The sequence below is a fragment of the Nothobranchius furzeri genome, chromosome 3 (assembly GCF_043380555.1).
Source record: "Nothobranchius furzeri strain GRZ-AD chromosome 3, NfurGRZ-RIMD1, whole genome shotgun sequence".
In the NCBI taxonomy this organism is placed as follows: domain Eukaryota; kingdom Metazoa; phylum Chordata; class Actinopteri; order Cyprinodontiformes; family Nothobranchiidae; genus Nothobranchius; species Nothobranchius furzeri.
Genome location: NC_091743.1, coordinates 74418066 through 74488043, shown reverse-complemented (window position 1 = coordinate 74488043; position 69978 = coordinate 74418066). Strand labels below are relative to the sequence as shown.

Genomic DNA, 69978 nt, shown 5'->3' with positions numbered 1-69978 from the left:
AGAAGACACCTGCTGCCACTCTAATCAGCTGATTTACTCAAAACACCTGCAAAGGCCTTTAAAAGGTCCCTCAGTCTTGTTTTGAAGGCACCACAATCATGGGGAAGACTTCTGACTTAACAGCTGTCCAAAAGACAATCATTGACACCTTGCACAAGGAGGGCAAGACACAAAAGGTGATTGCTAAAGAAGCTGGCTGTTTGCAGAGCTCTGTGTCCAAGCACATTAACAGACAGGCGAAGGGACGGAAAAAATGTGGTAGAAAAAAGTGTACAAGCTCTAGGGATAACCGCACCCTGCAGAGAATTGTGACGACAAACCCATTCAAAAATGTGGGGGAGATCCACAAAGAGTGGACTGCAGCTGGAGTCAGCGCTTCAAGAACCACCACGAGGAGACTCATGAAAGACATGGGATTCAGGTGTCGCATTCCGTGTGTCAAGCCACTCTTGAACATGAAACAGCGCAAGAAGCGTCTCGCCTGGGCCAAGGACAAAAAGGACTGGACTGATGCTGAGTGGTCCAAAGTTATGTTTTCTGATGAAAGCAAGTTCTGCATTTCCTTTGGAAATCAAGGACCCAGAGTCTGGAGGAAGAGCGGAGAAGCACAGAATCCACGTTGCATGAGGTCCAGTGTAAAGTTTCCACCGTCAGTGATGGTGTGGGGTGCCATGTCATCTGCCGGTGTTGGCCCACTCTGTTTCCTGAGGTCCAGGGTCAATGCAGCCGTCTACCAGGAAGTTTTAGAGCACTTCATGCTTCCTGCTGCTGACCAACTTTATGGGGATGCAGACTTCACCTTTCAACAGGACTTGGCACCTGCACACAGTGCCAAAACCACCAGCACCTGGTTCAAGGACCATGGTATCCCTGTCCTTGATTGGCCAGCAAACTCGCCTGACCTTAACCCCATAGAAAATCTATGGGGTATTGTGAAGCGGAGGATGCAATACGCTAGACCCAACAATGCAGAGGAGCTGAAGACGACTATCAGAGCAACCTGGGCTCTCATAACACCTGAGCAGTGCCACAGACTGATCGAGTCCATGCCACGCCGCATTACTGCAGTTATTGAGGCAAAAGGAGCCCCGACTAAGTATTGAGTGCTATACATGCACATTCTTTTCATGTTCATTCTTTTCAGTTGGCCAACATTAGAGAAACAAACATTTTTTCATTGGCCTTTAGAATATTCTAATTTTCTGAGATACCAGATTTGATGTTTTCATTGGTTGTCACCTATAAATATCAAAATTAAACGTAATAAACATTGGAAATACATTGGTCTGTGTGCATTGCATGAATATAATGTACAAGTTTCACGTTTTGAATGGAATTACTGAAATATTTTCAACCTTTTGATGATATTCTAATTTACTGGCCAGCACCTGTAGTTTTTCAACATCCAACCTCAACTTTTGCTTCTCACTTTTTCCTTAATCCACTTGTGTTTTGTCACGTCAGGTAAGGATCGCATCATCTTTGTGACTAAGGAAGACCACGAGGCTCCCAGCAAGGCTGAGCTGATCGCAGATGACCCAAATGATCCCTACGAGGAGCAGGGTTAGTAGTCTCACTCGGTTTGTCATTAAAACTCAGACACTGAAATACCTTTTCTTTCATTTCACTAGTTACAAATAAGCATAGCGTACTTTCAGTCAAATCCAAAAACAATCATGCTTTTCCTAATACTGAAATAAAGAAATAATTTAAGATGATTAATGCTCAGATTTAAAAAAACGCAGCACATGCATATTTCTCCAACTAAAACTGTTGTGATTGTGGCTTCTGCAGGCCTGATTCTGCCTAATGGAGACATCAACTGGAACTGCCCGTGCCTGGGAGGCATGGCCAGTGGACCCTGTGGCTCCCAGTTCAAGGAGGCCTTCTCCTGCTTCCACTACAGCAAGGAGGAGGTGAAGGGCTCCGAGTGCATCGACCACTTCAGCAGCATGCAGGAGTGCATGCAGAAGTACCCAGACCTGTATCCTCAGGAGGAAGAAAACGCTTCCCAGACAGAATCCAGCTCTGTTCCTGGTTCTGACAACTCCGCCATGTTGTCTGAAAATGACTCTTCTCCATCGGCTGCATTGGACAGCGTTTCACCGACAGACAATCAGACGCTTAGCTCATCATAAGTGACTTTACAACAAGAGATGCTCTTGATTGGCTGGTTTGAGTCTGTCAGGAACGATTTATGGGCCAACAGGGGAACGTGGTACAAAAGTACACACACTGTTGTGTATTCTGGGAAATAACAAACAAGTGATAGATTACTGAGAGGTAACCATGTGTTGTGCTTCAGAGACTTGAGCTGTAAGACTCATAACTTGGTCAGGAGCCCATTCAGGAACTCGTTACAGAGGTTTGAGTTATAAATGCTGCTGATTCTAACCAGGGCTGCTGTTGAAACGTCTGCATGTCCTCATGTTTGTATCATTCTCATAAAAAACCTCAGGGTTTCTCATTCCTGACCCGTCACATTTACATTATCAGTGTTTTTATTGTCTGAAAGCCGATGCTGAAGTTGCCACTTGTTGTTCAGGATCTAAACATGTTGGTGTTCGTCACGATAACACTGATTAAATTAGTCAGACTGACTTCTGCTGCAATCTTTCTTCCTATTTTGAGGTTAGAATGCAATTTCTCTTTTTAATGGAGTAAATATTTACATTTCAACAAGAGAGCTACTATGATGAAGTCAAAAATAAAGGTTTGTTTTGTATAGAAATGAAAATAAAGTTAAAGACTATGTTTAAAAAGGCAAAAAAGTGAACCTGGCTAATACAAGTGTATGATAAAATGAGGTTTACAGCAAAATAATTCACCTGGACAGTATATTTTTAGCTCCTCCACTAAATCCTGACTGAATCTTTGATAATTTATTTATTTAAATCCATTCTAGTCTCTAATTATATTTGGCCTGTTGACATCCATTCTTCAGAGTTTCTGACAGGGTTAGAGCTAGTCGATGCGTCCGTGGAACCACGACGCTCTCCACGGTGACCAACAAACGGCCTGTTCCAGGCTCCTCTGGGCCTGCCAGCAGGTATTTCATGCCTGAGTTTAAAAGAAACATACACTTATCTTTAGTTTTACTTTTACGTTTTGAGTATTTCAGTAATTTAGGTTTTAGAAAACTTTGACGCCAGATGTTATCAGTGTGTTTTAACCTGGGTTTAGAACTGGGAGTTAAGAATCAGTTGTGTTCATGTAGGTTGCGGTTTCCTGCAGATGGGTATGCAGGCTATTTGCAGCCACTGAGTTCTTGTTCTTCGCCCAGTGAACTGGCAAAAAGAACGAGACAGCCACTTATTTGATGCAGCTATGCAGCCAACATCTGGCTGTCAGGGGAACCCGAACTTAATAATCAAGATTTACACTCTTGATGTTGCAGAAAGAGGAACAAAAGCAGATTATTTTAGGATTGTGGGGTCCAGAGACGGTACATTTCTGTGAAAGTCAAACATGGTGGTGGTGGTGTGATGGTCTGGGGCTGTGTTGACAACTTCTTGTAATTGATAAAACCAGGAATTCTGCTTCCTACCAGAAAATCCTGAAGTGTCAGTGCTTTGTGCTGGAGATATAGGTGGACTTTCCCTCTTTCCCTGAAAAGATGGCTCTCCTGTGTTGTGCCATGCTCCTTTACAGAACATGCGAGATGCAGGACTTACTGGTGACACATTAATCAGCCCAGCCTGAACCTCTGGCCACATCGTCTGATCGAGTCTCATCTATAGGTGGCCTCCTGGGTCTAGGGATAGCCTCAGCATAGTCAGCCAAACATTGGTAGGAAGGTTTCTTTCAAGGACCGCCGCCTCATCAGAGACTTGTGGTTTTGCCTGGAACTTCTCTCTGCTCAGATGTTGTTACGTACCCCTATCGGTTCGTATTTTGTGTGGGGAGACTTGTTTTTAGCTCGCCCACTCCAGAAGACACCATCATTCATCCTCTGGGGACCCGGATGGATATTGGGAGCCCACATTTCTTCCTGTTGGATCCGCCTGGGTTGCTTCACAACGCACTCACAACTTTCTGTTGGGCCACCAGGATTCGGGTTGGGGTTAGGGCTAACCAGCTGTGGACAATCGGGATGATTAAGTTTCTGGATTAAAAGGGACACTTCATCCAGCAGTAGGGGGGGGGAGCTGCTTTGAACAGTGAGCTGTCGCTCCCTTACTGGGTCTGTGTTTTGGTGCCTTGACATGGCATTTGTGTTGGGTTGGAACAACTGTAGGCTAAGCTTTTAGTGGCCTGATGGTAAGCTGGGAGCTGCTCTGATCAGTGAGCTGTCTCTTCCTTATTGGGTTTTGTGTTTTTCCTCTGGTAACGAAACTTTTTGGATGTGGTGGACCTGTTTTATTTGTCACCTCTTTTCTTTTTCCCCAAAAGCTGTGTTAGTTTGGTTTTGTTAGATTCCCCCGCTTTGGGAAGATAGTTTTGTTGTCTTTGCTTTTATTTTAAATAAAACTGAGCATTTCCTGCAACTGGAAACCTGGTTTTAAGGTTGTGTTATTTCCCCATCTTTCTCCTCGAGCCCTCCGTCCTTAAGATGGGTTGTAACAGATGTAATCACTGGTGATGGCATGTGGTAATCATTAATAGACTAATGTGGTCAGGATGTTCTGAGTGCACTGCTCTAATATGATAATTTCATTATTAGATGTGAGTTGTTTAGGTGCTTGGGGAGTCTTTCATTGCATTTGTACACTGGGTCAGGTCATTTCTTTGGAAGCTGAGTACTGAGCACTTGTGTGTGTGTGTGTGTGTGTGTGTGTGTGTGTGTGTGTGTGTGTGTGTGTGTGTGTGTGTGTGTGTGTGTGTGTGTGTGTGTGTGAGAGAGAGGCACATTGCTCAGTTTGTCTTGTGTGATGACTGATTTTCTTTAAGTGTCAGTCCCTATTATATAGAGTCAATCTTTGGATATGACCCTTGTGTTTAATCAATTTCCCTCTGGGATTAATAAAGTATTTTTGAATTGCTTGAATTTGAAAACATTTTTAAACAAAAATCTAACAGACGAGTATAATGTGTAACAATTAGACTCTCAGATTTTATTGTACATCTGTTTCATAACCTGATTTAGAGCAAACAGGCGGGGTAAACCCTGGACAGGTTGCCAGTACACCGCAGGGCAACACAGAGACACACACGACAATCAGCCATGCACACACACACCTAAGGACAATTCAGACAGACCAATTAACCTGACAATCATGTTTTTGGACTGTGGGAGGAAGCTGGAGTACCCGGAGAGAACCTAAACATGCGCAGGGAAAACATGCAGAAAGACCCTAGACCAGGAATTAAACCCAGAACTCTTGTTGCAACTTACTCAGTTAGAGAAAGCGCTCAGTTTTCCTGTACACCAGTCAAAGGAGTGCTTTAGGCAGAGCTGCTGTTAGGAGATGCCGTTAGAGCTCATTAACATTAAAGTTGGGCCCAAGCCGAAATGGAAACATGCAACTAGAACCACAAGTGGTTCAGATGGATGAGGAAGGACATGTGGAAAATGAATCAAGTTGTAAAGCATTGTTCTGTTGAGTGTTGTAGTGTAAGACAACTGGATTATGGAGGGTCTTTGCTGTTTTCTCTGCTAGAAGTTCAAATAAAGCCTGTTTTCTAGAAAAGGTAGAACAAGTGTGGTCGACAGCTGCCACTGATTTGCTCTCCTACAAAAACACAAGCACCGCAAAGCCCAGATACCACGATGGCCTCGAAGCCTAAACTATATGCTTCAGTCAACGTACTTAGAATTAGACCAACACCCAGAGTACCAGAAAGTCATGCACAACAATCACTGTAAGGTTTTTGGAGCTTGATTGTTTCAGCATCATGTTCTGCTGCTGCCCTCTTCTGGTTTTCACAAAATGTGCTGGAATAATGAACGTGTGAAGGTAATGTCACCCAAAAGCTGCTGCCTGATGGGAAAATATGGGAACTTCAAGAGCTACGATGGAAAATCATCAAGAGATTTGCTCTATAAATGTAGAGCAGTTTTAATTATGTTTTGAGACAATTGTTATATTACCAGTGATTCTGGGGGGGTGCTATGACTGTGCCAATGCTTTTTGTTGTTGTGGGAGGGATAGCGATGGGGGTTATGTAGGATCATTTTAATCTGTGAAGCAATTTGAGTTCCACTTTTTGTAGGAAAAGCGCTTTATAAATAAAGTTTGATTGATTGATTGATTGACTGATATTTGTTTGAGATAATTCAGTCTGGTTCCAGGACTACCAGAGAACCACAGTCCTGTATATTCGTTCTGTGTGTTGTTCCATAATCATCTTCTCTTTTCTTTTTTAACATGGTGCATTAATTCAATGTTTGTTTGTTTTTTACCTTTGGCTGACATGTTTCTGCCCAAACCACCGCCTTCCTTTGCTGCCCACTCCTTAACACTCCTTTCCTCCCTAGACAGCATAGTTGCTCCTGACTCAGAGTTTAACCCTAACCCTGAAAATCTGTATAAGCCAAAACGTTCCTGAATGAGGATGAGTCGTTATTAGCTTCATAACTGATCCAAACACTGTGTTGCACATGTCAGCAGGGGCGCCTCCAGAAAATGTATATAGGGGTGGCCAGATGGAGCCAAAGACATTTTTGGGGTGGCAAACCAAATTGGTCCTTGTGGTAACGCTGGGAGAATTTAGCCTGTGGCGATGTACTGCATTACGCCTTTATTCGTTTTTATTAAAATAACAGTAAGTATCAAAACAGAAACATTTCAGAAATACATATTTCAGTTATTTAAAATGTTATCCATAATTCAATTTAAAATGTATTTTTTGGGGGTTAATTCACCTGTTGCTGTGTAAAAAAAAACTATGGAGATGAAAACTTTTTTAAATGGAGAGCAGCAGAAACATATTAATTTTTTTATTCTGATTATTTCTTTGCTCATTAATTGTGTCACACCCTGTCCTGTCTCCCCTTTCTGTTCAGTCCTGTGTCCATGTTAATGGCTCCCACCTGCCTCTCGTTTCCCAATCACCCAAGCTCCCAGCCCTCTTGTATTTAAGCCCCTTCAGTTCTGTGTCTCTGGTTGGATCATTGTTTCAGTAGTCCAACGTGTTCTGTTATTAAAACCCTTTTGTTGTTGGGACGACGGTAGCACAGGAGTTAAATGCTCGCCCCGTAATAGGAAGGTTGCAGGTTCGAGCCCCGCTCAGTCTGTCGTTGTCATTGTGTCCTTGGGCAAGACACTTAACCCACGTTGCCTGCTGGTGTTGGTCTGAGGGACCGGTGGCGCCAGTGCTTGGCAGCCTCACCTCTGTCAGTGCACCCCAGGGCAGCTGTGGCTACATTGTAGCTCATCCCCACCAGTGTGTGAATGTGTGTGTGTATGGATGAATGACTGATTGTGTTGTAAAGCGCCTTGGGGGGTTCCAGGACTCTAGAAGGCGCTATATCAAATACAGGCCATTTACCATTTTGTTAAACCGTTCCTGCTTGTCTGCCTGCCTGCCTTTGCACCCGCATGTGGATCCTGCCTCCGCTTCACTCACCGGCACGCATGTGACAGAATGATCCAACCCACTAAAGGATCCAGCGGGGGAGATTCTCCCCTGGGAGTGCCTGCTCCAATTTTTCTCCTCGGACCACCGGCTGGCTTCTCCTCCTCTGGCGTCGCCTCGCCGCAGACACCACCACCGAACTTCAGCCTCGGCGATCCTCTCCACCCTCCCGGAGCCAGGTGAGAGGTTGGCCTGGGAGACGCTGCCAGGTCGCTCCTGCTACGTGGGCACCAGAATGGCTGTGTGCTCCCCCGCTGTTGGCCCACGGCGTGGGGAAGGATGCCGGTGTTCTGGGAATTTCTCCTACCTGGTAAACCGTCCTACCTGTTGTTCCTGAGCATGTGCGCACATGCGCACAACACAAAAAGGAAATGCTACTCTGTTGTCATATTTGCAGGAAAATAGATAAGTAGTAAGTTTTAGTACTTTTTATTGACGTTGATACTTGATTTTTTGGGTTAAGGTTAGGGTTATGGTTAGGGTTTGTGTCATGTAAAACACCGTAAAATTAGCCTATGGGTAGGACGTTTTGCCAAAGTAGGACGTTTTCTCAGAACACCGGGCTCCACCGCAACCCCGTGTCCCAGGACAGAGCCGCAAGCTCGCCGCTGCCCCGGCTCGGCGCACCAGCTTGGACCCGCCCCCAGTCAGACCAGCAGTCCCGTCTCCAGTCCAATCAGCGCCTCCGTCATCTGCAGGCGGAGGTACCACGCCTACAGCCCAGCTGACAGAGCTCACCTGTCTCCAGGCGGAGCTTGGCCGGATCCGTCAGCTCGTCAGCCTCCAGGAGCTCCAGCTGGACACCCTATCCTCCCCGAATCACCAGGAGAAGGTTTCAGTCCAGTCAGCAGCCCCCTCGTCTCAGGATCAGAGGAGCGAGCCCGCGGTCCACCCAGCAGAGCTCGCCGGTCTCCGAGCTGAGCTGGCCCAACTCCATCAGAGCCTCAGTCTCCAGGAGCTCCAGCTGGACGGTCTGTCCTCCCTGCTCTCCCAGTTTCTGGCGCCTCCAGTTCGGTCCGCTCCAGTCCTGGCGGTGACCCAAGAGGCCCTTCCCCCGGGCCGGCCAGCCCAGAAGTCGGCAGCTCCTCCTGCAGCGGCTCCGCCTCCACTCCAGAAGTCGACGGTTCCGGTCCAGAAGGCGGCGGTCCAGAAGCCGACACCTCCGGACCAGAAGCCAACGCCCCCTGACCAGAAGCCGCCGTATCCAGTCCCGTGGTCGACGCCGTCTCCAGTCCCGTGGTCGACGCCGTCTCCAGTCCAGTGGTCAACGCCGTCTCCAGTCCAGTGGTCGACGCCGACGCCTCCAGCCCAGAGGCTGACGCCGCCGCCTCCAGCCCCGAGGCCAACGACGCCTCCTCCAGCCCAGTGGCCGACGGAGCCGCCTCCAGCCCAGAGGTCGACGACGTCGCCTCCAGCCCAGGGGCCGACGCCAACGCCTCCAGCCCAGAGGCCAGCGCCGCCGCCTCCAGCCCTGAGGCCAGCGCCACCGCCTCCAGCCCTGAGGCCAACGACGCCTCCTCCAGCCCAGTGGCCGACGGAACCGCCTCCAGCCCAGAGGTCGACGACGACGCCTCCAGCCCAGGGGCCGACGCCTCCAGCCCAGGGGCCGACGCCAACGCCTCCAGCCCAGAGGCCAGCACCGCCGCCTCCAGCCCTGAGGCCAACGACGCCTCCTCCAGCCCAGTGGCCGACGGAGCCGCCTCCAGCCCAGAGGCCGACGACGCCGCCTCCAGTCCTGAGTTTGTCACTGCCGCCTCCAGCCCAGAGGCCGACGACGACGCCTCCAGCCCTGAGTTCGTCACCGCCGTCTCCAGCCCAGAGGCTGCCGCCGCCGCCTCCAGCCCTGAGGCCGACGACGCCGCCTCCAGTCCAGAAGTCAAAGACGTGTCCTCTGGCGTCTCTGCCTCCGGTCACCGCCAGTCCTGCCCTCACCAGGCGTGGGCTCCCAAGAGCCCGTCGTCGCCTCCCCCTCTGCCACAGACGCAGGCCCCCGAGAGCCCGTCGTCGCCTCCTCTGCCCCAGGCGCAGGCCCCCGGACTCTACTGGTCCCTGCCTCCTCTCCATCGGTCCCTCGGTCCCTCTCGGCCCTCTCTCCGGGTCCCCCTCCTCCTGCCCTGCTTTATGTTTCTGTTCCTTCTTGCATGTCAGAATATTATTACAAAGAAATGTTTGCTTTCTGACACAGCTGAAGTGTGAGCAGAAAGTAAGCTCAGATCTGACTCAGAGGATGTGTGATCATCTGTCTTTGTTCCCTTATTATCCTCCACATGTCCAGATTCAACAACACCCAGGCAGAGGGATGGATTATGGTGGCCATGTGACCGATGATGTTTGCTCAGTATGAAGGATGACTTCTGGTGTCTCGCTGCACTCAGAGATGATCTTCCACTCCTCTTCTGCTGTCTAGCAGAGATTCTGTGCTTTGACCTTCAGCTTTTTGTGCACAAGGTTGTTTAAAAAGTAAAAATCTCATCCAAAGTAGTGAATCAAATGCATTGTTTGTGTAATAAATTATGCATATTATTAGAACTACAACAGTATTTAAACACAAAAGACAGTGATGTTGGTAATATAGGTCTAAAAACAATCATCCAGGAAACACCAACGCAGTCCCACTTTTGCACCATTATTTATTTATATATAGTAGAGATGAAAGTGATTGTTTTGCTTGAGTTCATGCAAGTAAATCTCTTTGTTCTCTCAGATGTTTGCATGTAAATATTTCAGTGACATCTTTCACCTTTGTGCAAATGGCCAGTGGCTGTGTGACAAAAACACATTGCTAGCAATGCACGACTGACACTTTCAAGAGAGTTTGTGAGCAAAATCCCCAATATATAAACACTTTACCGTCTAAAGACAGAAGGAGGGTTAGAGGAATGCTTTAAATCGGTATTCAAGATAAAACTGAAGTTAATAAAAGGACAGCTAAAGGAACCTAACAAAACACAGAGTTTCTTGCCACCGAATCTTGGGATGCAATATGAGGAACATAAACATTGACGTCACAAACGATCCTCCTATTGAGTGTTTTTGATTGGACTGTGTGCAGCGACCTTGTGGCCCAACTAGGCCCTACCCAGTGTTTACCCCATAGGGAGCCTAAGGCTCCTCCCTTTCCGGTCGGCTCATGGGTCCCCGGAAGAATGAAAACATGAATGCAAGTCAATTTTCTGATCCGCTTTGTCTTAAGCCCTGGATCGCACATATGTTGTGCTGCAGTTTAAATGAAAATGTGTTTCGACCACGCCTGTCACGTACTGAGCTGCTACTTATCACATGACCAGATTTATGGTGGTTCTTTCCTCCTGTGGGAAGTTTGCTGCACTTGCAGCGCTTTTCCCTCAGTTTTCTCCGTGTCTGGTTCGATGACGTCACTTTCGTGAAGCTGTCATGTTTGGGTGTAGCTTTTTGATCCACAACACGTAGAATCACCACGGGAGACAGAAGGCAAGTAAAAAATGTTATTTATTATGCTTGGTTGAGGTGAATGTGGCGATCCGAGGTCTGGAGGCGCCGATAGATTCTGAAGTGGAAACAGGAGTGAGTATCTTGAAGTTAACTTGTAAACAAAACCAAGTGAGAGGAGGTTTACAGTTTCCTGGATGTTTTAGGAGCTCAAGAGGAGGGCAAGTCAGGTCTGGCTGAGCAGGATGGTTGAGAGACAGAGATAATGGCTGGGAGCTGAGCACTGGAGAACAGGAGTCCAAATGTGTCCAGTCGGGCAGGTGAGCAGTGGAGAGCAGGCGGTCAGAGGCGAGCGACGTGGCTGGCAGGCAGTGTTGATCCAAAGGAGTATTGAAGAAGAGTGAGGTTTTGGTTGATGAGGGGAACCCAATACAGAGTAATCATCAGGCACTGGTGAGTTGTCACGCCGCTCCTTAAATCCCCTGACCACTGATAAGACGATCTGCAACAGCTGCTCTCCGGGACACGCCCACCTGCAACAGAAAGACTCAGATCTCAGACAGAGGTAAACTCAGCACAGGCCATGACAGAAACGCATTTGTAGTCCTGGACTTATTTCACAAAAAACCTGAAATATTGTTTCCCCGCTGTTCGAAAATAAGCACGTTCTTGGTATCAAAATGCATCTTTACAATTCACGGACATCATATGTGAAATCCATGGAACATAACAAGCAGATTTAGAAAATAGCATTGTAGCCCCGTTGGCTTGCATTCATTTTTTCATTCTTCCGTGGACCCGTGGTCCGGAAGTAGACTTAGGCTCCCTATTTGATAAAAGGGTAGCTCCTCTGCACACACTGTGCAAAGACCTGGTTTGGACGTGGTCCGGACCGACGGACTCATTATAGACATGATCTGCATGTCCATGCGACATTGACTGTTTGCAGGGCAACTTCGGGTGTGGAATGAGTCCTAGATGCGCACCAAATAACAGCACTGAGCATCCATCCTTTATGGCTCAGAAGGCAACAACAGTGTCGTCTGATTTATTTTTCAGCTCTATATATTAATTTGTTGAACTATAGTATTTCTGAAATGCCCCTACAAACAGTCAACTTGTCATGGACGTGCAGATCATGTCTATATTGAGTCTGTCTGTCCAGCCCACATCTGTAGGACGTCCAAACTAGGTCTTTGCACAGTGGGAAAGGATGTGATTTCTAGGAATGCACTGAACTATCCTCTAACCATACCACCTCTTTTACTTTCTAGGCAGGCCCTTTCCATCTCTAAGGCCTCTTGGTTCCTTGGCGTCAGATCATCTTCAGAAGATTAATTTCCTACAGGGGCGCTTCTCCAGGATCTCCAAATTCCATCTAAATAACTGGAATAGTTTATTTTACCTTTGGTTTCTCTGTAAAGCCTTCCAGAATATATACCTCTATTGACACAGCTGGATTTGATTTTGAGGTCACAAACGGTCCAGCCTCACATTACATTTATATTCAAAAGCAAAGATTTTTATGAACATAAATTATTTTTAGTGCTTTAAATGCTAGCCCCTTGTGCCTATGACCCTGTTAATTTCCTGTTTACCTCAGGGGGTGGTGGAGTATGTGTCATAGATAACAGAAACATGTAAATGGCCTCTGTCTTCATGCTCTATTCCTGGAAGAGACTCGTTGGAGTAGCAAAGCAGGTTGGCTCATTCCAAGTTTTGCACGTCATCTGGCTGATCCCAACACACAACCTTCAGTTTCCACCCCATCTACAAACTCGAAGAGATGGTTGGTGCAGTCTTGAGCTTAACTCTGAAAATGTTTGAGACTTTGATTAATGCCAAAAATGTCTAGTCAGGTTTTTGAACTGTGTCACTTTCTGCAGTGAGGCAGGGTAAGTGTTGGGTTACTCAAGTGTTTGTGTCCGTCTCCTCCAAGTGGTTTTATTGCCCATCCAAAATAGACTCCAGTTAGTGTCGAGTTTCATGGAGCTTCTGAATGTACTCCTCTGCATTTTCCACCCACAGCACAAAGCCAATACACCGTGTGGTGGCTCACAAGTCTGCTCTGAAGTACCAAACTCAGGTCAGCAAAGGAAGCATTATAGCAAATTATAATCTATTCCACATTAGCTGCTGCTTTGAGATTTTGTAGAGAACGGCATCTAGCACTGGCTGTTGCACAGAGATCAAGCCGCACCACAAATCACCATTTGACACTCTGAAAATGGTTATGAAGTACCCGTGCTCTTGCTGTAAAATTAAACACTTTCATGCATAGCATGGATTCAGTCGCAGCTAAAACATCCTTTTAAAGACAGCCTGTTTAATAAACTGGTGTGTTTCTGCTTTCACTTCAAGTTTTGATGCTTGGCCTTTAAATGGAAAGAACCGTGTCTTCCTCTTACTCTTTGCTGTCTGTGTGCCGGAAAGAAGCTACTAATGTTTTCCACTGTTACCCTTGGTTCACTTGTTCTCTATATGGAAGCCCTTGTCTGCTTTCTGGAGAATGTGGCTTTGTGATGATGTTTACAGATGTTACTTTTAAAGATAAGTTTATATTTATGACTTTCTAAACATATTTTTTTTTTACAAAAGATCCTATCAAACTATTGTATTTTAAATGTTTAAAACTTATATATGTTCATTTGTTCCCTTTTAAAATGATGTTTAATTTAGATTTTTTATTTGGGTTTATGTAAATAAACATTACTTACTTGCTTAATCACTTATTCTGTATTTTTTTATTTTATCATTTTTGCTCATGATTTTATTTATTTCAAATTCATAAGCATGTCTTTGTAGTTCATAATAATTGCTTTCAAACTCTCTGAAATTGGCACTGAGACTCATAATTATGACATTGAAGCTTAGATAAAGTTAAAGTGTTGATTTTAAATGTTTAAGTTTCTCTGCAGTTGTAGAAACGGACTCCCATACCTCGGAGCTCCTTGAGGACCGCCTTGTTGCGTTAAGGCTGCCGCATAGGTCATCGGTGTGGAAATATGACTTGACAGAAGGAGGGGTGGTGCTTGAGCGCACCGTGACAGAAGAGAGCCATGTGAGCGCGGCTGGACTCCACATTTACTGGAAGCTGAGATCACCCCGGGTCTGAAGGCCGGTTTTACGCGAGCTGGATTTGATCCAAACGCGCTACGTTTATTTCCAGAGGGAGCCGCTCTGACCGCAAAGTTGTCCGCCTTGTTCGGTAATTAAACAAAAGTACAATGAGGACTCTGATGACGGAAGGTGCGGATGTGCTGCTGTGTTGAGTTTTTAACACTAGAGGTCCGGTTCTGCTGCTGGGAGTCATCGTGTAGAACTTTCCCTCTGACGGACCCCTCCGGTGCCAACAAGTCGGTGTGAACATGCTCCAGAATGGGAACGAGAAGGAAGATGAGCCAGCACAGACCAGTGAAACCAATTCGGACTCCCAGACGGTCAGCGCCAAACCGCCGGTCCCCCCAGCTGATGATGACCGGAAACCCACGGGCTCCGGGTCCACACAATTCCCCATGCCTGTTTACCCCAAACTGGAGATCAAACGGAACGCAGTGACTGATGATTATAAGATTTCCAGTCAGGTTCTGGGTCTGGGCATCAATGGGAAAGTCCTGGAGTGTTTCAACAAGAAGTCAGGAGAGAAATGCGCTCTGAAGGTAATAAATCACCCATCACGCTTATTAGGGTGGGTCTGTTTATAATAGGCAGTGCAGTTACACACGTGTTTATTAGATTGGTCTTAAAGTAGTGGCATAAACGTGTCTTTCTATTTAATTTTAGTAATTCCTGCCCCAAAACAATTCAGAAGTCTGTTGTGAATCAGTAATAACACTTCTAAAGCGGTGGTCCCCATGGGTCACCAACAACTGGGATGATGTCCAGAAATCAAACTTAAAGTGAATGAATATCATAATATTTACAAATTCTGAACTAAACTGTCATAAATGGATATAAGTGAAAATGAGCTGAAGCTGTTTTCTTTATGCCAAGAGTTTTTTGTCTTTTCAAGCATTTTGATTGTCAGGTCAGAGGCATCTGCATGTCGTGACTGTTGCAGATTGTGAGTGTGACACTAAAAGTATCTCACTGAAGATGTATTATGAGCCATCTTGATATGCATATAAAAATAGTCGGTATATTTGCAAAGGAACAGCGAAAGTCAGAAACTTTTTGAAGAATCACAACATTTTGATCTTAGATCAGGGGTGTCCAATCCTGGTCCTTGAGGGCCGGTATCCAGCACGTTTTCGTTTTAACCTGCTTCACCACCTGATTTCAATCAGCAGGTGATTAACAGGCTTCTGCAGAGCCTGATGAGCTGCTGCACAGGCGATTCAACCAGCTAATCAAGCGTGTTGAAGCAGAAAAACCACAAAACCTGCTGGTTACCGGCCCTCCAGGACCAGGATTGGACACCCCTGTCTTAGACCTATCGGAGGTGCTGATAGTCACAATAAACAACCAGCTGCTTAGATCAGATAGAATCAAATCTAAATAGGTTGAAATCAAAATATTAAAGTGGCTATTTTTAAACTGATATTTAGCTAACCTGCAAATTCAGACTGCCCATAAAATGGAAGTAATGGGTAAATAGGTCCTTGTCTAACGTCCCAGAGTCTCTTTAATCATAACAGGGAGATTATTTATGAATGTGCAGGACAGGAAAACAGTTAAATGTTCGTGTTTACCTAGTCTTACCATTAAAGAGGTTCCGAGGCAGAATATGGGGGTCACCCCACTTTTATTTTGGTTTTACATCAGTCTGAGGTAGCATGTTAGGTTCGTGTTTGGTGCAAAAACATGTTTTATTTAGATTTCATCATCTAATTATATGTGTAGACTTAATTATAAATATTTAGACTCAGCTATAAAGATTTGTTGCATATATGTGGATCTGTGACTCGTGTGTTTTCCCGTTTACTGACTTCCTCTCCTGTGTGCGTCATCGAGTGTTTCAAGTAGAGGGGCTAGTCTGAAGTGTCGCTGTGTTTGCTAACTATAATAAATGGCCATAGATTTGATCATGCTGCAACAGAGCTGGCAGGGAGCCATTTCTTTAATGTAATTCAGTTACAGCCGTGTTTGGCCTCAGATCCGTCCGACTTAGTGACAAAACAGAGGTTTCCCTGCTGCTACGAAGGCCTCTAAAGTGCTGCCATTAAATGCTCATGTCATTAGAGACACAACAATTGTTTAATTTTTGTTGGCTCAGCAGAAAGCTGAAACAGTTCCAATTCTGAATTTAGACTTATGTCTATAATTTAAACCTTTTATTGCCTGCCACCAAAAGACTGGCGTTTGAACTAGTGTCTAGACGTAAACCACCGGTAATTATGACTCTTGTTGCCGGTGGCCAATATAAGGCTAGATGTTTGCATCTCATGCATGTTAGTAAGTAAGATTTCACACCTCCACCACTATGCACTCCTCCAACAAACTGCTACCCCCAGAAACAGGTGCACCAGAGCATTTTTTTCCACAGAAAACTGCTAACAAAACATTCATTCATAGTTTTACCAAATTAGCCATTTTACTACAGAAGGGTTATCTAGAAATTGTGATTGCTGGTACATTGATTTGCCAAAACAAGCATCAAATAGAATTGAGCTTCATCACAAACAAATGGTGCTGATGCTGCAATTTCCAGTGATGTTTATTACGCACTTTATGAGGTCCTCCATTAAAGGTCCAGTATTCCTTCTTGGATAAAGTAATTCAAGCAAGGTGCTTTTTGAAAAAAAAAAATTCAAAGGTCCAATCCCTTTCTTCAAGCTCCACAGAATGGTTGCAGAAACCATGTATAACACCACCTTCCAACACACATGTCAGGAGCAGACACACAGCTCTTCTGATCTGGTGTTAAGGTTAAATTTCCAGAACCTCCTCCCTCTAGCTTAGTGTGTCCAAACTCTGAACAGAATGTGCAAAACAGCTCCTTAAAGCAGATTTGCAATCCGTGACGCTAGGCGGCGAACCGAGCTTCGCTTCCTGTTCAACAGCTCTGTCAAAAACACGCGTTTCGTGCACAAAGGGTGTTAGCCCGAGAATATACTTTTTAATAATGTGTGCACATGTTTAAAATGGCTGCCTCGTGTAACTTGCATTGATTTAAAGAGTCTTTTTTGTGTGTCCACTGAAATTACCGCAACACATTCGCATGCTGCAATATATAAGTAACCAGTAGGTGGAGTTGACAAAACGAGGGAGACAGTTGCCATGGTCACTCCATCTCAGGTTTAGAGGACTTTCATACTATTCACGATACCTGTCTAGGTCACACCTTCCTGCAACTAATCAAAATGATTCCCACACAACAGAGACTAATGACTCCGACTCCTCAGGAGGTAGGGTTGGGGTATTCATAGGTATTTTCTGCTCGTTAAGCAACAATAGACATCTAGTATTTATAAGCTTGACCCTCCCATATTCCAGTCAGAATTGACAAAGCACCTTGGATGAGAAGCAAGACGTCTTCAAGAAACCAAAGAAGTCCAGTTGCCTTCATTTGAACCCCTTTGGGTTACCATCACCTGGACGACAGAGAACCTTCACCAGCATGTCTTCAATTAGATCAGGGTTATTCTTCTCATTAGTTTAAGGAATATTATGACATTATTTTGTTTAAATGTAATGCTGCTGCAGATACAGTAAATGCATGCTAAGGGTAGCCTCAGAGGATTAGAGGTATTAAACGTCATCTAGCACTCTGGTTGATGATATTTCTATAAAATCGGCAAGTTTTAATCACTGTAAATCATTCTTGCTAATCTGATTAGCATTAATCATATGGAGTACTGATCAGAGGTGGAAAGTAACGAATTACATTTACTTGCGTTACTGTAATTGAGTAGCTTTTTTTGTATATTTAAACTTTTTAAGTCGTTTTAAAAAACTGTACTTTACTTTTACTTGAGTACGTTTTTAAAATAAGATTTGTAATTCGCTACATTTTAAATCATATCCGTTACTGAGTAAAAATATATTGTAGGCTTAATAAAAAGAAAATATTATGTGTAGCAACATTGGAACTGAAAGAGACACCTGCATGAGTGCCGCGTCTAAACCGTGGAGGTGTGGGTGTACACTTCTGCTCAAAGACATCGGTTCAGTCCGCTAAACTTGCTGTTTACCTCCTCTCTCCCTCCTCTCCTGTGGGTAGTAGTAGTGATGTTTATTTGACATGGACACAGCAATTACATTGGACGAACCAGATGCATTGTTTAGTGTGTTAGCACACGTGCTAATTTGCAACACTTGTCCATAGAACCTTTCTAAAAAGTAGAGTACTTTTTAATAAAATACAAAGAGATCAACAATAAATCAAACAGAAAACAAATTAAAATTGCAAACAATTTTCAATAAAAAAGAATTAAAAGAATAAAACAAGGCAATTTGAGCAGCATTGTAAGACATAAAACTATTCATGTAGACATTGTTGTTTAGACTTTAACCATTTTTTGAGTTCTTTGTTAAAAACTTTACTGTCCGTTTCTAGTTTTAGGTCAGCAGGTAGAGAGTTCCAAAGTTTGGCCCCCTTTACAGAAAGAGCAGACTGACCAAAAGAAGCCGCACCTTCGCGCACCGGTGTGACGTCATCAGAATTCTGCTCGATTCGGTAACCAGGCTCGGTTCCGTGTTTGAAATGTGTGAGACCAACCTTCACAGTATGGAGGCTCATGCTGGTGAGGAGACACCGTTAGTTCTAGTAACACCTGGGCTCCCAAGGCCTATTCTGACCGAATGGACGGCATGAGACCCTTAAGGATTCCAGTTGGATGATTGGAGGATTATTTAGGAGGACTGGAATGAACAAGCTGATTTCAGTGGTGAAGGGTTAAATGTATTAAAATTGTAGAAATGCAAAACAACTACACTTTACCATCTATATAAACATGTACTGGGTTCAGTTTTTTATTTTGTTAAGGACTTTTTTCATAAATCATTACAGAAAATCCAAATCCTCTCCTCCAGTGTGTTCCGCATACGTCACTCCAGCACGTAAAACAAGGTAGCTGCTGATGCTAGTATTGTGAATCGCTGTTATTTGTTTACTTTCATGCTCCTAATTATTACGTAAAATTGCATTTACAGCTGCAGCAAAAGGTCTGAGCCATGTATCTGTGTCCTACACGCATTTTTAAATAACAGGTCTGATCTAAAATAATAACCTACATCTAAAAATCCATCTAGAACCGCACCGCTACTTCTGGACTCCAGACGAGTCCCGTTAGCACGACTGCAGCAAAACTGCTAACCGTGTTAGCTCTGGTAAGGAAAGAACAAGTCCTTTGGGAAAGCTACGACACACACACACACACACACACACACACACACACACACACACACACACACACACACAGATATAATCTAAAAGATGATCTCTATATTTCAACATTAAAACCTCCATGACATCCTGGATTAGTGCAAACAACGAGTTGAGCTAAGGAGTTACTCCAGCATCAGGAAGATTTATTCTGGTAAATTGTCGGTTAAATATTTTCCAGAGTTATATCAATAAATACACACAGCAGTAAAACTGTAGATTGCTGAACTATATTGGGACACATGATGGAGCTAAGACCAGCTGAAAACTTGTCAGCTTAGAGCTCCCAGTGGAGCACAGAAATGAAATATTTAAGAAAAGTAAAACTGTACCAATTTTGGTTCTGAAGATGAACAGAATCCTCCTCTATGTCCAAATCGGGTCGCAGGTCTTCTGAGTCAAACGGTCTAAAACATGTCTACACCTCTGGTAGTGATATCCAGTTGGCGGGGTCGGAGTTCGGTTGAACTTCTCTGGTAATCCAATATCCGTTCTCGTCGCCATATCCCAGAGAAAAACAAATCTGACTGACTAGTAGAGGCTTCAGAAGCTACATCTGATTGATGAGACATTGTTCTCTGCTATAACGCTAACACAGAAACAGCGGAGTCAGGCGTTGTTTACTACAGCTGTTTCAGCAGAGCTCCATGTGAAACGTCACCAGCTGCCCAGGGCTTAGACCGGACGTTAGTTTCTGTTTTTCCCGCGCCGGTCACAAACATCAGATTTTCTTACAATTCCAGACATCAAAATCCGAAAACCTTTTTCATCTGAGGTTTTAATAAACATTTACACATGCTGTTCAAACGAATTTAGCCTCTGGCCGATATCTTTAAATGAGTGAGTGAACCCACTACCAAGGATGAACTCTGCTAACTTTAAAAATCAGCTGCTCTAAATAAGCATGAAGGTCAGAGAGGAGCTCTAGGATGGACATGAATAAAGGAACTGTAATGTAGAGGTAAAGTAGGGCAGGGCCAACGTTAGCAGCTGTCATACGGTCCATCTGAAATGCTTGACTTTCATTTGGCTTGTTATGTGACAGGTTAGAGCACAGTCTTATGTTAGAGTTTTGTCATGAGAACATTGAGATACCTCACATACTGATGGCATCTAAAAAAAATTTTTTTTTCTTTCTCAAAATAAAGAATAATTTTAATCACAAGTGAAACGTACAATCCTAGGAAAACCTCGTCCAATCAATGTGCACGTCCTGTTCTCACTGATTGGATAGAAATCCTTCCATCTAACTGTGTGTGTGACAGTGTGTGTGTGCATGCACACACGAGCGTGTTGTGAACTGGTTTTGCACTGATGTAACCATCTTTACGCTGACAAAAATGTAACTAAGTAACTTTTACTTAGAGTACATTTTATTTACAATACTTTTTACTTTTATTTGAGTAAAAATTTAGGCAAGTACTTTTACTTGTACTTGAGTAAAAAATTATCAAAGTACTGGTCCTCATATTTAAGTAGGAAATTTTAGTACTCTTTCCACCTCTGGTACTGATAAATAACTTAATAAATGACACAGATCTTTGTTTGTTGCGTTTTACAATCCAGTTAAATTGGGTTTTGAATCTAATGTAAAAAATGAAGGCTCTAGAGATAAGAATGCTCTTTGATTTACTGTTTTTACCTCCTGTAGTACAGACTTTATGAGCTCAGCTTTATTGGTTGAAGGCTGTAAAGACAAATGACACGTAGGATGAAGATGTACACACACTGACACCCCTAACATTTGATAGAGCGTGAATAATAAAGAGCAGCAACTTAGATTCTGGTTAGTTATAACGTGAAACTTAATTTAGCATTATCAGGTGAAGGTGTGCGTGAGTGTCGGGGTGGGTTAAGCCTCTTCGCAGACAGATTGGATTGCTCTGAGTGTCAAGATGTAGTTGATTGGTTTACATGTCTGCCTGCCCACACAAGTCCAGAGTCCATCAGAAGATTAGCCGCCTCATTCTTTTAATTCTCTGACTCCTCTATGTTGTCCTCAGTGTGTGTGTGTGTGTGTGTGTGTGTGTGTGTGTGTGTGTGTGTGTGTGTGTGTGTGTGTGCTTTTAATCGTGTTTTATTATTATTACACCCATTCCGTTTCACTCCAGGAAATTAAGAAGGCTCGAGTCGGCTCACAAATCGTCTGCTCAGATTGAATCCATAAAGCCATAAAAGACATGCAGAAACAGGCTGGTCCAGTGCTTCACGCAAACCAAAAATCTGTAGGCGATGTTGGAAAATAAAACAGGACACTCGTAGTAGCAGCTCAGACAAACTGAGACAGCGGATATCCTCAACTTCTCTTTTTAACACCCCACTGTGCTCTGAACTCTTCACTTCCTCTTCGGCTGGCGTTACCGTAGAAGTGTTTTTGTTTCAGAAGTTTTTATTTATTTATTTATTTCCCCTTTTTATTTCATTCAAAATTTATAAAATAAACACAAGCAAATACAATACATAAACATTATGAAGAAAAAAAAACATTTGAATGAAAAGGAGCAGATAGAAGAAAATCTTATCATTTCTGCCCCTTTTTACTAAAGAAAATTATCCGTAAAACATACACAACATAACCTCAGTCCCTTTCTTCTTTTTATATATAATCATTGACATTTTTATTTACCTTGTCTTAATTACTTAATACATTTGATTTTATACATTTTTTTAAATATAGCAAGTGAGTTTGATTCTTTAATTTCTCTTTTAAGGGGATTCCATAATCTTACACTATTTGCAGAAATATTACATTCCTTCATTTTGGTTCTGAATTTAGTTTTTTTAAAGACACCAGTCCCTTTTAACATGTACCCACTTACTCTCTTATGAAACATTTTTTGAATATTAGCTGGTAAATTACTCGTATTCCCTCTGTACATTATTTGCAAAATTTTCCACTCTACCAAGTCAGGAAATTTCAGTATTTTATGTCTAATGAATAGTGGACTAGAGTGATCTCTGTAGTTACTGTTATTAATGATCCTCAATGCTCTTTTATGTAAAATGAACAAAGGTTGAGTAAAAGTTTTGCATGTGGCTCCCCAAATTTCCAAACAATAAATTAAATATTTTTTTAAATATTTAAAAATATAAAAATTAGATTTTTTTCTTATGTATATCATTGTTTATATGTTTTATTTGTTTTTATTTTGAATGAAATAAATGAATTAAAAAAATAAAATTTAATTAAAAAATAAATATGGTTCAATCAGTGAGTGATACAATGTTAACAACCCAGACCAATTTAGTAGAAACTTGACTCTATATAATACTGCTATGGCTTTGGCAACTTTCCCCTTTATATAACCTACATGTGAGACTCTCATCAAACAGGGCTTCAAGAGATTTGGTTTATTTTACTCTTTGAATTTCCATTCCATGTATCGTTAAAGATACATCACAGCTTCTTTTGTTGTTAAACAGTATTAAGTTTGTTTTGTTCAGGTTCAGTGACAGTCAATTTAAATCAAACCATTTTTTAACTTTAATCAGTTCACTGTTTATTACATGAGTTACTTCATGTATAATTAATCCTGAATAAAACAACGTGGTATCATCTGCAAATAAAACTGTACCAAGTAGATGAGATACATTTACAAGGTCATTAATAAATCATATGAACAGTTTAGGACCGACCCTTGTGGCAAGTTCTGAGTTTTTATCATTTATGTTCCAATAATGTTGTCAGATGTAGATTTTGTGAGGCAGGCATACACCTGGAGGAAAGACAACAAGAGGGTGATGGACTGTGGAGAGATGATCATTGAACCAGGGTCTCACTGGTGGTCATGTTGGTGCTCTAGTGCCACCGCAACACTTTCATCATCTCTAAATGACCTGTAACACAACACGGATGTGTCTATCATTAGTCAGTGAGTCAAAGAATGTGTGTGTATGTGTGTGTGTGTGTGTGTGTGTGTGTGTGTGTGTGTGTGTGTGTGTGTGTGTGTGTGTGTGTGTGTGTGTGTGTGTGTGTGTGTGTGTGTGTGTGTGTGTGTGTCTAATCCTTAGTTGGACCAGACCATTTTACAGCCAATCACTCCCTTACTGGTGCGTCCAAAAATACATCCTGACTTTGTGCAATGTCAGAGTCCATCTCCTGCTGTGTGTGTGTGTGTGTGTGCGTGTGTGTGTGCGTGTGTGTGTGTGTGTGTGTGTGTGTGTGTGTGTGTGTGTGTGTGTGTGTGTGTGTGTGTGTTTTGTGTGTGTGCGCATGCATGCGAGCGTGTTTGTTTATTACTTACTTGTTGATTGTGTACATTTTTTGGCCAGGACCAACATTAACACCATCCACGATATTTATTTAAAAAATATATATTTTATTGGTGTAGATTCTCAGTCATTCAGGACATGATAATCTTGATAGTTCTAAATAAAGAAGAAGTTTTGTCTCTCATCTAAGAGGCTTATTTAGTTCTAAAATGTTGGTTTGGAGTTGGAGGCAGAAACACACTGATAGGTCACTAACAAGTCTATTGTGTTTACCATCAAGGTCACATGAGTCTCTAGTGCTCTGTTGGTAACAATCCAGACAACATGTGCACTCTTTTGGTCACATGTCTCAAGGTATGAGTTTCTGTGAAACTATCTGCATTGCAATTGTCCTAAAGGTGAAACCTGAGGTCACCCCTTGGTTTTCCATGTTTCACATAGATGTTTTCTTTAACCCCTCTCAGAAAACATGTCATCTAATTGTGTAAGTTTTTGTCTTTGTCCTTGAGGTGTAGATGAACTGCCTCAATCTTTAATTAAATATTACACAAACCTTATGTAAAGTCTTATTTAGACCTGGGCTTTTACCACTGTGTAGACTTTTTTTTATTAGAAAATTAATAAAACCAGCACTAATATTTAATACTTCTGTTCATTCATTCATTCACTATCTAAACTAGGGGTGGGGGACCCTGGTTCTATCGAGGGCCGCTATCCAGCATATTTTAGTTCCAACTCTGCTTCAACACACCTGATTTCAATCAGCAGGTGATTAACAGGCTTCTGCAGAGCCTGATGAGCTTCTGAAGAGGTGAATCAACCACTTAATCAGAAGTGTTGGAGCAAAGACATGCAGGATACCGGCCCTCGAGGACCAGGGTTCCCCACGTCCGACCTAAGCCATGCATTCCTTGGTTGGGTAAAAGAGAGCTGCTGCCTAACTCCAGCAGTCTTTGGGTGTGTCTGAACACCCTGGGCAGGTCTCCTGTCTGTCACAAAGCCACATTAAAGCTTCAGTTCCACTGAGTGGAGTGGTCTGGGTCGGAGTGGTTCACCATGGGGCCGTATGGACCAGTATTGGTTGGCGTTTTCAGGAGAGCGTTTCAATTGCCAGTTGGACTCAAACTTGGCAAGCGGGGTTAAACCTGAATGCGTACCATCCTGTATGTGGCTATCAAGTAGTGGGGAATATCTGTAGTTCTGTCAGTACTTGTCATTTCTGCTCCCCAATCAATGGACTAGCCGTACTGCTTTGCCTTAACCATACCACTTTGCCCTATCCGTACTGCTTCACCCTAGCCGTAGCCCCTAGCTTTACCACTCCGCCCTAGCCATGCAAGTCTACCCTAGCCGTACTGCTTTACCCTAGCCATACTGCTCCATTAATTTATGGACCTACAACTGAAGGAGATCCATGAATTGCTCTCTTTTATAACAGAAAAAGATAAAATTCTGTCTCTGACCGAACTAAGTATAGTGATCAAGATGGCAGGAAAAAAACCTGCGGGTTGAAAAGGACTAATCCCACCCAGTTTACTCAATGAAAATGCACACGTGTAGATATTTATATAATTACGTTGCTCCCTATGTCATAAATACTCACATTTATAATAAAAATATAAATCACAAACCTTTCTGTACATTATAAAGCAAATTAGTTTGCTAATGGCAAATTTTGTTAGTTTTTAATAGCATTTTTTTAATGTTGAGTTGTTTGTGTAACTAATATTTCTGAGAACATCTTGTTTTATTCCTCAAAACAAACCAGTGTGATGTCATTAACCTTGCTATGCTGACCTGACAGATCCTGTATGACAGTCCCAAGGCAAGGCGAGAGGTGGAGCTTCACTGGCGAGTGTCAGGAGGACCATACATCGTCCGCATCCTCAGCCTATACGAGAACATGTATCATGGGAAGAAGTGCCTGCTCATCATCATGGAGTGGTATGACCTGTCAGCACACACCACGCCTAAATCTTGTCCCATTGTGAAACCTGTGACAATGTTAGTGTTTGTAATTTTAAAAAGATATTAAAACACAATACGTACACGGTATTACATCGAGATGTGAGTAAATCACACAATAATTCCATCAAATTGACATAGTTCTCCCATGTTAGGTGGCTTTAACAGAGAATTGAATTGATTGTGGCTGCTTAGATGGTTCATCTATCTGAGCGAAGGAATGTGAAGAATGTAAGTTATTCATTAGTTTGTGAGTAATGCTGGTTCTTCCTTTAGTACATAGTAGGAACAAGGGTTGAAGTTTGTGTGTGTGATGCTGCTCCTAAGAGGGTTTTACCATAAGCGGTTAGAAACAACGATCCAATGATAATGATGAACATATTTTATGTTTTGACACATTGAATGTACTTGTATATTTAAAGAGCAAGTCACCTCAAATCAACGTGTTTTTTGCTGATAAACTGTGTAAATGAGTGTCTAAGCGTGCTGTAGACACGTGTAGTCAATAATTTGGCACTTTAGTGTGTCTGAGTTAGAATTTAAACATTCTGCCTAAAACTGTCAGGGTTGTGCCGTCGTCAGGTGCACTGCATTTGAATTCAAATCTGCCATCGCTATTGGCTAAGAGGTACACTATGATGTCATGTCATTGTGAGCCTGTGTGTGTGTGTGTGTGTGTGTGTGTGTGTGTGTGTGTGTGTGTGTGTGTGTGTGTGTGTGTGTGTGTGTGTGTGTGTGTGTGTGTGTGTGTGTGTGTGTGTGTGTGTGTGTGTGTGTGTGTGTGTGTGTACTTGTTAGCGGCTCCACCCTCTCGGTCTGCCAGACAACAGCATTTGTTGCTTTTTTTCAAACAGGATGTGGGAGTGGAGTAAAGCCTGGTTCGTGCTTCTCCGTCAGCTCCGCAATGGACAGACACGCACGGATTGACGGAAGCATTTTGCTCTCATACTTCTCCGTCTCCTGGAGAGTGTTGCAAAGCAATTGCCCGGCAGGTCAACAGAGGGCGTAGCGCTGTTCTGTGGTATCCTGTCGTGTATCCGGTCTGAGATAGTGTGTTTATATTATGTTTTTTTGTATATAAGAGACTTTTTAACACAGACAAATTTGTCTTTCATTCTCCTCCACCTCTTCATGCGCTCGCCACCTCCAAACCCACGTTTCCTGTCATTTCTGTCCACCAATAAAATGCTTGCTGCGCATCTTTTCACTCCTCCAGTCACGGGGAATTAAACGTTCATATTTTTAGAGTTTTTTCGCGAGGTACTCTTCAAGCTTCTCCGTGTCTGCCGCTAGTTATCCTCGGCTCCCTTTATGTTTTTGAGGGCGCAATGCCGGCGCTGTAGACGACAACGGCTTCCTGACCAATCACAAGCTTGCGTTGTCCGTCTCGACTGACGGATGTTTAGAAAAGAGAGCTCGACTCCGTCCGTCCTTGCGGAGCTCTCCGGCAGGCACGCAAGGACGTTGCGTGTCTCCGCACTGACGCAGACGGAGAAGCATGAATCAGGCTTAAGACTCTGGTAGGGGGTGACTTGCTCTCTAAACTCTGGAGGTTTTACTGGTCTTGTTGTTCTTGGAGTAGCTCAAGGCAGAGGAATAGAGAGTGACTGAAGGGAAGTGACACTTTCTGTTCATGGGATTTTCAAACAGGGACTGATTCTCATCATCACATTTATTTATACAGCCACTATTTGTGGAGTATGTGCATGTGTGTGTGTGTGTGTGTGTGTGTGTGTGTGTGTGTGTGTGTGTGTGTGTGTGTGTGTGTGTGTGTGTGTGTGTGTGTGTGTGTGTGTGGCAGCGATAAGTAGCAGAGTTTCCACTGAGATCTCTAGGCCTCAAACAGGACTCCCTGTTTCTGTTTGAACCACACAGGGCCTGTTGTCATTAGTACCCGTTTCAGAGTCGAGATAGGGGATTACCCATAACTCACAGAGAGGAAATTCAGTTTAAAGACCTAGGTACAGGTGATCATTGGATTATTAATTATTCTGGCTTCATCCCATAGAGAGGAGCTGGAAACTGTGAAAACCATGTATAACTCAAATGTTCTCATAAGTGTTTTCTCTATGCACTGTAGAGGTGATACGGGTTTATTCTCCATTACTTGTGTGAGGTCCCTCAGATAGAAGACAGTCAACTCACATCCATCCATCCATCTATCTGCTCATCTGGGAACCACAAAACATACTTTTTAACCTGATGCAGACAAATAGTTACAAGCAGAAATAAAATGTGGATATTTGTGACTGATTTAGATGAGTTAAACTCATCTAACTAGTTCATCAACTCTACCCCGAGTAGATACAAAATACAGGTTTTGAATGATCCACCAGCTGATAAAAAAGAAAATCAGATTCAAACCAACCTGGCCCCATGGTAAAAAGTGACCAGCCCCTGAAACACCCTGCACCCTGGTAACAACTGCAATCAAGCATTTGTGAGATGAATTATTTGACTTCATCTGACCACATTGGAAGGTTCTCTATCATGAATGACCCATTTCAGGTCAAAGGTCAGACATTCTCCTTTGGGATTTTCTGCCAGAGAGCAGTTACAGCCAGAAATTAAATGTTGAATTAACTTAACCAAGTTATGTCAGCTGGTTGCACAAAACCTAGCTGATAACCTTGTTATACGTTTCTATGTTGAAGGTAAATGTTTATTATTCTTTACTGGGTTTAGTGGAACCCGCGTAATTTGGTTAAGTTAATTCAACTTTTCATTTCTTAATGTAGTTTGATCCCAGTGCGATATTCCATCGATACAGCGAATTGAGATTTATCGTTTCCCGATATCTCATATTTAACCACAACACCATTTGGATTTGATTTTCTAAATGAAACAATGATACGAGAAATTTGAACACAATAATTTTCCAAGGGAGAGACAATTTCTTCACCAACTGTTTTCTTTCTGCTTGCCGTTCCTCGTGTTTGGTGATGTGCAGGAACGAGTGGAGAACAGCATGTCCGCAGAACTTTAAAATAAAGCTATTTTCAAAATAAAAGCATGTTTGATAAATAGTTATTTTGCATTCTGGATTGATGTATTAATGTTGACCATATAATTGATGTATTGATAAATGGTTACGCTCCTGTACCACCACCATGATTGACTGTTGGTATGATGGTCTTATTTTAGTTTTATTCTAAATGTAGCAGGACACAAACCTTCTGAAAAGTTCCACTTTTGAGGGTCTATAGTATGTTTGAGATGCTAGTCTCAACCCTAACCCCTTGTGTTCTCTTTGGCCAGGAGTGTCTATTTCCTATTGGTGAATCATGACCTCTGACCTCACTCTGAACCAAGTGATGCTTATATTGCTTCAGATCTTGTTCTGGGTATATTGGTCCTTCGTTTTTTTCTAGAACAAATCATGATGTGTTGCTTTTTGAGATCTTTTTGCCTACTTAATCCCGTTAGACAGATTCTGTTCAAGCGAGTTATTGACTCTACAGATCCTGTCTGGGTGTGGTTGGTGGAACTAGACAAAGTTTTCCAAGCGTGTCATTAATTACAGTTGATCCATGATTTAACGATGGGGGCAGTTGATTTTGTTAAACATAGAACCAGGTTGGTTTGAATAGTTTTATCCATCAACAAATGAAATCATTTGTGAGAACTGGTTCTGTTTTTATGCCGGTTAAAATGTTTCTTCGGTCCCTCTGTGCAGCATGGAGGGAGGAGAGCTGTTCAGCAGAATCCAGGCCAGAGGAGACCAGGCCTTCACAGAAAAAGGTGAGAAGGAGTGGGAGAGGATGAAATGTGTGATAAACACACAGCGACGTCTCAGACAGCATTAGGCAGGAAGGGACAGGGTAAACAGGTTTGTGTCTCACAGCCAGGGGGGATTTAGGAAAGACATAAAGAAGGCAGCTGTTTGCTGCTAAAGCAGCAACAAAAATTCATTTGAGTCACCTCTTCATAAGCTGTTCAAAACAACATGCAAGTGTGACTTTAGGGTGGTTAAAAAGAAACTGAAACTTGCACCCAAATGCAGCTGTGACTCTGCTTTTAGTAGTCCCTGTACCTTTATTTGAGTTGTCCAACACCAGGAATTCTTCTGATTTGAGAGAATCTGTTCGTGTTTCCTCCCAGAGGCGTCTGAAATCATGAAGGACATTGGCACAGCCATCGAGTTTCTCCACAGCATCGACATCGCACACAGAGACATCAAGGTACCTTCTGATCAGACGTCAGCATCCAACTCATGGAGCTTTGTCTCAGTTCTGTTTCTGTGATTCTCTTCAGCCAGAGAACCTGCTGTACAACTCTAAAGACAGAAATGGAGTCCTGAAACTGACAGACTTTGGCTTTGCTAAGGAGACGACGCTACACAACCCTCTGCAGACCCCGTGTTACACGCCATACTACGTTGGTAAGCTGCTTCAGGTCAGAGAGGGTTAAAACAGCATAGCTTTTAGAGAAGAAGTGTTCAGACTGCTCATTTTTTCTTATTCATCTTTTTTTGTTCTTCTTCTATGTGTGTTACCATTGATAAGCTCCTGAGGTTTTGGGTCCGGAAAAGTACGACAAGTCATGTGACATGTGGTCTCTGGGTGTCATAATGTACATTCTGTGAGTACTGTGTGTGCTGGGGAGGACAAAGATGTAATCATAAGAATCATAGAGTAATAAAGACCAACAAAAAATATCTAGGTCAGCTACTTCACAGTTTTTGTCTCTGCAGGCTGTGTGGCTTCCCCCCATTTTACTCCAACACTGGTCAGGCCATTTCTCCTGGGATGAAGAGGAGGATCAGGATGGGCCAGTACGAGTTTCCTAATCCAGAGTGGTCGGAGGTGTCACAGGAAGGTAGGAGGTCCAAAGCTGTCATGAATGAACTTGCAGCACGAGTTATAAACTAACTTCTTCTGTTCTCTCTGCAAAATTTACTTTAACAACAAAATTTGTTGAGTTTAATTTGGTTTAAGAGTTACCTAAAGCTAAACTTTACCAAACAAGCATTTTTCTCATTTATATATACTTACCTAAAGGATTATTACACCTGTTCAACTTCTCTTTAATGCAATTTATCTAATCGATCAATCACATAGCAGTTGCTTCTGTGCATTTAGGGGTGTGGTCCTGGTCAAGACAATCTCCTGAACTCCAAACTGAATGTCAGAATGGGAATGAAAGGTGATTTAAGCAGTTTTGAGCGTGGCATGGTTGTTGGTGCCAGACGGACCGGTCTGAGTATTTCACAATCTGCTCACTTACTGGGATTTTCACCCACAACCATTTCTAGGGTTAACAAAGAATGGCGTGAAAAGGGAAAAGCATCCAGTATGCTGCAATCCTGTGGGCGAAAATGCCTTGTTGATGCTTGAGGTCAGAGGAGAATGGGCCGACTGATTCATGCTGACAGAAGAGCAACTTTGACTGAAATAACCACTCGTTACAACCAAGGAATGCAGCAAAGTATTTGTGAAGCCACAACAAACACATCCTTGAGGTGGATGGGCTACAACAGCAGAAGACCCCACCGGGTACCACTCATCTCCACTACAAATAGGATAAAGAGGCTACAATTTGCACAAGCTCACCAAAATTGGACAGTTGAAGACAGGAAAAATGTTGCCTGGTCAGATGAGTCTCCATTTCTGTTGAGACATTCAAATAGTAGAGTCAGAATTTGGCATAAACAGAATGAGAACATGGATCCATCATGCCTTGTTACCACTGTGCAGGCTGGTGGTGGTGGTGTAATGGTGTGGGGGATGTTTTCTTGGCCCACTTTAGGTCCCTTAGTGCCACTTGGGCATGGTTTAAATGCCATGGGCTACCTAAGCATTGTTTCTGACCATGTCCAGCCCTTCATGACCACCATGTACCCATCCTCTGATGGCTACTTCCAGCAGGATAAGGCACCATGTCATAAAGCTCCAATCATTTCAAATTGGTTTCTTGAACATGACAATGAGTTCACTGTACTACAATGGCCCCCACAGTCACCAGATCTCAACCCGATAGAGCATCTTTGGGATGTGGTGGAACAGGAGCTTCGTGCCCTGGATGTGCATCCCACAAATCTCCATCAACAGCAAGAGGCTATCCTATCTGGATGATCCCGAGGAGGCATGGGTCAGATGAGACCAAAAAATAACTTTTTGCTCTACAATCCACTCGCCGTGTTTGGAGGATAAAGGATGAGTTTCATCATGATTTGGCGCCATATAAATAAACTTGAATTGAACTGAATTGAATTGAATTGAATCCCAGGAACAACATCCCTACTGTGATGCATGGTGGTGGAGACATCATGCTTTGGGGGTGTTTTTCTGCCAGGGGGACAGGACGACTACACTGTATCGTGAGGTTTTAAGCAACACCCTCCTTTCCTGAGTCAGAGCATTGAAGATAGGTCACAGCCTGGTCTTCCAACGTGACAAGGACCCAAAGCACACGGTCAGGAAAACCAAGGAGTGGCTCCATAAGAACACATTAAGGTTCTAGACTGCCTAGCCAGTCTCCAGACCTAAATCCAAAAGAAAATCTTTAGTGGGAGCTGAAACTCCGTGTTGCTCAGCGACAGCCCTGAAACCCGAAAGATCTAGAGATCTTTGTGGAGGAGTAGGCTAAAATCCCTGTTGCAGTGCAGCAAACCTGGTCAAGAACTACAGGAAGCTTTTGACCTTTGTGATTGTAAACAAAGGCTTCTGTATCAAATATTCACACTAATTTTCTCAGGTGTTCAAATACTCATGTATAGCACAAATTCATTCTGAAAAAAATCACACAATGCGATTTCCTATTTTTACATGCTGTCTCTCACTGTGAGATAATAATAATAATGCATTGAACTTATGTAGCACTTTTCTAGACACCCAAAGACACGTTCACACACTCACATTCACACACTGCTAGTGATGGTAAGCTACTTGTAGCCACAGCCGCCCTGGGGAGGTCTAACAGAGGCGAGGCTGCCATTTGGCGCCGTCGGCCCCTCTGACCACCACTAACACAGGCAAGTTGGGTGAAGTGTCTTGCCCAAGGACACAACAGCAGGATACCCCTGGCGGGAGCTGGAATCAAACCCATGACCCTCCGATCATGAGGCAACCCGCTCTACCACCTGAGCTACTGCTGATGTGAATCTCGGACCCCTCCATGATTTCTAAGTTGGAGAACTTGCAAAACTGCAGGGTGTTCAAATACTAATGTTCCTCACTGTATATGGAGATTAAACTCCCTCATAGCATAGGCTACTGTATATCTTCAGTTATTTATGACATCAAAAATAGATTTTATTGTAAATGGGAAAAACAGCCTTTGCTTGTGTGAAAGAACCTTGTGAACCTTGAGTTTTCTTGAGGAAAATGCTGCATCATGAACAGGAAACCAGATAGCTGCACTGAATGACTCTGCAGGTTAACAGGGTGACCTAGTAACTTTGGTGGATTCTGATAAAAAAAACTCATCAAAGATTTAACCGTCCAACTCATCACAGTGCATCAGATAATATCTGTACAGGTTTCTGTCTCTGAACTTGTTTTTTTAACACGCAATGTTTTTCTCTCTGTGTAGCATTGTTATATGGCGTGCCAATTGTAAAGTAACAAATACAGATATGGCCGTTTTAAACTCAACATTTAGTTACATTTAATCAAATTAAATGTGTATAAGCTTACCACCTTTGAATTTTAACACCTAGATGCAAATTTGTGTGTAGACTTATTTTTGAATATTTAGATTTAACTTTGTATATTAAGTTTTTTTTTTCACGTTTGAACTGACACTGTGCAACTTTTTCATATTTTGAAATCATTATAGCCAGTATGTGCTAAAGTGTGCCTTCACAGGGTTAATGAAAGGCCACCTGGCCCCTATTGCCTCCTTTGGCCAGAATATTCCACTTGCAACTTAAGAGCACTGGTCTGGTCTGTTGGACTTAGAAATTTGGAGCTGACATGTACTGCAGTCTGCTTCTAGCACATTTCCTGCTCGTTTTAGCTCAGGAAAACAGCTGATTTGTTTAGTTTAGTGATGAATCGCTCCTGTAGACACGAATTAAGGATGGGTGTTAAAAGATGATCGCACAGCGAGGAGACACGTTTTTCTTCGGTTCTACTAAACGGACACTAGAGGGTGCTAAAAGCAATCCAAAACTACCTAGTCGCCATTTAAAACAAAGATTCAGCATTTTTGGGCAAAATAATGTCTACGTACAACAACTGATGTTATCTTTGGGATGCTTTTGCTCTCAGCTAAAGATCTGATCCAACAGCTACTGAAGACAGACCCTAATGAGAGAATGGCCATCACTCAGTTTATGAACCACCCCTGGATCAATGTAAGCATATGTGTGAACGAACATTATCATACATCTCTGCCATGTTGCTTCTAACGTTTAAACTATTGTGCGTTTGTGTAAATTTGTCCAACAGCAGTCCATGGTGGTCCCCTCTACTCCACTTCACACCACCCGGGTCCTAAATGAAGAGAGAGAGCTGTGGGAAGACGTGAAGGTTAGAGGAAGGTCAACACTGACCCCCACTGGTCACATGTTGCTAATACAATCTGTCACTGACCTGCTTCAGTGACCTTGTATTTGTCCCGAGAAGACTCGGTCAGAGTTTTTTTTTTAGTCCTGGCTCATAGTGGAAGCCCCCTTTTAAAAGTGTCGGACATAAATCTTGAAGATGAAGATGTTACCCCTTTTTCCTCCTAATTTAGAATAACCTTTATTGTCCCAGTTACGTGAACAATTTAAAACAGTTAGGTAGCGCCTCTGTGCATAAAGAAAATTATTTTAACAATAATGATAATAAAAAGTAGTCAGTCTATATGCAGGGTTGTGTAAAGAAAGCTTTCAGAGGAAAATATAGCACAATTTTGTGATCATGTACTGTAATCCATTAAGCACAAATATTGCAGAGAATAAACGTTTACAGAAAGAAAGAAATGTTGCTCTGACTAGTTTTAAACCGCATTTTTTTAATATCGCGCCGCAGAATTGTGGATTACAGGTTCTTTTAATTATCCAGTCCTCGGTGGATGTCTAAAATCGTTACCAGTCCTATCCATAAGTAGACATCTCATGTATAAAATCAAGTACGTGAATAAAACGAATTAAAGTTTATATTTGAAATGGCTATGTTAATGGACACCAGGTTTTAGAAGTCATCACAGCCTGAAACATGAGCCTTTTAAACATTTTACAGAGCATGTGCCACTCATTCATGCAAATAAATAAGACACTGTTTGCTCCCAACAAGTCACTGTGAGGGTAAGTCCACCAGAGTTGGACCAAATCTCTCTGTTGGGTAATCACATATTTTTCTGCAGACTAATTGATGAGTAGAGTTGCACATTCCTTCACAACAACCAAATATCTAAGTCTGAGGTGATAAGGTATGGAAAAAAAACATTATTCACTATGATAAGTCCACAATGAGCCAGCAGCTGTGTTGCAATGACTGCTGGCGTGTTGCACAGGATTTTTGTCAAACAGAAACACTAGCTGTTAGGATCATGACTGATAAAATCAGAAATGGGTCTGATGTCTGCTTTGGCTGCAGTTTCTTTTGACTTCAGCTCTAAAAAACTTGACTTGTCAACCGGTTTGTGAATAAAAGGCCCCTATTGGGGCAGCAGTAGCTTCACAGGCTGAGCGGGTTGTCCAGTAATCGGAAGGTTGCAGGTTCGATCCCGGCTCCGGACAGAGAATTCTGTTGTTGTGTCCTTGGGCAAGACACTTAACCCACCTTGCCTGCTGGTGGCGGTCGGAGGGACCGGTGGCACCTGTGCTCGGCAACCTCGCCTCTGTCAGTGTGCCCCAGGGCAGCTGTGGCTACATCGTAGCTCATTACACTCAGTGTGTGAATGTGTGTGTGAATGGATGAATGATACACTGTAGTGTAAAGCGTTTTGGAGTCCTTACTCTGAGAGGCGCTATAGAAGTGCGGGTCATTTATCATTTATCATTTAGTCTGATTAGTCCACACCCTATGTTTTTTTTTCTTTCTTTTTTTTGCATTTTTCCCTGCATAAACAAATCTGGATTGTGGAATGTGTAACAGTCCACGGAACACACTCCATGCATTATCTTTCATGTCAGCGTTTTAAACCAAGATCAATTTTTGTTGAGTCAAACGCTGAAAATAACATGATGCACAATGTCACACAATATTGCAAGATCTCACATTAGCGGTTAGCATTCCGAGTATTTGTCGTGACTCTCAGCTGCTTCCACGTGAAATCCTAGCTCATCACGACCGAGTTTAAAAGAGCCACATCATAGAAAATCCACTTTTGGTGCTTTGTACCATGTGATGTTGTCATTTCTTCATGAGAAATACCCCCAAACTCTTTTTTTGGCTGCATTCATGCAATTTCCCACCTCCGCTTCCATTTGCATCCAGGAGAAAGTAGCCCACTTGCTTCTTCGGGTATTTCTCCTCCACTTGAAGCTAGTCTCAGTTCTGAAACTTGCCCCCTCTGGAAGTAGGTCTCTAATGCCCACTTTCTCCCAGCTGCAAGTATAGAGGTTGATTTCATGCGGCAGTTGAGAATGTGATCTTCATGTCACAGATGACCTCTTTAAACCTCCACTGGTACCAGAGTGGATATTCTGACAAATGACTTCTGCACTGTGGACAAAACACTACCATAAAAGCCATGCTACCACAAAGATGCCCGTAATGACCAGCACAGGATATGTGTGTTAGGCGACTAACATTTCAAAACCAAGTCATATACCAGACTGGACTACCAAGGCCAATACGACAGCAGGGTCACCTAAGACGTGCGTTTTGTCAGAGTGGGCGTGGGTGGAGCTTCACTAAAATTAATCGTTTAAATTTCGGGGTTTTAATTCAAGCTGATGAAAATAAGTTGTATTTAAGATAAATGACATCTAGTGCCAGTGGTAATATTTGATCACATTCTGTGCCTACTTTTGCTCTGACAGATTTAAAATATGGAACCTTTAAGGGACTTGCAAAACCAAAAGCAGCAAAGCTGACACTGAGCTCTGAGCCCTAACCTATTCATTTGGATTGCATTCTCAAAAATGGTTTTGAACCGCACCGAGCAAAGTGCAAGCTCAGTGCACTGGTTGAACTTTGTCACCATGAATAGACACGTCAAAGTGCTCCCCGCTAAACAAAAGTAGCAGGTCATTTTAGAAAAAAGCAGCATCCCTATACCACGCTGCTCTTCAGGCCATGTACAAACACAAGTATGATACACACACACTCAATGGCTAGACTGGGTGGGGGTGGGGGGGGGGACATTTAGAAACATGCATTTGCAATATTAGTATTATACTTTGTTGATCTGCACCTCATCCAACTCTTTCTGACCCCTTTCAGGAAGAGATGACCAGCGCTTTAGCAACCATGCGTGTGGACTACGACCAGGTGAAGATTAAGGACCTGGACACATCCAGCAACCCTCTTCTCAATAAGAGACGTAAGAAGGCCGCCACAGGGACCAAAACAGGGTCTACGGTCTGCCAGAGTCAGTGAGGCAAGGAGGGTTGAAAATTCACGCTGAACTGATGAAGATGAGCAGCTCTGGATGAGGGAGGGAAGGTTTATATTTAGGATGATATTATTCAAAAGGCTGCCTTGAACTTTTGTGAGCCAAGAGTTTAAAAAAATACTCCAGTAGATGAAGTACCTGTGTCAGAATGGACTTTTCTTCTACCAAGTTTGGTGTCAGTGATAAAACAGTCCTCTCACTTTTTTTGACTAGTCTGTTCAAAAGTTTTTGTAGCAGTAAGGTTTTCGTGGATCTGGATGCTGAGTTTCCTAAAATCTCTAGCAAATTCTGTACGGTTCTGGAAAACGACAGAAAGAATCCCAACTCAGAGAGTGGAAAACACTCTTTACTGCCCGCCTTGTCTTAATACTACTTTCCTTTCAGGACTCAAATGTATCCTCTTCTCTGAGAGGAAGAACCAATAAAAAGGCATCAAAATCACAATCAAATGAGCTTTTCTTAATCATTTCATGTCATAATGAGGAAGTTTTCTAATTCAAATGGAGCAATGTGGATGTTGGGAAAGTTTATTTGAGAAATTTCGCACGCGCGTATGTGTGTGTGTGTGTGTGTGTGTGTGTGTGTGTGTGTGTGTGTGTGTGTGTGTGTGTGTGTGTGTGTGTGTGTGTGTGTGTGTGGTTGAGAAAAACACTTCTAGTAAACAGCTGCAGCCTCCTTTCACAATAATGCTTGAGAAAAACAGTGTGGCTTTAAATTACAGAACTTTATTTGGTAAGTGCGAAGACTCCAGCAGATTCATCTACAACCTTTTATGTTTTGGAGTTAGAGCAATATAAGGAAAGCCAAAAATGGCTGTAATTCAGAAATAATCACAGATATTGAGCTAACATGGTAGTTGCTTAGTTCTTTACAAATTTAGCGCTAATACATCTTTCATAATCTTGAGATGAAATGAAAATTTGACAAAATGATTTACTAGTTTAATACTCTTGCCTGTTTGTTATACCGTTATGTGGGCTTGGGAACCGTTGCCTTCCTTTGTGAGGTCCACTCCTGGCTTTGTCAGAGCCGATATAAATAGCAGCGGTGGAGCTTTTTTTTGCAGCCATTGACATGCCAGTGGCTCTGAAAGGTCAACATTATTATGTTTAGGTGAAAAGAACCTTTCCCCCACTTTGATCACATGGTCCTGCCATATTTAGGGTACAGGTTAGAGATCACGACAAACCCTCTTGGCTCCCATGCTGGAAAAAAGCTTCAGCGTTGATGTGAACGGACTTTTCTGGGAAGCTAGAGAGACGGAAATGTGTAGACTGTTGTAAATGATCTGTTTAACTTTAAAGAGTTTTTGTTTTTTGTCTCTTGGTGATTTGTCAGAACAAGCCCAGCCATGATTATGCCACTGTGGCATTACTATTCCAGAGGTAATTCACCTTCTTAGCGGTTTGTGTACTTGTTAATTGATGCGTTGCAAAGAATCCTCAGTTCAAACTGCAGCTGCTTTTACCTGAAACAAAGTCACATGACAGTAGCTTTGAATGCTATTTCTAATTTTCCTTTACTGGAACATTATAATAGCGGGACGGCAAAACAAGACCAGTTGGACTGGTATGTTACACACAGTTTGGTGTGAGCTACGTGGGGAGTGTCACATGGGTGGAGCTGAGACATTGATCAGTTTGGCCTTTTGGGAGGAATGCGTTAAGGGTCGATGAAGAGCTAGCTGCGTGACCCACAACTGTTACTTGTCCTTGCCCAGGACAGTGTCTACCTTTGAGTCGTTTTCAATAACAACCATTAGCTTCTTCATTTCTTTCTTCTTTGAAGGGTTTTATGTATGACTGCCCGACACATCCCACCTATTTGTAGCCTGATTATCACAGGCTGTTTGTGATGGTATAATATTATTACTGCCATTAAAATATCCTCAAGTCCTTGCATGGACGATCACATGATGCCCTTGTTATCTTTAGAGGATCGGCATGCTAGCAGTTTTCTGCATGTTTCTACCTCTTCTGAGCACCAACAAGCTAGCCTATACATATACATCCCATAAATGTAAGTAGGACCTGCAGAGCAACATCTTTTTGCTGTTGCTATGGTCGGTCTAGATTTCTAGGCTACCAACGAGCAGTAACACCTACACATTTGATCTGAAATAGTGGAGTGTTTTAACATCTTTTAATTTCTGTTTTATTTCTGGGAGGGAATAAAAAATATTAATTGGTGATTATATATCAAGGTGAGCTCCTGGAAATTTCACAACTGTCCTGGTTTTAAACCTGCGTAGAGCCAAGCTTTGTGCTTCAACAAGGGATGTTAAAAGATTTAAACTAAAGTAAAACAATTTGAACCTGCAACTTATTTTGTGTCATTATTTGGGTCACAATGCACAAGTGATGAGTGACAAAATAACAAAATCTATCCATGTTGCTTTAATAGATTTCAGGAAGAGCAGCAGCAGCTAGATCCTGCAAACAGGACTTATTGAACATATGCTCATTAGCAATTAGAGACATCTTTGGATAAATACAGTACATACATTGAGGTTTGGCTGACTGCTAATCTTATGTGTGTGTAAATGTAGAGGACACCACAGAATGCATGTGAGAAACTTTCAAGCTAACTACCAAACCTAGAAGCAATGACTTAGTCTGGATTTTCAACAACAGAACCTGGACACCTCACAATCACAGCGGTCTGGAGTCTGAGTCACTGAGGCCATCAATCTGACATTCAAACGTCCTAATTCACAAAACAAAAAAGGGGTTTCACTTGGTCAAAAGCTTTGAGACTGACACAAATATTCTTTATCGTGATCCCAAATGTAAAGAGTCCAACCCTTTCCGTACAGGTGTGGCATCCTTCCCCAGATGTCTAATGGGAGGAGGCAGGTAGATTTCATCACATCTTTTTTCGTAAAAGCCTTCCTCCTTACCTAATCCTCCTAGCTGACTCACACACACACACACACACACACACACACACACACACACACACACACACACACACACACACACACACACACACACACACACACACACACACACACACACACACACGTCCAAGGGGGTGTGTATAGTGGTGTGTACAGTGAGCATCACTTCAGTGGTCGGCAGGCTGCTGCTGCTGTGGTTGGAGGGACGCACGCAGCGCTCCATCAGACACTCCAACGATGAGAGGCTGCTCCAGCCGATCCAAGTCCGCGCTGAGCCAGGGCAAGGCGGGTAAGACGAGTCGCATTCACCGCTCTATCTGTTTAGCGTAGCCTGTCTGTTTCCCGTGTTTTATTTATTTCTAACAAAACAGTGGCTTTAGACGGAGCCAGGATGAGATCGACGCGCGTCGAGAAACCCACGAGGACGTAAACAAGACTGGCGCTTTCACCTTTCCCCTACATTCGAGCATCAGGCTGTAATCTCTGCTGTTTATGGGCAAACAGGCTTGGCTGTGCTGAGACGTGATGGGGATGCAGGGAAAGGAGTGGAGGCAGTTAGTTTCATAATAATAACAATAATTATGATGACGATGCGAATCCAAAGAGACAGGATGACATATTCCAGTAAATGTTTATGTTGGTTCTGTATGGATTTATCAACGCGATCGTGTTGCAAACGAGCTTTGTTTTCTTTTTGAGGCTGCACAGCTGACTGCTGCTGCAGTGCAACAGACGCACATGCACACACGCGCGCGTACACACACACACGCACACACTAATGTGGATTAACCGAGAAGTGTTAAGTTATCACAGATTTCTATATTGGGAAGTGACTTGTTCATGCTAAGGGCAGCTAGTTGCAATCAGATCCTGGCAGCTGTTCTGGAGGAGGAAGGAGAGAGGAGGAGGAGCTGCAGCTCTGCTTCCTGTTCATGTGCTGGTGTAAAGACACCTCACTCACTTCATGCTTAACAGACTAAAAACTGCATGCAAATGTTACCAAAAGCTTCACTGAAGAGAAAATTTAACAGAGAATACTAACTAACTAACAGCAATGTTTTTCTGTAAAACTGGAAATCTGAAAACACGCCTTGCTGGTTCCATTCTTCTGCATGGACCTGATGAACCTGACATATATTTTAGTCTAGGAGCAGATTTGAAATGAAGCAGCTATATTTAATTAGAAAACCTCCATCTCACTACATTTAGGTCATGAGCCCTGTTGCTCCTTCACAAAGACGGACTCTGAGCTGAATATAATCAGCACATCACAGATAGGCCTACTAACCTGAATGCGAATCTAACTGAGTTATGACTAATGTTTTTTAGGTGTTGCTGCATTTCACTCATTAAACTTAGTTTATTTTCACTCCGAATGTGGAGACATTAAATAAAACATGTCTGGCATATTGTTACGAACAGTGATTTTTGACATTTGAGATGTCAGTGTTTATTCTGGTAGGAAGTCTGAGACAACTCATTGAAAGTAGGGGAGAGTACAATGGTGCCACCTTATGGACTTCATCTACAATGAGAGAAATCTACCATCACTGACAAACGCCCGTGTTCCTGACTGAGCTTCAGAATATTTAACTAATAAAAATGTTTTTAGTGATTTCTCAAAGTCAATCATAATTGCAACAATGAGGTTTTAGTTTTTTCCCCTCAATTCCAAATAACCCTGAAAGGGAAACAGCCTCACCGGACTGGAGTTTGTTAGGCATTACATTTAAAACACCCTAATTTTATTTTACTTTGTGTCTTTATATTCACTTTCTCCAGTCTTCAGTAAGCACTTAAAAATATTTAATTGTAAAAAAAAAAATTGAAGAATATTTTTTGTATGAAAATTCCAATGAAAATTTATCTAGTCCTTATTATTGATTAGTTAATTCCAGAAATTCAAATTTGATGTTTCTTAGACTTACATTTCTGCATGACAGGCATGAGCAATCAAGTTTGGATCAAGTTGAGCAGTATTGAGCCCAATCAAATCCTGCTCATTTGATCATGTGACACAGTGTGTTTATGCAGACCCACCTGATGCATTACAACCACATTCATCATATAGACGTGACAACATTGTATGTGTAGATGCAACGTGGACTGTTGAGCTTGTGTAGTGATCACACACACACACACACACACACACACACACACACACACACACACATCCAAGGGGGTGTGTATAGTGGTGTGTACAGTGAGTATCACTTCAGTGGTCAGCAGGCTGCTGCTGCTGTGGTTGGAGGTACGTACGCAGCGCTCCATCAGACGCACTCTCCAACGATGAGAGGCTGGATGGGTCCCCAATTGCTCCCAAGCCTTATAGTTTTACTCTCCCAGGTGGAGCATTGTAGCTCCACCTATAATGCCTTGCCTGATACCAAAACTTGGGGGGTGCTTGGGGAAAAAGGTTCACAAAAATAAACAATAAAGGATGTACAAGAATGCTTCTATACCTGCAGAAAAAGAGAGAGAGAGAGAAAAAAGGGGGGACACACAAAAATACAACAGAACAAAAAATCACTGCGTCTACTGCATGAGGATGTATAACTGTGACAGTTTTTGCCGAAAAGCACACGGTAATAATTCATAGTGCATTTTGTGCCAGCCACAGCCTTAGGTTACATGTTAAAAATGCCCAAGTGAGAGCACCATGTGAGCACCTGTGTGTCTACATGCACTTGTGTATGCAAGGTTTCTCTATAGGAGTGTTCAATAGTGTGTGTGAGGGGCCACAGACCTGCCCCTAAAGACCAGTGGAAGATGGAGGAGTTCCAAGACTCAGAGATCCAGAGGTCTCCCCTGGAGCGTGGAGACCTCAGGGAGGCCTGCCGCCGAAGAAGCCCCAACCCCCCCTCCCAAGAGGTGCAGGGGATCACCCCGGGGGGACCAACCAGCAGCCACACCAGAGCCCTATGGGATAATAATTGCAAGTGCCCAGGCCTGCCCGCAGCCGCCTACTCCAGGGCAGGCCGAGCTTGGAGCTCAGTGGCCCGGGACCCAGGGGTGTCCAACCCCAGAAGAGACCCGAAAGAGCCCATTTATTTTTGCTAAAATCATTATTTATTATGATTTTAACAAAATCTGATATATGGTATGACATGATGATTAAAAATAAGTATTATTAAATAAAATACATTTAAATATAAAAACCCAACAGGTAGGCTAAAAAAGTCAATCCCACATGATCTGTTTTCAGTAGTATGCAGGTTGTTGCAACCGTAGGCTGCACAAAAAATGGGCCTAGTTGCCCACTCTGTGTTGGCTCCAGTTGGGTTTGGAGATTGAGGAACCCATGCAATATGGCTGCGATGCTGTTACACTCTCTAGTGCCCAATGGCATGGCTACATGTTCATGTCTATGGTTACAGCAGGTTTTAGCAAATACATGGTTAACTGGTCCATGCTGTTCAACTTGATCCAAAATTGATTGCTCATGCCTGGATCAAAGCTGACAATGTGAGGCTCCAAAATTAAGCAATCCAAATAGGAACGTTTCTTTTTTATTTGAGTTTATAAATAATCAATGATCGAATTTTGAACACAATATGTTATTAACAATAGCTGAAGTTAAATTTGAAGTTTAAAATTTCTAAATACATTATTTTGTGACATGAACTTCGTATTTTAAATTCTGTGTCTTGCAAAAATTCATATTTAGTGAGACAGACTTTCTTAAACCACATTTTTAGGTCCTGTTAATGAATTTCAGAGTCTTGGCTGGTTCATGGAGTATTATGCCATGCAGGTAGCTCAGATTGTCAACATTTCATTTTGCAAGGATTGTCCATTGAAGCAAGCAAACATCTGGCAACAGGTTTCATTAAAAAACAACAGAAAACTGCGACGCTAGATTACAGAATCTCAAACATACAGTTTCAACATTGCAACAACTGGGTTTCTTAGAGCCCTCGTCACACATTAATGGTTACTTAAACTCTGACAGAAACAGCAAGGCAACATAGTTTGGAAAAAGTTAGGATTCCTCTTATTCGCATCACAAAGTTTAGAGGAACAGAAAAACGTTTGGTTGCATGCACGACACTTCTGTTATTACTTGTAAAGAAAAGTGAATTCAGCCTTTTAAAACTGATTACTCATCTTTTATTTAAAACATATATTCTGCAAAAACAAAAACATGGCATGATTGACCTGCCATCAAGAACAGGACAACCTGCTACTGGGGCAGCAGTAGCTCAATAGGTTGAGCGGGTTGTCCAGTAATCAGAAGGTTGCAGGTTCAATCCTGGCTTCGGACTGAGTATTCTGCTGTTGTGTCCTTGGGCAAGACACTCAACCCATCTTGCCCACTGGTGGTGGACAGAGGAACCAGTGGCACCAGTGCTCAGCAGCCTCGCCTCTGTCAGCACGCCCCAGGGCAGCTGTGGCTACATCGTAGCTCATCCCCACCAGCTTGTGAGTGTGTGTGTGTGTGAATGGATGAATTGGAGTCCTTACTCTCATAGGTGCTGTACAAGTGCAGGTCATTTCTCATTTATTAGCAACTATTAGCATGCTTGCATATTGCCTGCAGATTTGAAAGACTATAGTCAGGTATGTGATCCCCTAAACCTCATTAGGATGTCACATCACCCTTTTCATATGCAAAGTCAATAACCTAAACAGCTGCAGGAGGTTTTAAACTGGTTGAAGAACAAAAAAGCTACAAAGGTCAGGCTACGTAAGACAGCCTCATGCTGCAGGCCAGACAAGACAAACAAGCTCAGCAATGTCTCTTCAGGGTCCTAATCAAACTTTCACAAATAAACAGTCAGGATTCATGATGCCCTGGGGAAAGATAAGCATCATGCTAAATCATCAGAGGTTCCAGAATTGATTTATTTATATTTTATTCTTCAACAGCTGAATTATCCAAAACAAGAAGCCAGAGGTGTGATCATGGAAGAACAGAAGGAAGTGAGCATGAAAGATCTGTGTGGTTCAGAATAACCTGAGTTCCTTTAAAAAGTGTGTGCAAGGGGATCAAGAAGAGATGTGACCATCAAAAATGGATTTGAGACTAAATTGGATTCATTATTAACCCTCTGGAGACAGGCTTTGCAGATGTGCAACGTTTAAACCTACTTACTCGGTTACTCCACATTCGTATTTCATGAGCATTTTTAACTCTGAAGGACTATGTTCGTCCATTTACCAAAACTTGTTTTGAGCCTGAGAGGGTTAGATGCTTTGCAACACATGTCATTCATCCATTCACACTCAGAATAATTCATTTTAAAATTAAAATGTTTCTAACAAATGTTATGTTATTGATGTCTACTTGAATTATATTTTACATTTGCTTAAACATTTAAGGCAATGCCTTTTGAGGTGGATGTTTATGGTTTATTTTGACATGTTACCACTTCACCTGCGCTCCACTTCCTGTGAAATCTAACGTGCTTTAAATTGTTTGACTGAATAATTCTTATTCACACCTGGATTTTAAGTTTTTGTTGCTCTCCGTCGCTTTGACGTTTATTTTAAAGCGCGCGGCATTTTTTTACTTATGGTACAGGCAAAATTCCTGCTGCGCTTACACTACATTGATTACGGTAAATTGTAGGTTTCCGTAGAGGCACGTGACAATAACGCAGAAAAGAGCGAGCTCAAGTCGAGCTCGAGACCGTCACAGTCTCCAGAGAGCCGCCGCGCGGATGAAACGCCGGTCACCATCCGAGCAGCGCCACGGAAAGCTCCCCCGTGTCGGCGCTGCGGCTGCCTCCAGCTCCTCGCAGGACGGAATGGAGGACAAATCTCCAAATCCGCGGGAACTCACCCAAAACCCACTAAAGAAGATATGGATGCCGAATAAAAATGGCCTTCCAGAGAAACACATTTCTCATCGAAGGGGTGCGTATGCGACGTGGCGGCATGATGTTCGCATCTTTTTGCGGTTTATTGAATCAAACTTACTTTAGCAGCAGACACGCAACCGAACGCAAGGTTTAACCCGGCACGGTGAGCAGCGACGGGTCCACACGGTTACGTAAGGGGTTCACGTGGTGGATGCGCTGTTTAAAACCCGCAACCCGGACAGGTGAAGTTAGAATCAACCGGCTAGGGCAGTAGCTGCCATTAACAATAAAGAGCTGTTTTCCAGGTGACATCCAAAAATTCTGATTTCAGAAAGTATAACCCTGATGCCTTTCTGCTCCCTGTTTTTTGTGTCATAAATCTGGGAATCTGCAGGCTGAAACCACAGTGACCTCTGCTCTGATTTGGCAGGTCAACATTACATTTTTATGATGCAGCAAGGCAATAATAACACAGAAAGTGTAATTAAAATCTGTTTTATAACACCCTTGTTGATCATGAATGATCAATACATGCTCTGTTTTGTTTCAGTTTGTATGACCAACTGTCCGACTCTGATCGTGACTGTGGGACTTCCCGCCAGAGGAAAAACGTACATCTCTAAGAAGCTGACCCGCTATCTTAACTGGATTGGAGTGCCTACCAGAGGTAAGACCACTCCAGATGTTTAGCTGCCAGCACGAGTGAAAGGTGGGAATTAAACAAGTAGAAATTTTTACTTTTTCTTTCTCTGCAGAATTCAACGTGGGACAATACAGAAGAGAATTTATGAAGATCTACAAGTCCTTTGAGTTTTTCCGTCCAGATAATGAGGAGGGGTTAAAGATCAGAAGGTACTGAACTACTTTTGGTTCATATCAGTTCAATAAACAATGACTGTAATAGTCATAGCTGTGCTGTTTTCTGTCTTCTCAGGCAGTGTGCTTCAGCAGCGCTGAACGACGTGAGACAGTATCTCACAGAAGAAGGAGGCCAAGTGGCTGTAGGTCAAACACTGGTTGTGTAGATATGTTTATGCATTTTTCATGGTTGGCGTATAACTCAACACGCTGCTCTTGTGTTTGTAGGTGTTTGATGCAACCAACACCACCAGAGAAAGAAGGGGCACCATTATTCAGTTTGCGGAACAGAACGGCTTTAAGGTGAGTTGTTGTGGTCCAGCTCCAGGTCGGGTTGTCACTTCTGTTGATGGTCACTCCGTCTTTCCTCTTTTCTCAGGTGTTCTTTGTAGAGTCTGTGTGTGAAGACCCAGAAGTTATACAGGAGAATATAGTGGTGAGTGTCGGATTGTTTAGCCTCTGGAGGAACTGAACTTTTATTCACTCGCTGCTCTTCTGGTGCTCTGGTTCAAAGCAAGTGAAGCTGGGAAGCCCGGACTACACCAACTGCAACACGGAAGAAGCCGTGGAGGATTTTATGAAGAGGATCAAGTGTTATGAAAACTCTTATGAAACGTTAGATGAGGTTTCAGACAGGTGAGGAGGAAATCAAGTGGGAGGGATGTTTGAAGGGTTGAACATATGTCTGTGATGTGTGTGTCGTCTTCTCTCAGGGAGCTTTCCTACATCAAAATCATAGATGTTGGTCAGAGATATTTGGTCAACAGGGTGTTGGATCACATCCAGAGCCGGATCGTCTACTACCTCATGAACATTCACATCACTCCACGCTCCATCTACCTGTGTCGTCATGGAGAAAGTGAACTGAATGTCAAGGGTCGGATTGGGGGGGACTCTGGTCTCACGACGAGAGGCAAAGAGGTATGAAAAATCTCCCAAACCAATAAAAACATCTTCACAAGTGCTGCCTTTCCTTTTTTTTTTTCTATTAATAAAAACCTTTTTTGTGTGCAGTTTGCTAAGAAGCTCAGTCAGTTCATTCAGACGCAGAATATCCAAGACCTGAAGGTGTGGACGAGTCAGATGAAGAGGACCATTCAGACGGCAGAAGCTCTGGATGTTCCATATGAACAGTGGAAAGTCCTTAATGAGATCGATGCTGTGAGTCCGCAGGCCGCTGAGCAGCTGTAGTCGGTTATTTAGTGCTGAGGATGAAGCTGTTTTTGTGATTGTGTTTTCAGGGTGTGTGTGAGGAGCTGATGTACGAGGAGATTCAGGAAAACTACCCCCTGGAGTTTGCCCTGAGGGATCAGGACAAATATCGCTATCGGTACCCAAAGGGAGAGGTCAGAGACCGTATTTCTGATTTATCTAAGCTGCTATACTAGTGTTGCCAACTGTTTTTGACTGAAAGTAGCTGAAGTTCCCCCCAAAAGTCACTAGATGTCGCCAGATGACGTCACGTGCTTATTTACATATTGATGACGTCATCACGCCACATTAGCGTTCGTTTTCTCTATGGCATCTAATATATATATATATATAATAGGACTAAAAGGGAGGAAAATAAATACTATGTTATATGTTAAAGTTATTAATTAGTATGATTAAAATGGCCCAAATTGCTTTGATATGTACAATAAATTCCAAAACTACCAATAAAGTGGCATTAAAACAGATATGGTGTGGTGATCCAAACAGTTCTGTTGTAGGATATAACTCAGACCTCCTGCTCTCCTCATTCTCACAGACATTTTCCTAAAAAGCTGTTTTTTTACACCTCATAGTTTCTCAACTTCTCTGTTGTGTATTCTCTCCATCGTGATAATAACGGCGCTCCGAGCAAAAGGGAGCGGGTGTCTCATAGTATAACCATCCCTGTGTCACTGAAGGAAATTCAGATGAGCCACAGAGCTGCGTGTGTAAACGGTACGGTAGTTGAAACTCCCGATGACTTTATTTGCCAAATGCAGGAAAAACCAAAGTGTCTGACGGCTGCAGAACCAGAGATGGCAGGTTGACGCCCGCGCCGTCTCTAGTAGAAGCGTGAGCCTGCAGCAATATGAAAGCAGCAGACGTAAATCGGCGGTCTCCAGCTCTGCAGCTTCAGCGAATCAGACCGGCCGAAAACGGTTTATGATTGGTCAGTCCTCGTGCACATGCGCAGATTATCGTTCTCTTTCCTTACTCCCGGAAGAACGGTTCAGAGTGCAAACGGTTTCTTTGTTGCTAATCTGTAGGGAATATCTACATGAAAGTTCTACAGAAAGTAGCAACGGGTCCTGAGAAATGTCGCTAAGTTTGTCGCTAGGCGCTTTTTGGAAAAAAGTCGTTGAGGGGGGTCAAAAAGTCGTTAGGAACAGTGACAAAGTCGCCGAGTTGGCAACACTGTGCTATACTAGTGTTGATCGTGTAATTCTGCTCTGACCGAATAATCAGCGTGGTGATGTGTTAGATTAATTGGGTTCAGTGGGTAAATAATCTTATGATTGAATGACTTTACAATGTTTTATAGCAGTTCCACCCACTCGAACAGCTCAGCGTCCAGCAGGCTCATATCACGTTATTAGTTTGGACCTGGAGGTTCCCACCAGTAACCCATTAAACAGGAAAAGAGGTTTCCAGATCCTGACTTTGTAGTTCACAACAGATTACCATTCTCTAGTGAGTAAATATGTTTTCTGTATTACAAGAGGTCCCATTTTAGGACTGGACAAAAAGTTGGTTCTGCGACATGACCAGTAAGATACCAGTCTGCCCTTTGACCGACCTGGATTCACCATCTTATGAAAGGCTTTAATGTTCTCACATTACGCCAAATAATACCCTTTATTCTGTAAAAAGGTTATGTCCTCTTCTGTAGCCTGTTTCTGTGAAACAAACTGGGATGATCACAGCTGGTTTCTAAACACACTGTGTGTGTGTGTGTGTGTGTGTGTGTGTGTGTGTGTGTGTGTGTGTGTGTGTGTGCCTTTTGTCCATCCCGTTATCTCTTCCATAGGAAGATGGATACAGCATTAGCCTCTTGCCTAGTTACTAATGCTACCCTTATGGAGGATTCAGTTAAAGGCTAGAGAATATGTGCGGCCCATCTAATCTGTCTTTTCATTCTTTTGCCGTGCTCAGTCTTACGAGGACCTGGTGCAGCGGTTGGAGCCAGTCATCATGGAGCTGGAGAGGCAGGAGAACGTTCTAGTTATCTGCCACCAGGCTGTCATGCGCTGCCTACTGGCCTACTTCTTAGACAAGACAGCAGGTTGGTGCTTTAAGTGAATTTCAAGACGTATAATTCATTATAAAGTAGGGTTGCACAAGAAATGGCAACATTTATCCTTGCTGCAACTAGGGTTGGGCATCGAGCATCGATTGGAACTGGTTCCAACTGTTCAATTTTCCCGGAATCATTCAGAGTTTTTTATTTCGATTCCTAGAATGCCGACGGAAGAGGAATCCGCGGCCGATCTCCATGAAAAATAAACGTGATCTGCAAATTGTGATCTACACTTTTCAGAGCTGATCACTCCAGCTGTCTGTGTGCAGCACCGAGTCCCCCCTCCCCCACCCAGATATAAACAAACGCGTCTGCCGAACTTTTACTCCGTAATGTAAACTTTATCTCCTGCAGCGTAGCGGAAACTTGTTAAAATACGTCAACACGGTGGATTTAATAATAAATAGAAACATACACACACAGAGCATCAGCAGTCAGACGCAGCCACTCACCAACACTCGTGTGTGTGTGTGTGTGTGTGTGTGTGTGTGTGTGTGTGTGTGTGTGCGTGCGGCCGTGTGTGTGTGTGTGTGCGTGCGTGAGCATCAGAAGGCTGAACATTAATCTGTAGAATAATTAAAGTCATCATGCTAGAGCAGCTTCTCTGTGGTGGACCACACCAGCTTCTGCCACAATAAATAATAATAATTATAATAAATCACACACAAAGTTGTGAACATTTTAATTTCCTTACTGAACTATTTCTGTTGAGAGTTTTAATGTTTAAAATCTGTTAGATTGTTACTGACAGCAGCTACATTTAAGCCTCACTTTCTGTTCTGACTGAAGCTGCTGCAGCATGGAGGTGTAGTTCTCAGTCAACCTGGACATGATCATCCTGAGAGTTTTAGCTGAAAACAGCTGGACGTTTCTGGATATGTTGGAGACATTTAGCCTCTCATCCCAGAGGCTTCTTCCAGACTTTGGTTGTGGTCAGAAACAAACACACTGGTTGTGCTGCAAGTCTTTTTCTTTTTTTCTCCAAAACACGTATTTGTCTGAATGAAGGTGATGTTATCGTTCATAGAATTAAAATTCATGTTGAAGTTAAGATTATTTCATCAAGTAGGACCTGTGGTTAGCTAGTTCATGTAAAACATGTCATGGCTTGAAAGAATCGGAATCGTGAATCGAAACAAGGAATTGGAACTGGAATCGTTCAAAATCAAACGATGCCTAATCCTACTGCAGAATACATGACAATTTCTTTGTTGTCCTGCTGGCTTTTTAGAGCTGATGTATGTTGTGTTTGCAGAGGAGCTGCCGTACCTGAAGTGCCCCCTGCACGCCGTGCTGAAGCTGACGCCCGTGGCCTACGGTAAGGCTGCTGTTTTATTGGTGTTTGATGTGCAGCGTCAGTAGAAACAACAACTTTTCCCATAAAACAAATATCGTCTTTACTCACAGGATGTAAAGTGGAGTCTATCAGCTTAAACGTGGAAGCGGTCAACACACACAGAGAAAAACCCGAGGTGGGTACGAACACGCAACACTGAGGTTTTCTTTATTTAAAGTGGAAATGGGTCCGAAACATGTTCTGAATGTACGGGTTGTTGGGTGTTTCTCTGCAGGGTTGAACACTTTTAGATCATTCTTTGGGCCATTTTTTCTAAGCACACCTACAAGTGGAGTTCTACAACTAAATGTGCTGAATAAATGCAAATAATATTTCAAGAATAAAGTAATTTTAGATAAAAAAGAGAATAGAAAATGAAACCTGTATTGGTACGAAGACAGAATACTTTAAAGAAAATTCCAATTAATCTTAACAGTACTTCTAAAACCAGCGACGTGTACCAAAGTGATGTGCAGTCAAAACATATTAAAAATATACTTTATCACATTCTCTATAATCTGCATCTGGTTCTGAACACACCGTGTAATTACTTCAGAAGAAAGCCCAAACCTGAGTTTTCCCAGAGAAAACCAGTAACAAACTATTTAATAAGCTTTAGATGTTCTGAGATGTTTGAGACTACGACACCTCCTGGGTAGTAATAATAATAATAATAATACATTTTATTTAAAAGCGCCTTTCAGGACACCCAAGGTCACTTTACAGAAAACACGTAATAAAATACAATAAAACAATAATAAAACCCAAAGAAGAAAAAACAAAGAGAGAAACAGTTCAATAAAATCAGAGGTTGTAGGCAGATTTAAACATGTGTGTTTTGATTTTTGATTTTGGTTTTAGTAGCTGCTGTTATTTATACTTATAGCCGATGAAGTTTAATCATAAAAGTTGTTGGCAGCGATAAGGCGCCAGACTCCAAACAACAAACTTCATGAGCTAAACCTTTCATGTGCGAGCATGGATTTCATCTTTCCTTGTGCTTTTTTTTTAATCCTTATCCTGTTTGTTTGTTTTTCATCAAACAGAACGTAGAAGTGACTCGGATGTCAGAGGAGGCTCTGATTACTGTGCCAGCTCATCAGTGACACAGTTAGCCCTCCCCATCACCCCCCCCCCCCCATCCATTACACCTGCAGAACCATTCACTTTGAGCTCATCACCTATTTTTGTCTTTTTGTTGTTTTTCTCTTTCCTCTCATATCCCAAGAAGAGCTGGTGGTGGTGATTAACTGGAATCCAGTTTCTAATGTATTGATTATAATCTAGTCACAGATGTTCTCTCGTTTTTTGGAGAATGAATGAATGAATGAAAATCAAAAGAACAGACGCTCCTCGGCCAGCTGTGAAGCTACGAGGCGCCAGCACCTTTATCTATGGAAGCTTCAATCACATCTGTGTGTGAAACGGATTTAAATGTATTCATGTTTTACTGGTTTTAAGCTTTTTGTTTGCTCAATCGTTCTAAAGCACTTCTCAACATTTCAGATCAACTGTTTGGTTTATTTCTAGGATTTTTGATGATTCTGCACAGATGCAAAGTTGCTCTTGGCACGCTGTGAAGGCTCGTATAATAAACTGATACCAATGATCAGAAATAAGAGCGGCATATTTCTGTCTCCTGGTTCTGAATAAACTCAGCTCAACCACCTTATGGCTCCATCCCAAACTCTTGTGCTTCATTTTACTAAAGTTGTCATGAGGTTTATTAGTAAATCCTTCAGTTGTACCGTCATTCATCCATTCATTCCTCATTTAGGATTCATTCACTCATATGCAAAGATGTCTCAGAGGTTGAACAACAAAGCTGCCATTCATCAACCTGAACAGAAACCCACAGAGGGTCAGAGTGCTTGAAATAATATTGCCCCCTAACTAAGATAACTTAGTAGGAAGATTAAAACATGTAAAATACACATTTTCAAATAAATTAGATTTGAATCACACTTGATGTAAATTGAGGTGATAATAAATAAAAATACCTTTTAAGCTGGTCTCATTTTAGTGCATCACTCATTCAGTTTGATACCTGAAATCTACTAAAGTGGTCAAGATCTATATAGTCATAAATAGGAATGGAAGTCAATAGATGGTCCTCACTAAGATAAATGTGTGTGTGTGTGTAAAACCCACCTGACACCGCTGCATTCCTCCTTCCAGAACGTGGACATCCATCGTACGTCTGAAGACGCCCTGCAAACCGTCCCTGCTCACCTATGATAGCTGAATTTGGTCACGCTGACGTCACACCTCCTCTGTCTCTCTCCTGGGTCTTTGTGATGGGTGGACCTGAACGTTTGGTGTGTGTGTGTGTGTCTAAACATCTGGTCTGACAGATGTTTTGATCACTGGGGTTTCAACGTGTGCAGCCATAAATTTAACCCTGATTGTTACTCCGACGTGTTAAAAATCATTTCTGATTTTTCTGCTGACGTGGAAGTTCACTGTGCAATCGTCATTTCATGTGAAAATGTGCAATTCTGTAGGATTTGAACTCTGAAAACAAAAAGATGGAATCTGCTGATTGACTGAATGGGTTGGGTGATGTTAGCTTTAGCTATTCTTAGTTGTGGGTTGTGTGTATATTTACTGTATTTAAGTTGATGAAAGCACAAAACATGTTTTCATATATGAAAACATTTCAGGCAGCATATTTGAAATGCAAAACAATAGAACTCTCAGCCAGAAGTTGGTTATTTAAGATAAACTTTAAAACAATTTGTTTCTGCTCAAATGTAATAAAGATGTTATTTTTCTAAACCCTTTAAAACCGCCAGATTTGTTTTGTCATATGTTAACGGAATAGTAGAAATGAGTCCTTCCCCAATTGTTGATTTAAATATGTTCAAAAAGAGGGAAAACTCCAGCTGTACATTTAATAAAATGTATATTTCAGTTTTGATTTTGGCTCCAAATGATCAAAAAGCATAATCAACAAAAAAAAAAAACATTTTTGCCACAGTCTGCTTTGCAAGTAAACTCCTATTTTTTATTTCCCTTCTAAATAATTCCTATTTCCCGCCCTTCTGAAAGTTAAACTCACTTTTTGTGGTTCACTGATATCCGGAGCAGATTTGCAGAACAAGGGTAAAACACACTGGCTGAGCATGACGCATGTCCCGAAATATGCCTATTATTTACATATGACCCACTAGAATGTGATGTGGATACAACAGCGTGTTTCATATAGTTATATTACTAAGCATTAATGCTGCTGAAAATGCATTTCTATGCAAATTATTTTCCTGTCTGGACCTGGGCTTCCATAGCAACTCCTCACTGCTCTGATGTCCACGTTTCCTTTACGTGACTGATCAGCCAAGTAGAGAACATTAGCTGTTGTTTTTGTCAGACTCAAAGAAACAGATGTTTTCCAAAAGCAGCAGCTGACCCATTCAAAGTCAAATTAGCTGTTGAATATAAATGATTTTTCCTAAAAATCTGCATTTTAATATTCTAAAAATCAAGAGTTGTGGCTTAACCCAAAAGGGTTCAAATGAAGGCAACTAGACTTCTTTGGTTTCTTGAAGATGTTTTGTTTCTCATCCAAGGAGCTTTGTCAGTTCTGACTGGAATATGGGAGTCTAGCTTATAAACTGTTGCATAACGAGCAGAAACTACCTAGATTTCCCCTTTCCAGCACATACAATGCAGCTTTACACCTACTTCCAAAACAGTTTCAGTTCAGGTCACACCATTCTGCAATAATCCAAACATTTCCACATAATAAAGCCTAATGACTTAAGGTGGGTATTCATAGGTAGTTTCAGCTCATTCAGCAACAACAGACATCTACAGCTTATAAGCTTGACTCTCCCGTATTCCAGTCAGAAAAGACAAAGCTCCTCAGATGAGAAGCGAAGCATCTTCTAGAAACCAAAGAAGTCCAGTCAGCTTTATTTTAACCTCTTTGGATTACCATGACCTGGTTGACTGAGAACCGTCACCAGCACACAGTTCACACAGGCTCATTGATTTTATGAATTCTTTCAAATCACAAACAGAAGATGAAAGTGAATGAACCTTTTCCGAAAGATTTATCTAAAATTGCAGGTAAAAAAAAGACTAAGTGAAAAACCAAGGCTCAGATTGGTAACGAGTCAGGACTTGTCTGTAAAATAAGATCTCATCTAGTAAAATCTAGCAGCTCTTCTAGGTTTTAGTTGAATAATTTGGGTTTAGTAATACATGTTCATATGCTGAACCACTTCCTGTTTCTTTTATGAACAGTGTATAAAGATAAATGTGAGCTAATAAAACGACTTCCTCTGTTCATACGCGCACCAGCAGACGTGAACCATGTATGGCGTTTTTTAAAAACCCAACACTCACATATAAACAAAAGACTTTATTTCTCTCTGATTATTTTTTTCTTTCATGGGTTACTGTGACGTCCTCTGAGACTTCTCTTTTTCTAGTTGATTAAACGCGGCTAGATCACTTCCCCCAACAATTTTTATAGACACATTTGAAACGGTGACGAACACAGACTCGGGTTTATTTGCATCTTCTCGTCCTGAGCGACCCTGTTTTCATGGACATCAACCGGATTAATACTTTAAGGACCCGCCTTTGTTTGGGGATTTGTTCAGTGGCTGAAAATGAAACTGGTAAACATTTCATTATATACATGAACTGGCATCCATGAGTACAGGGGAAAAGCTTGAGACAAGGGCAGAGGGTGTTCTGTCCTCTCCACGTGGGTCTTCAGTTCTTCTCTCAAATGCTGATTGGTCCAGATAAGCGTCCCAGGCTTGTGTGTGAGACCGAGGACATCGCTGTCTTTAGAACTGTGGAGGAAAGGATCTAATTATTTCAGTCTCATAAGAACAAACGTAGCCTGGCAAGCCAGACTAAATAAATGTATTATTTAGTCTGGCCATGCTCCATTGACGGCTCTCGGTTGTGGGGCGGGTTCTACCGTTGTCTTTCAAATGATCTCCGCATTCCACTGGACAATGAATGTGACATACTCTTGTTTCACTCTGTTGCATCATCCCACCCACCAGGCATATAGAGTGTCCTGATTGGCCCACAAAGCAGATAAAGCTCTGTGAATTGTTCACTAAGCAGATGGAGCACTATGATTGGGCCACCATTATGGACCAATCACAGCTCTTTATGTGTTTGAAACCCCTCTAGAGAGCTGTGATTGGCTAGCCAGAGTCCTGGTAGGAGCTGCTGAGGTTCCAATGGAGCATGCCTAGACCAAACTTTGCAAAGCAAGAATTTGGTCTAGTTCACTAGGCTAGAACGAACGAGCATGGCGGTTAAAAGATACTTACATTTTTGAGGAATTCTTCTGCAACAATACGGGCCCTGGCGTTGACGGACAGTTTCATCTCGCTGATCTCCTTGTCGATCTCCTCCATGAAGTGGATGACAAAGTCCACCAGCTTGTGTTTGTACATCTGCTCTGTGTGGAAGTTGGTAATCAAGAAGCTAATATCGTATCCCTGAGGAAATATAAACAAACAACAAATAAAGTTTGTGTACAGTTACCGTCTTAGCACAACTCACAAGCTCCACCCCTGCATCACCTCCACTGGTTTCCTCCTCAGGATGAAGAAGTTCTCAGCTCTCATCATCATGAAACGCATGAACTTGTGGCAAAGGATCTTCTCAATCTCGTCTGCCTGCAATCAACACAAATGTTGTTTTATCATGTCTCCCATTGAATCAATGATAAAAACAGCTAAGAAGGCAATCAAGGATTTAATTACCTGCTTGACAGCAATGCTGACTCTGACAGAGTTGATTGACCCCTCAATGAGAACCTTCTCCTTCTCATTCCGGCTGATCACCACAGGCTGAAGCAGCAGCTCCTTACTGCTCCTGCAAAGCAACAACAGAGCGGTTCTTAGATGTTGACTTCCAGCTAGTCTCGGCTTTCTAGCTGCATTGGGAGGACACCTTCGAATGGGCTGCAGCAAGTCAGCACAAGTCCACACTTGTGTGTCAGCTGCAGATAATCCACCGAGAGCTCAGGGGCAGGAGAAACATCAGGAAGAAAAAAGTGGATTTTGACACCACCGAGACTGCAGGTGGTTCTGTGCCAATAAACATACCTGACTTCTACCTCCGGTTTGTTGTGGCGCTCCACCACCTGAGAGGAGAAGTTCTCCAGACAGAGGGCTGCCTGCAGGGTGGACCTCACAGCGTTCAAATACGGGCGCAGAGTCGCTGTCTGAGCAGGAACAGAGATCAGGGTTAGCAACAGGAATCCTGCATGATGATGTTCTGTTGATCCAGCTCAGTGAGACCGACCTCACCTGAGCCAAAACTGAGCATCCATACATGAATTAATACATATATAACCTTATTATTTTTCACTTTGTCCGTTTTAGGGTTTCTTTAATAAAGTAGTTATCGGTCGTCTGTGCAGAAAACTGCATTAAAAGCAGGAATTAAGCTGAATCTCGGTGAGTGAGGTGCCTCCAGGTGAGAGTAGATCGCTGATCAGACCTCATAATTGTGCTAGTAATTTTACAACGTTAAAAACGTGTGTTTTCAAAGAGCCACCTGTAACACTAACGAACGAAAAAAGGCCCCAGAACACAGCTCAGCTAAATCACTTCAGTCTCCATTCCGTATGAAAGATGCCCGTTACTGAAGCCAGCCACAAACAAACGCCATCTGTGTGACTCGAACACATAGCTAGCTAGCTAAGGTCAAGTCGCAGTGAGTTGAAAGAAATCGCAAAATTATTCTATATTTTCAGAAACTCGCAAAGTGCAAGAGACTTACCATTTTTGAGCTGTGAAGAAGGAAGTTCCTCAGCCACGCCTGGTACGACTCTTCCGTAAATTCTTCATGGTAATGTAAAGCAAGAGTGCGTTTGTTCTATTCACCTTTCTGGTTGGGTTAGGCGGGCATACATTGTTTGAAAGTATAACTCCGCCCAGCAGGGAAGTGGTTTCTAAAACGAGCACTTACAGCGGTGCATCCATTTGTCTAACCAAGTGGGGGGTGAGAGTCTTTGCTTTTATGACTTTTAAAAAAAGTTACCTTGATTTTTAAAATGATGGTTGTGTTGATTTAATTCGTAAAATAAAAATACTACAATGTTCCACTACGTCGATTTAGAATTGAAAATCTACTTAAAAGGTTTTGTGCAGCTGCGCACTGATAGAACATGGTTTAATCCCACCGTGACATTTTGGTTTACATGGGGGTTGTTGTGATCAAAATTTGGCAATTTTTGTTTTGTGTGCTGTATATCTTTAAATCTAATAGTACATATTACATAACATAAACACAGTGCTTGATTAATATTTCTTTTGGTTCAGGGAAGGTGCTGTTTTATTAATATCTTTATCGACACCCCTCTTGCTACAATGGTTTGTTCCATCATGGACACTTTTTACTGACGGTAAATGCTACTACTCAATGTTTCTGGGCTCCAAACATGAAAATGTAAGGTCTTAAATTTCTCCGTGGTGTAATATCTGTATGCAGACAGTGAATATGAAAGCCACTGTTGTTAAATTCTGAGATATCAGCCCCATTTGGGCCCGGGGCGGAATGATGCATCCTTTTTTCACGTACGTGCTTTGGGTTTTTGATTAGAGACGCACCACCGAGCTCGGCCGAACACCTGTGTGTGTGTGTGTGTGTGTGTGTGTGTGTGTGTGTGTGTGTGTGTGTGTGTGTGTGAGAGAGAGAGAGACACACATACTTCTAACTAACGCGATGCTCGTGTTTGTACCAGTTTAATAGGACATTGACAGCACCACGGCATCATGAGCGAACTGAAGGACTGCCCCCCGCTGAAGTACTACGACTTCAAGCCCGTGGAGCACGTTAAGTTGTGCCCCCGTTACACCGCAGTGTTGGGACGGTCAGACGACGATGGCATCGGCATCGAAGAGCTGGACACCCTGCAGCTAGAGCTGGAGACCCTGCTGTCCTCAGCCAGCCGGCGCCTCCGAGCCCTGGAGGAGCAGAGACAGGTGGGTGTTTCAGGTTAATGAAAGAATGGACTCCAAATAAAAAATATATAAAAATATTAAAACTTTCATTCTTACCTACTTCTTCAGATCCTCACAGATTGGCAAGACAAGAAGGGAGACAAACGATTTCTAAAGCTGGGCAAAGACCCAGATCCTGCGGCCCCATCCCGCCATAAACCTAAGAAGCAAAAACTGGATGGAAAGGGAGGACATGCACCAGGCCCAGGTCCTGGCAGACCCAAATCCAAAATCCTACAGCCCAAAGTTCAAGAGTATGATTTTCCAGATGATCCACAAGACATCCCTCGCACTCCGAAGAACGATGCACCCAACAGGTTTGCAGCATCAGAACCTTTTAAGTATAGAAGAATATCTTCTGGTGCATTATTAGCTAGACTGTTCAGGGATGTGCTGTATATCCACAACAATCATCAGTTTGTTTTTGCTTTAATGTGTTTTTTTTTTAGGTTCTGGGCGTCAGTCGAGCCATATTGTGCTGATATCACAAATGAGGAGGTACGACTGCTGGAGGAGCTTCTTAAGCCTCCAGATGATGAGACTGAGTACTTCAAAGTAAGACGTAAATCACAGTCTTCTTCATTTAAGTAATAATTAACATCTTAGTTTGCGGTTGATGAAGACGCATTGTGGGAAAAGTACGCCAGCGACTCAGCTCCGTTTGTGCTAACTGTAGATTCCAGCTCTGGGGAAGCATTATTCCCAGCGATGGGCCCAAGAGGACCTGCTGGAGGAGCAGAGGGAAGGAGCACGGGCCAACGACAAGAAGAAAAGCATCATGGGAGGGCCGCTGTCAGAACTAGATGCAAAAGGTGAAGGAGGCCTGAAACGATCGTGAGCATGTGTGCTTTTGTCTTAACTGTGCTTAACTGTGACATGCAGCTGTTGCTACTATGTTTGTTTTAATACTCGTCTTTACTTTTATTTTATTTTTTACAGATGTCGACTCCCTGCTGAAAAAGTCAGAATCCCAGCATGAATCACCAGAAGATGGGTGTCCCTTCTTCCCCCTCACACAGCGGCTGCTGCAGGCTCTTGTAGAGGTCAGACTAACTCCATTCAAATCTCACTGAATTAGGATTGAGGTGCAACCATTTTTAGGTAACATCGACTTTTGTTTGTTTCTACTTCATTGTGTGGTATTGTTTTCCACTTACCCATATTCATCCGTTTTAAGATTTCATACTTTACAGCAGGCAGAGATACCTTCTGATTCCTGACAACTACTTTTAGTGTAACCAACATATGTATTTATGTGTGTTCTCTAGTGAAACAACTTGATTCATCAGCCAGCACTTGTGGTTTCTGTAACGGTCATAAGATCACAATCTGAAGTACTTTATTCAGCTTTGCTTTGCAGCGTTGCTCGCACTTTTACCTTCTTTTCAACCGTTTGTCTTTTTAGTGCATCTAAAGCCTCTTCTGCACCAAAAGCTGCAAAGCTGAGATCTGAAAGCTGTTTATTTGTATGGTTTGGAAACGTTGCACTGCGGCATACTCTTGTGCAGCCAACAGACACATAAAACATCTCTGTGCGTGCTGCTTTTGGTGTGCCAGAGGCATCGGAATAACTGTCAGAAACCTGTACACTGATTTGTTCTCTTGCATTGATCCATGCAGAGAAAAAGTGTTGGGTGTTGACACAGCACTGGTTGGTTTCTAAAGTTTAAGTTATGTTTGTGTAGATTTTGCATCAGAAACAAGAAAAGTATTCATCGCTAAATCTGGAGCCTGAAAAATGTTGCTGCAAAACCTTTCTAGAATATTTGAAGTCCAGCTCCTTTTGGGCTTATAGCGTAACAAGAGGTAGTCATAGAGGTGTATGTTTATCAGTTTGGTTTTGTTCTTTTCCAGGAGAACATTATATCCCCTATGGAGGATTCTCCAATACCAGACATATCAGGAAAGGATGCCAATGACGGTGCTGGCACTTCTCCTCGAAGCCAAGGCAAAGCATTCAGGTGCGTTGCATCGTATCCGTGCAGAAGATCAGCTCTTTGTAGAACGTTATCTACCAGGTTCAGTTTAAGGTTCGGATGTTTGTCTACAAAGCCTGTGAACTGCCTATTTCTAACATGCCCACTCCATCTCAGAGGTCTGCTGTAGGGATGGAGAGATTCACCGATATGAACCGGTGGTTCGTTCATAACGTTAGCGATGCGACCGCACCGGTAGCTTCAGCGTGCGTCGGTTACAACTAATCAATGTATCTTTCCATACGTCGTCGGTTATAACTATGGTTACATCGGAGGTGATAGCAAAGCTACTGATGAGCTTTACTCCTCCACATAAATCGTCCGTCTCTCCCCTCCACAGTGTTCCTCACACACGGTCCCTGGAGGCACGAATCAAAGAGGAGCTGATAGCCCAGGGGCTGCTGGATTCCGAAGAGAGACCTGGACAGGGCGGAGACTCCGAGGACGAGGTCCTGGCAGAGCTGCAGAAGAGACAGGCAGAACTCAAAGCCCTGAGTGCTCACAACAGATCCAAGAAGCAGGAGCTGCTCCGGTGAGAACGGTGGTAGTGTCACCACTGACCAGCTCCATCAGTTCTGGGTGGAAATGTCACCCTGTGATGTGCTGATGTTTTGCAGGTTGGCCAAAGAGGAGATGCGCAAACAAGAACTGAGACAGAGAGTTAGGGTGGCTGACAATGAAGTGATGGAGGGATTCCGGCGCATCATGGCCGCCAGGCAAAAGAAACGCACCCCGACTAAGAAAGAGAAGGATCAAGCCTGGAAAGCACTAAAGGAGAGGGAAAGCATCCTCAAGTTGTTAGATGGATGAAGAATTCCTTTTTACGTTGTGCCCTTGTCCTCATACAGAATACAACTGTCCTGAAGTCAGTGTTGTTTTCACAGCATGAAGCTTAAGAGCATCCGGTGTCTCATTTGTTGGATTCAGTTCTGTGTTAAATCTTTACCTTGTTTTTATTTGAAAATTTGTCATAAAGCACAATAAATCTGCATGTTTTTTATTATTTGTATATTTTAATGTCCGAACAAATCAGAGTAGTTGTGTGAACTTTAGTATAAGTGTTCTCATGTCCTAAATAACTGAAGCAAGTCATTTCTGAATTAAATGTCACATTTTCTGTCAACTATTAACCCGTTTTTGTTTTTTCTTTAGCTTGAAGCCGACAATCCCTGGTCCCTGGTACACTTTCCTGGTTATTTTAAACTTTTCCACCTTTAATGAAGTTTAGTAGTAGATTAAAGTGAAAGTAATTCCACGCCTCCCCCACTAGATGGCAGTGCATCATCTGTAGCTTGGGGGCAACTCTCCCAGCTCGGAGCTTTGTGGTGTGTGTCCACTTGCAGATGTTCTTTACTGATTTTGATCTAGAGATAAAGCCGCAGACTGTGTGTCTCACAGTGAGCAGCTGGGGGTCAGAGGTCACTCGGTTCATCTTATAGAGTTGGAGAGCTGCACAATTATCCAACTTTAATCGTGAACCAACAGTCGGATACCCTCACTGACATCACAACTTGGCAACACCCAACCCAGAACCTGCATCAGAGTCAGGATTTTATTTGTTTGCTGATGTCATCCTCTGCTCAAAAATAATTACAAGATATTCTGGAGAGATTCCAGAAAAAATAAAAATTTAAAAACTGATGGCATCATCAACAGCCTCTCTTTAGAGAAACAGTGTTTATCCTACTGATTGATAAGCTAAGAGCTAGTGTGAGTGCAGCTGAGACTAAAATAGGGAGCCTAAGTCACACCCATCTACTTCTGATCCAAAACAAAGAATGGAAGCCTGTGAGCCGACAAGTTATTGTCTGATCCTGTTTGATGTGCCATGGATTTAACATATGTCTGAAAATTCGCCACACATTTTGATGCCATGAAAGCGTTTATTTTTGTCAAGCAGCAAAATTTAGGTTCTGTGTGAAAAGACATAGCGGACTACAAATTGGCATCATCAAACCAGAAAAGGAGAACCATTAAATGTGGAAAAACCACTAGAATTCAGACCGTGTGATAAGTAGCAGCTACGCTGCAGGAGAAGACATTCTGCAGTATATGCAACGTCTAATTAGTCATTTTAATTAAGAATTTTTACTAGTGCTGTCAAAAAAATCACGTCCATTTAGTTAATGTAAAATGTTTAATATGTACTTAGTTAATGCAGTTTTTTTTATTTCAAGTAATCTGAGACCTTTTAACTCGTGAGCAGCTCTGAAAGAAGGGGCGGCATTGCACTATGTTGGTGTTTGGCCTGCTGGAAATGATTAGAAGAAGCAAAACCATGCTACCCAACACTCACACTGCACCCTACGGTCTTCTGGGAAGTGCACTTGGAGGAAGTGTGCAGTAAGGCTTTGAGTGCGTGGTGCACAAGTGTGCATATAATTGGAACAGGGAGCATTGCGTCATCGACCGCAATGCATGTCCCATAGTGGGACGTCATAGGCACAGATCCCCTGTCCTCTTTTTTTGGAAATGGAAATATGGTCACCCTATATTAAACAAACTGTCCACCCGGGTTTTGCGCTGCACAGAGACGCTTCTCTGCCCATGACTCTGTACGTCAGTTGAGAGTCAGTCTCATGCAGACTGACCAATGAAGAGAGGGCCTCAAGTTAAGACCCTTTCCTCATTGGCCAGTCTACACAAGGTGGGTCAAAGGTTACCCTGAGCGGGTTACGTGATGTCAGGCATCAAGTATTGAGTATATTTACTGCATATTACAGTAATATATTCTGTATGTGGCCATATTATGGTGATCCTTGGGTCGTGATGATGGGGCCCTTTAATATTGTTGCCCAGGGTACAACGAAGTGTTAATCTGGCCCTGGTTAGGACACACATTTTTTGCGAGTGGATGGTTCAAACTCGCAGCTGGGTGCAAAAGAAACGGATCTCGAGGGGGGAACACACAACACCGGGATGCTGGTCGCTGTGCTACTTAAAAAAAACTTTATTGATAACTTTCAAACAAACAACCAAACAATTACTTGAAATAAATTTACATTCATTCCTGATTTGTCTAAAACATTCAGAGCATCAACTAATCGTTCTAAAATGAAATATTTTATTTTGAAAATACATATATTCAGAAAATGCACGAAAGCCTTTTCTCCCGCAGCGATGAACTGTGGGTAATACCCACATTGATGCGGACTTGGGTGAAGTGCGGATCAAGGGTGCATCCCTGATCGGGATCACACAATTGAAGGGCGCAAGTGTGGAAAAGTATTGGGATTGTGCCTTTCTATGAGGACCAGACAGAGGGCTCACCGATCCAGCAAGTTTGTGCAACGAAGGAACATCGCTCTCACAGGAGACCACTGGACTTCAGTAAACAAGATATCAATTTGGGAGTCACGGAGCGTTTTAACGAGTGGACTCAGTGAGTAAAACTGAAGAGCAACACTGCTGAGGTGGGGAGGAGCTTGCCAAACAGCAAAAGCTGCAGGAACTACTTGAACCTGGCAGGAAAATGATTTTGTTTCTTATGTGTGTTTGCATGTTTGTGTGTGTGTGCATCTTTATTCTGCATTTTCTTGTATTGTACGAATTAATGTTACAAGCTCATACATAAAGTTGAAAAAAAAATTTGCAGCCAGAAATTACAGAAAATTGTGCAATTAGTTAGCTAATGAATTACAACAAAAATGGCTAAACTTAGAAGAGAACATAAAAAACTATTTCACCACGAAGGTGAGTGATGTTTGCAAATGTTATTGAAGACTGAGTTCACTTCAGTGTAAATGAATGCCTTGTTAGTCAATCTCTGTGGGATAAAAGTTCTCACACACACGTTTCAGGAAGTAGAAGTTAGTCGGAGGAGAGGGGAACAGAAAACGGCAGGATTTGGCGTTTTGGGCCCAATCCCAAGTCTCACCCTTCCACACTTGCACCCTTTCATTGCACGTTCCAGTCCAGAATGCAGAAGATGATCACACCCCTTTTGCACCGTTGATCCACACTTGGCCCAAGTCCGCATCAACGTGGAAAGTGTTTGTTTGTTTGAAAGTTGTTAATAAAGTTTTTTTAAACTAGCACAAACAGCGACCGACATGCGTTGAGGCTGATGATGCCATGCTCCCTGTTCCAAATTATTTGCACACCTGTGTACTACGCACTGCCTTCAAGTGCACTTTGCTGAAATTGCTTGGTGCAAGTATTGAGATTAGGCCTTACTTCCTGACATTCAGACACCTCGCCTCTGATTGGCTAACGGCAACATGACTCTACCACTGACTCTGCTTTGCAACGTTGATGTTTTATCTCCATAAATGTCACAAGCCTGAAGGAGTCCTTCCCTGTTGTGGCGTTGCTCATGCTGACAGTTAGCTTCTGCTAGTCGAGCCATTCTCTGCTGTTTCCTGGACGCCTACATGGATGAGTCTGAATGCTAATTTTCAGTGTGACGTAGATGTTACTGGCTTTTCTAATCCGAGCGTTTTGCCGTCTTTTTTCAGTCGACAGGTAACGCAGAAATTGAAAATAGGGGTAGAAGACTATTTTCATATTTAGCCTGCATGTTTCAAAAATAACAAGTAAAAAATGATTCTTAGTAAAACTGGCCTTTAAGGTAAGTTAGTCAGCTTTGCATCACAAACAAATTATTAACAACAATATTATTGATTAATAAAACTATTCATGTGTGTGTGTGTGTGTTGAGGGGGCAGTGGTTTTAGGTGCACACTAACTGAATCTACAGTAATACAGAAATATGATCCATGGTTTTAAAAATAAATCTAACAGCAGATGGAAAGTGTTCTTGGGCACAGCTCGAGTTTGGAGGCTTCAACAAAGACTCGTCCATCATGTAAAACCACTTTCTTTCAGGCTGGTATCCTCTGTGCAAATGAAAATAGCCATGAGCCCCACGTGTATGAAAGCTTTTAATAACATGCAGGCCAGGTGAATGGGAGGCTGAATAAACGGCGGTGGCGGCCCCCTCCAGGCTGGGTGTTCTGCTGAAGGCTTTTGTTGCATTTGTTGTCATTAGACTTGAGCTGAAGGGCAGGTGGGTTTTGTGTCCATGCTCTGCTCATACATGCTTAATGATGCTCATCATCTGTTTGCACATCCCATACTGAGTGGTTTGTTTCCATTTAAAAAGCAGGCCACACTCTCTTTGTGGAGCGTCCTCACGAGCTGGGCTCCTTTGCCCCTCTCTGTCACTGCATGTAAACCTTTATGGCGCTCTGGCTCAAGAAGGGCCGGCCGCTCCTTGTCACACACAAATAAAGTGTAAATAAAGTGCTGCTGTGTGAGGAGACCGCGTGCACGCACTCTGTGCTCCTATCGGTCCAGATCAGATGGGAGGTGGGTATTCGGTCCATCGGTTCTTTGTTTTGCTACTGTTTATGAACCATGTGCCTTTCTCTAGAGCTCTCCTACTCCACCTCCGTCTCTACGTTCCTCAGAGCCTGGAAACAGTGACTGGTGTACACACACACACACACACACACACACACACACACACACACACACACACACACACACACACACACACACACACACACACACACACACACGCGCAGAAACGTGGGGATTTAACATAAATCTTTTCAGCTTTCATGCTAAATTAAAAGTGCGTGCGTGTCTCAGAGATGCAGACAGAGGTTGAGACAGCTGCTGAGGCCTGCCGTTCCTCTGAGAAGAGCCTCTGTCCAGCCAGGCCACACCCCGACCCTTATCATGCACAGTGGACTATTGTCTTCATGGATGTCCCCCCTCGTCAATGACATCACACTCTGACTAACCCCAGAGGGCGGCTGTTGCTGTTGTGGTCACACTGGACGGATCTTTCACCAAAAGTCAGAAACACACAAACCAGCATTTGGTGAAAACACACACACACACACACGCTTGCACGCACGCACACACACACACACACACACACACTCATGTCATGCTGTGCCTTTTTGTGACCCATCCCTTACTTTATCTGATTTGAATTGTATTTGACTTTCGTTTGCATGGCAGTTGATGGTTTTCTTGTAGGACTCCTGGAATCAACAGCTCATATGCAAAGCAGCTAGCTCTGTCACTCAGCTCCACCTGTCTGTGTGGACCTCGTTGTGATACTTGAGCTCTTTTACAGCCTGTCAGTAAAGACGGTACGTGTCGGAAGCATAAGGGAGCATAAGGAGGGCGGAGCAAAAATCAGCCAGATGAGTCGTAAGTTATTATTTATGTAGATATTAGAATAGTCTGAAAACTTAAAATGACCCGTCCATCCCAGAAGCTTCATTTTGCATATTTACATGATCTTAATAAAACATTAGTCAACCCTCATTTCTTCAGATTTGTTTACATAGTCCGATTTTCTTATAATAGTTTACATTTAGCTTATTAAGTCGCTCTTTCAAACTGTGGCTGATTTTTCTCTAATTTTCTGTTCAGTTGAAGGAGAACATGTTTTTCTAGGCTTCTTAGCTCTGATCTATGATTCATGGACATAAACTCAATAAACTTAGTGAATGAAGCAGCTTTGAGTAGGCAGAAAACAACATAGAAGCCATTTAAACTGGATCTTCTGGGGTTTTTGTTACCAGCAATGTGTCCTTTAGCTCAGTTCATGAACTATGTCAAACAACATGATTCAACAAAATCAACTGAATGATGGTGGTGCATCAGCGCTGTGACCACTGGTGGATTTTTACTGATCTTTTCGTCCATCCGTTGTAGATACTAGATTTTTATGCCTACCATGCCTTTGATGTCAATCTCATGTCCATGTCTCTCAGTTTTTAAGCTGCACAAGATGCTAAGAGAGAAAATATTTTAAAACCTTTGCATTTTTTGTTTCAGTCTATGGACTGGGTAAACTGGAGCTGTTGGATGGAAATCACAAATACTGATGAGATTTCCTCTAAACTGTGAACAGAGTCAATGAAAGAGAATAATCACCAGTTCATTTGTTTCTTGCTTGTCCTTATTATCTCAGAGATCATTATCAGGCCGAGTCTCCCCTCGTGGGGGTGGGGTGTGACGGTGGGGTGGAGGGCGTCCTCCCACATGGCTTTGGTGAAAGATTGGTAACAGCAGTGCTCACAAGGAGAGAGCAGCAAAGCAAGACAAGAGGCCCAATAAAGTCCATCTAAATATAGAGGCAGCTATGCCTTCTTTCCCCTGTCCTTATAAAGAGCTGCTGGTGAATCCAGGAGGACTATCTCCCTCAATGTGCTGCTGAGTGCGGATCACTCCCTCCAGGATTGGGAGCATAACTGTTACCGCATGGAGACACACACACACACACACACACACACACACACACACACACACACACACACACACACACACACACACACACACACACACACACACACACACACACACACACACACACACACACACACAGTTTTATGAGGCTCAGTCAGGTCTTTTTCTGAGAAGAGGGCAAATCATGTTTGGTGGAACAGACTAAAATAGGAGAGGTCTGAGGAAACCTTCAAAAAGAAATGATGGGAGAAACGAGTGACTGGAGGATGTTCCTGTGCAAAGATCAGAAAAGTGGATTCAGACAGAACTCACTTCCAGAAATATCTCAGAGGATGGATTTTACTTCTCCAATCTCCAAACCCGGTCTGAGCGTTGCCCCTATTTGGCTCTCATTCAGAGAGGCGAATCCCAGTGGTGCTCCCACGAGTTGGGCTCAGCATTCAGGGGGAGTTTTCCTGCTTTCTATCAGTTATGCAGACTCACAAAACACTTTATGGGAAAGTTAAATCATAACAAAATTGTTTGCGGGAACAAAATCCATCTGCTGATGTGCAATCACACCTTCTTATAAGAACTATTCTTATTTGTTGCTTTTGGGATCAATCTTTTTTTTTTAAATCAAGAAAAAAAGGTATTTTTGCAGGCTTGAATTCATTTAAAGGTAGTTCACACCTTTTTAAAAAACCTCAGTTCAGAAAAACAAAGATTAGTTTTGACCAGGTAAAATGAGAGGCTCAGGCTGACCTACATTTCAAGTTAAAGTTTATCTTGCTTACGATAGCTTGGATATGAGTTTTGAAAGAGAGATTAGACTCCAGCCAAACACCCAGATGTTTAAATATTATTAGATATTTAAATACTTGCATTGTACGCTATTAAAATTACGCTGTAGGGTCTCTCGAATTAACAATAAACTAGGTTTTGAGCAGTATAAAAACAGTATCATCAGCATAAAGGTGCACAGAACAAGAAGAACAGCATAAAGTAGATCACTGATAAAGATTGAAAATAATAACGGTCCTACTGCGAGGAACTCCATTCATGACTCCCTTTTGTCTCGACTGAGAGCCATTAACTCAACTCAACTCAGCCTTTATTTATAAAGCACCTTACAGGCATGAGCATGCCACCAAGGTGCTGTACAACAAAAGAATAAAACAATAAAACATATAGCGCCACAGACATAATTAAAACCACAAATAAGAATCACAAAATATAAAACATTAACAATTGCTAACCCACAGAATTAAAAGCCAGACCATAAAAGTAGGTTTTCAGCCTCATTTTAAAAACTTCTACTGATGGAGAGCCCCTAATGGTTAGGGGCAGTGCGTTCCACAGTTTCGGACCCGCAACAGAGAACGCCCTGTCCCCTCTCAACTTCAGCCTAGCCTTAGGAGCCACAAGCAGCAGCTGGTTCTCAGAGCGGAGTGACCGGGCCGGAACATATGGCTGCAGCAACTCCGTCAAATAGGTTGGAGCCACACTATTCAGCGCCTTAAACACCATTAAAAAAAGTTTCAAACGAATTCTAAAATCAACAGGCAACCAGCGGAGAGCAGCCAAAATGGGTGTCACGTGTTCATGCTTCCTTTTGTTGTCTTAGAATCTTGCTGCAGCATTCTGGACAAGCTGCAGCCGGTTTACAGTACCTTTACTTGCACCAAATAAAACGGAATTGCAGTAGTCAAGTCGTGAGGTAATAAAAGCAT

At 42.7% G+C, this 69978-nt stretch overlaps 5 protein-coding genes across 8 annotated transcripts in view; 4 read left to right on the top strand and 1 right to left on the bottom strand.

Moving 5' to 3' along the window:
* The window catches only part of LOC107384935 (mitochondrial intermembrane space import and assembly protein 40), a 3759-nt gene extending 1159 nt beyond the window's left edge, over positions 1 to 2600 (top strand). The window contains exons 2-3 of the mRNA XM_015958456.3: positions 1465 to 1563; positions 1795 to 2600. Coding sequence (XP_015813942.1) covers positions 1465 to 1563; positions 1795 to 2138 — 443 coding nt within the window. The 3' untranslated portion in view covers positions 2139 to 2600. The remainder of the gene's footprint in view (positions 1 to 1464; positions 1564 to 1794) is intronic.
* Positions 2601 to 13941: 11341 nt separating this feature from the next.
* On the top strand, positions 13942 to 37371 carry mapkapk3 (MAPK activated protein kinase 3). The gene is made up of 10 exons (XM_015958458.3): positions 13942 to 14585; positions 25269 to 25408; positions 29106 to 29170; positions 29531 to 29610; positions 29684 to 29810; positions 29935 to 30010; positions 30123 to 30247; positions 33643 to 33728; positions 33823 to 33903; positions 36751 to 37371. Exons 1-10 carry the CDS (start codon positions 14295 to 14297, stop codon positions 36904 to 36906), a joined length of 1227 nt encoding a protein of 408 aa, XP_015813944.1. The 5' UTR covers positions 13942 to 14294; the 3' UTR covers positions 36907 to 37371.
* Positions 37372 to 39952: 2581 nt separating this feature from the next.
* On the top strand, positions 39953 to 53553 carry LOC107384937 (6-phosphofructo-2-kinase/fructose-2,6-bisphosphatase 4). Of its 3 annotated transcripts, none has more exons than XM_015958462.3 (14): positions 39953 to 40110; positions 46176 to 46292; positions 46381 to 46477; positions 46560 to 46626; positions 46712 to 46786; positions 46863 to 46919; positions 46998 to 47119; positions 47197 to 47404; positions 47498 to 47644; positions 47725 to 47829; positions 49610 to 49739; positions 51010 to 51072; positions 51162 to 51226; positions 52137 to 52393. In XM_015958462.3, the coding sequence occupies exons 1-14, from the start codon at positions 40059 to 40061 to the stop codon at positions 52194 to 52196; spliced, it is 1365 nt and encodes a 454-aa protein (XP_015813948.1). In that variant the 5' UTR covers positions 39953 to 40058; the 3' UTR covers positions 52197 to 52393. The 3 variants fall into 3 exon arrangements, with proteins under 3 accessions (XP_015813948.1, XP_015813947.1, XP_015813946.1); XM_015958461.3 differs by lacking the exons at positions 39953 to 40110; positions 52137 to 52393 and adding exons at positions 45405 to 45680; positions 53269 to 53553; XM_015958460.3 differs by lacking the exon at positions 39953 to 40110 and adding an exon at positions 45405 to 45680.
* Positions 53554 to 55441: 1888 nt separating this feature from the next.
* On the bottom strand, positions 55442 to 57990 carry LOC107384938 (actin-related protein 2/3 complex subunit 4). The gene is made up of 6 exons (XM_015958463.3): positions 57856 to 57990; positions 57177 to 57295; positions 56832 to 56943; positions 56649 to 56744; positions 56394 to 56564; positions 55442 to 55898 (listed from the first exon to the last, which is right to left on the bottom strand). The coding sequence occupies exons 1-6, from the start codon at positions 57856 to 57858 to the stop codon at positions 55893 to 55895; spliced, it is 507 nt and encodes a 168-aa protein (XP_015813949.1). The 5' UTR covers positions 57859 to 57990; the 3' UTR covers positions 55442 to 55892.
* Positions 57991 to 58278: 288 nt separating this feature from the next.
* Positions 58279 to 62184, top strand: tada3l (transcriptional adaptor 3 (NGG1 homolog, yeast)-like). Of its 2 annotated transcripts, none has more exons than XM_015958464.3 (9): positions 58279 to 58480; positions 58820 to 59060; positions 59148 to 59395; positions 59528 to 59633; positions 59755 to 59890; positions 60018 to 60121; positions 60933 to 61039; positions 61395 to 61586; positions 61672 to 62184. In XM_015958464.3, the coding sequence occupies exons 2-9, from the start codon at positions 58851 to 58853 to the stop codon at positions 61862 to 61864; spliced, it is 1296 nt and encodes a 431-aa protein (XP_015813950.1). In that variant the 5' UTR covers positions 58279 to 58480; positions 58820 to 58850; the 3' UTR covers positions 61865 to 62184. The 2 variants fall into 2 exon arrangements, with proteins under 2 accessions (XP_015813950.1, XP_015813951.1); XM_015958465.3 differs by having other exon boundaries at positions 58424 to 58524.
* The last annotated feature ends 7794 nt before the right edge of the window (positions 62185 to 69978 follow it).

Coding starts and splice junctions, on each gene's coding strand:
- LOC107384937 (XM_015958461.3), top strand. CDS start 45,485: ATGAAACGCCGGTCACCATCCGAGCAGCGCCACGGAAAGCTCCCCCGT. Junction 46,293..46,380: donor GATTGGAGTGCCTACCAGAG/GTAAGACCACTC, acceptor CTTTCTCTGCAG/AATTCAACGTGGGACAATAC. Junction 46,627..46,711: donor AAGAAGGAGGCCAAGTGGCT/GTAGGTCAAACA, acceptor TTGTGTTTGTAG/GTGTTTGATGCAACCAACAC.
- LOC107384938 (XM_015958463.3), bottom strand. Junction 56,745..56,831: donor TCAGCATTGCTGTCAAGCAG/GTAATTAAATCC, acceptor TGTTGATTGCAG/GCAGACGAGATTGAGAAGAT. Junction 56,565..56,648: donor TGAGGAGGAAACCAGTGGAG/GTGATGCAGGGG, acceptor ATATTTCCTCAG/GGATACGATATTAGCTTCTT.
- tada3l (XM_015958464.3), top strand. CDS start 58,851: ATGAGCGAACTGAAGGACTGCCCCCCGCTGAAGTACTACGACTTCAAG. Junction 59,396..59,527: donor AAGAACGATGCACCCAACAG/GTTTGCAGCATC, acceptor TTTTTTTTTTAG/GTTCTGGGCGTCAGTCGAGC. Junction 59,634..59,754: donor ATGAGACTGAGTACTTCAAA/GTAAGACGTAAA, acceptor TGCTAACTGTAG/ATTCCAGCTCTGGGGAAGCA.
- mapkapk3 (XM_015958458.3), top strand. CDS start 14,295: ATGCTCCAGAATGGGAACGAGAAGGAAGATGAGCCAGCACAGACCAGT. Junction 29,171..29,530: donor CCAGGCCTTCACAGAAAAAG/GTGAGAAGGAGT, acceptor GTTTCCTCCCAG/AGGCGTCTGAAATCATGAAG. Junction 29,811..29,934: donor TTACACGCCATACTACGTTG/GTAAGCTGCTTC, acceptor ACCATTGATAAG/CTCCTGAGGTTTTGGGTCCG.